Source organism: Alosa pseudoharengus, unplaced genomic scaffold (genome assembly GCF_046254945.1).
Source record: "Alosa pseudoharengus isolate Yale_2024_CS ecotype anadromous, Long Island Sound unplaced genomic scaffold, YU_APseudo_1.1 YU_APseudo_1.1_scf_2, whole genome shotgun sequence".
NCBI classification, from domain to species: domain Eukaryota; kingdom Metazoa; phylum Chordata; class Actinopteri; order Clupeiformes; family Clupeidae; genus Alosa; species Alosa pseudoharengus.
In genome coordinates, this window is record NW_027468663.1 from 53,852,208 (window position 1) to 53,924,296 (window position 72,089).

A 72,089-nucleotide genomic window follows, 5' to 3' on the forward strand; every position below is an offset into this window, starting at 1 on the left:
CCCCTCTCTCTCTCTTCTCTCTCTCCCTCTTTCTGTGCTCTCCCTGCACAAGTCATGGATGGGCAAGCTACTCTTATGTTAAGGAAGCAGTTATATAGGACTGGTATAAATCAATAAACACAGCAACTAAGTGCTCTCTCTCTCACACACACACACACACACACACACACACACGCATGTACACCTGAGCATGTTGCTGGGAATGATGACTAATGAACACATCCTTGACCACTGTGTGTCCTGAGCCCTGTTTGTGTGTGTGTGGTTGTGTGTGTCAGTGTGTGTGTTTTTATGTGTTTGTGTGTGTGGGTGTGTGTTTGTGTGTGTCAGTGTGTGTGTGTTTGTGTGTGTCAGTGTGTATGTGTGTCACTGAATATATGTGTGCGTGTTTGTGTGAGTTATCTGTTCTCACTGGTCTCGTGTGTGTGTGTGTGTGTGTGTGTGTGTGTGTGTGTGTGTGTGTGTGTGTGTGTATATGTGTCTGTGTTTGTGTGAGAGTGATCTGTTCGCACTGGTCTCGTGTGTGTGTGTGTGTGTAAATATGTGTCTGTGTTTGTGTGAGCGTGATCTATTCTCACTGGTCTCGTGTGTGTGTGTGTGTGTGTGTGTGTGTGTGTGTACTGTATATGTGTGCGTGCGTGCGTGTGGGCTGGGGGGAGGGGATGTGGGGGAGGAGTCCTTTTTTGTTTCATATCTTTAAGGTTAAAGTTTAATTGTCGGCTCCTTTGTGCTTTAACTGCAGCACACTGACCAAGTAAGAGACAGAAACTTCCGCAAGACATGCACATGGACATATACACACATGAACACACACACACAGACATGCACATGGACATATACACACATGAACACACTGTGTTGCCCCCTGCAGGTAACCCCCAGAACCTAGTCAACGTCAGCCGTTTCTCAGACGTAACCCCAGGCCTAAGCAGTTAAAACCTACGATACCTCCCTGGAGGTAATTGTAGATAGCAGGGACCTACTGTCGAGTGCAGTCGCACGACTTCCCTCTGCGGCGCAGATAACCTAAAGCTCCTATTTTTAAATATCCCCCTTGGAAGTTGATCAGGCTTCCGTGGTGGATTTATTGAGATGTTTATGAAATAAGGAGCGACTACGCCTAGGTCTCGAACAGTTGGCTAACGTGCGAAGATGTTTGACCCTAGAATTTATCTAGAGACACAGGTTATAGGCTACTTCTTGCTTAGGTTTTTAAAGAGTGGAGACCTTCTTACCATCCTTCAGTATAAAGTCACGCTGACCTAAGTCTTAGAAAAGACAGATGAATAACCACAGAAGAGACAAGTTATCTTACCCTCCTGCTGGAATTCGTAGAAAGACCAAGAAAAGACAAAAATACTGCTTGAAGAATTAGATGCCAAGGTTAAATGAGTTCTTTACTTTTCAGCACTTTGGTGATGTTACAAAATGCGGCGTAATATCCACTTGCAGGTTACAATGTCGTAGAAAATATAAAAAGAGTAAATCCACAAAATAGGAAAATAGTAAATCCACAAATGGAGAAGAGATTACAATAAAAATAGTAAATCCACAAATGGAGAAAAAGAGAATATACGGAAAAAAAGTAAGTCCTCAAAAAAGGGAAAAAGTCAGCTGATTGTCTTCTGCAGTCACTCTCTGTCGGAGTAGCAGGTCTGATATCTGCAACAGGTTCCACGGAGTTTCGGTCCGCGACTCAGCCTGGCACGACGTCCAACACTTTGCTTCTCAACGAATTTCGGAGGACGAATTCTACACGCGACATCATAAAGCAAAAACCCAGCGAGTTGAAGGAAGGAAAAAAGAAGAAGCAGCCCCGATTGTCTAGTTCAGCCCTTATTTATACTAGGTAGACTTGACCTCCCCCACACATTCCTAAGGCAAATCAATCTTTCCCACGACAGTTTAGAACCTTCTAAAAGTTCCCACGAGGGCTGGGAATATTCTCACGTTAGCTGGGAACATAGCTGGGAATATTCTCACGGCAGCTTGGGAATATAGCTGGGAATATTCTCACCATAGCTAATACATTCTAGAAGTCACTGATCTTAACCAACAATATAAGATGACACGCATTAACATACTTCTCCGGGTTACATTTCGGAGACGATACATTACATTCAGGTTTACAGATAGTTTCCAGAGGTTACACAAACAGTTTACATTCAATGGCAATTATAACCATGTAACACATTACATTTAGCAACATACACTTTTACAGTCATCAAGAGAGATCGGTTACATTCTTACAGGTTACAAACACTTATGGCATTAACCTTCACACAATGCAATCTGAATACATTCATTTAAACAGTTTAAAGGCACTTTACCCATTTCACAGTTTAAGACATACAATTCTTTTACATACATAACTCCCTAGACTTTACAAAGTCATGCTACTAAAATACTTGTAATGATACATTTCATTCATCGCACTTTATTATTTATTATGAGGTCATTGTTTGCAGTTATGGTTCATCATCCATTCTTTTATTCACATTCAATAATCATCAAGTATTTCTGAGGTCAGGGTGATCTGGTTTAGTAATCCTGCACATTGTTCAACATCTGCTTCAACACATTCATTCACTTCCACGCTTTCAGGTGAACTCAATTCAAGAGTAGGTTGCAAAGTAATTGGTTTAACATTACGATTCAATTCCTGGTCAGTTTCTTTCCTAATTTGTCTAATCATATTTTCTAGATCAGAGAGATTACCTTGATAGCTAGCGCTGAATCTAGCCTTTCTGCCTTTTCGCCTTGTAAGACGTATTGGTTTTGTGCTACTGCTCTGTGGTCCATACGGTTGGTGTTCAGGCAACACGACAACACACACACACACACACACAGACATGCACATGGACATATACACACATGAACACACACACACACACACACAGACATGCACATGGACATATACACACATGAACACACACACACACAGAGGATAGGAAACGTCTCAGTGCACACTACCATTTACATTTTGTCCATGTTTCCATTTCTTTTTCCTTTCATTTCTCCCAACCTGTCTCTTCACCCCCCCCGCCACATGCCCCCCCCACATGTCTCATGCCCCCCCCCCCCACATGTCTCATGTCTCCTCCCCCCCTCCATCAGTGTGCCATTCTGGTATTAAGAGTGATTGCAGTTAGACAGACCACTCTCATGTCTTTACTGTAAGAGCTTTTTGTTAAAGAGTTATATGTCTCTCTAGCCCTCTCTCTCACACACACACACACACACACACACACACACACAAGCCTTAATTGTAGTCTTAATTGATGTGGAACATTCTGTTTCTACTTCTGCTGATAACAGAAAATAAAGGCTCCATTGAGCAGACACACACACACACACACACACACACACACTCCACCACCACCACCACACACACACACACACACACACACACACACACACACACACTCCACCACCACCACCACACACACACACACACACACACACACACTCCAACACCACCACACACACACACACACTCCACCACCACCACACACACACACACACACACACTCCACCACCACACAGACACACACACACTCCAACACCACCACACACACACACTCCACCACCACCACACACACTCCACCACCAACACACACACACACACACACACACACACACACACACTCCAACACCACCACACACACACACACACACACACACACACACTCCAACACCACCACACACACACACACACACTCCACCACCACACAGACACACACACACACACACACTCCACCACCACCACACACACACACACACTCTGCCACCACCACACACACACACACTCCACCACCACCACACACAGACACATGTTATACTTCCTTTGTCGAGGTGTTCATTAGAAACATGACAGCAGCTCTTACTGTAATGCAGCGGTGTTCTACTAATGCACACACGTCAGTGTGTGTGTGTGAGCGTGAGTTTCCTCCCATACACAACCAATGTAAGAACTCAGGGATGTGTTCTGGAGGTGCAGTGTTGGAGTTCTCTTTATCCCGGTAACAACTTTTTAATTACCTATATGCAAGGATGTGCCATATCATATTGACCATGAATGCATTTTAATTTGTCTTCTAATTTTTTTCTTTTATTTTAGCCTTATTAATGGAAATGGTTTACCATTTCATTAATGCTAATGGCAATTGTGGCAAAAAAAATATTTTCATATTGGCCTTTATATTGTAATCACAAAAATATCAGAGCATCTATATTTAATATACTTACAGACACATGGTGATGTTAGGGTTTCCAGTTATCGTTGTGTGTGTGCATGTGAGTGTGTTTGCCTGTGTGTGTGTGTGCGTGTGCGTGTGTGTGGTCTGGTTTGGTCGACCAGGGGATGGATGCCCCTCTAGAATAGATTGAATTTGTCCCCCATACCAAGACCTTGTGTGAGTGTGACTGTGTATGCGTGTGTGTGTGTGTGCTCCCTCTTTGTGTGTGTGTGAGTGTGTCTGTGTATGCGTGTGTTAGTGTCCACTTGCCCGCTGGACTAAATTGAATCTGCCAGAGACTAATTTTCCAATTTTCTTCCTTCCGACTAAAATAGGCCAAGTCACACCAAAGGCTAAAGCATGCAGACACACACACACACACAAACATTCATACCCACACATTCTTCTCTTTCATTCATCCCACCCACATTTAATCTAATAGTGCCCTCAGTAGTCCCTGCATGGCAATACTGAGCTAACTATCCCAGTAGATGATGCTAACTATCCCAGTAGATGATGCTAACTATCCCAGTAGATGATGCTAACTATCCCAGTAGACGATGCTCACTATCCCAGTAGACGATGCTCACTATCCCAGTAGACGATGCTCACTATCCCAGTAGACGATGCTCACTATCCCAGTAGACGATGCTAACTTTCCCAGTAGACGATGCTAACTTTCCCAGTAGACGATGCTCAATGCTGCCAGCCCTCTTTGGGTCCCTTCCTGCTCCTTTTTTATCAGTGTTCTTTCCCCGGTAGGCCGTACCCTGTTGAATTAGGCTGTACACTGAATGTGTTTTCCGGTCGGCCGTTCCCTGTTTGATTAAGCCGTACACTGTTGAATTAGGGCACAACCTGTTGAATTAGGGCACAACCTGTTAAATTAGGCTGCACGCTGTTGAACTAGGCCGCATCATGTTGAATTAGGCCGCACACTGTTGAATTAGGCCAAGCCCTGTTGAATTAGGCCAAGCCCTGTTGAATTAGGGTATAAACTGTTGAATTACATTACATTACATTACATTTGGCTGACGCATTTTTAGCCAAAGCGACTAACAACATGGTAAACAGTTTAAGTTTAGAGCAATTCTCAACAATATTAGGACAATTTAAAAAACATTAGAGTACAGTAAGAATAAGTGCATCAGTGAGTGCTGTTTTTAACAGTTACGTGTCAGTTTAAGACGGCTGGTGAGTGCTAGGATCAGCAAGATTTGTTGTAAGTGTTGCTATGAGAGGAGATGTTCTCTAAAGAGCTGGGTCTTCAGGAGTTTTTTGAAAATGGAGAGGGATGTCCCTGCCCTTGTAGGAACTGGCAGTGTGTTCCACCAACGAGGAACAACAGATGAGAAAAGTTTGGATTGGCCTGAGCGTACCGGTAGTAGAGCTAGACGTCGTTCGTCTGAGGAGCGCAGCGGTCTGGAGGTAGCGTATGTCTGTATGAGGGCATTCAAGTAGTTGGGAGCAGAACCGGAGACTACTTTGTAGGCAAGCGTTAGAGCCTTGAATTTGATGCGGGCCACCATAGGTAGCCAGTGTAGCTGGATGAGCAGCGGGGTAACATGTGCCCTTTGGGGTTGGTTGTAGACCAGGCGCGCCGCCACGTTCTGGATCATCTGAAGTGGTTTCACTGCGCAGGCTGGGAGACCTGTCAGGAGGGCGTTGCAGTAGTCGAGTCGTGAGATGACTATTGCCTGAACCAGAAGTTGGGTAGCATCTTGAGTCAAGTAAGTCCTGATTTTCCGTATGTTGTAGAGTGCGAAACGGCATGACCGGGCGACTGAGGCAACATGATCTGAGAAGTTTAGTTGGTTGTCGAGAACAACTCCTAGATTTCTTGCAGTCCTGGTAGGTGAAACAGACAGGGAGTCAAATTTGATGTTGATGTCGTGGTGTATGGTAGGTTTAGCTGGGAGGACCAGCAGTTAAGTCTTTGAGAGGTTCAGCTGGAGGTGGTGTGCCTTCATCCATGTAGCTATGTCTGAGAGGCAATCCGAGATCCGTGCTGAAACCAAGGGGTCATCAGGTGGAAAGGACAGATAGAGCTGTGTGTCGTCTGCATAGCAGTGGTATGAAAAGCCACGCGAACGGATAATCTGTCCCAAGGAGGTGGTGTAGATAGCAAAGATAAGGGGGCCCAGTACTGAGCCCTGGGGGAACCCTGTGATGAGATGGTGAGATGGTGAGGTGCAGATAGCTGACCAAGCCATGATCTGTTAAACGAGGAGAGAGCAGAACCGGAGATTCCCATGTTAGCGAGTATAGAGAGAAGGATGCGGTGATTAACCGTGTCAAAGGCAGCCGATAAGTCAAGCAGAATGAGTACTGATGACCGAGCGGTCGCCCTGGCTTCTTTTAAGGCTTCTGTTACAGACAGCAGAGCCGTTTCGGTAGAGTGGCCGCTTTTGAACCCAGACTGATTTGGATACAGAAGGTTGTTCTGTGAAAGGAAGTCAGAGACCTGTTTGGAGACTGCTTGTTCAATGCCTTTGGATAGGAAAGGCAGGAGTGAGACAGGGCGGTAGTTCTCGACTTGAGCAGGGTTGAGAGAAGCTTTCTTAAGTAACGGTGTTACCCGGGCCATTTTGAACGCTGTTGGAAATGTTGGAGGCATTGATCACATGTGTGATAGCTGGTGCGATGGTCGGGCTGATGGACTGAAGTAGGCTCGTAGGTATAGGGTCCAGCGAGCATGTGGTAGGACGGCTGCATGTCAGGAGTCTAGATACTTCATTCTCGGAGAGAGGCGTGAATGCTGAAAAAGATGATCCAGCAGTCCCTAGAGGTTGTAGGAGTGCGGTATCTGAGTCAGATGCGTTGAGTGGGCATGTAGAGAATTGACTGCTGATTGCCGCCACTTTGTTTGTAAAAAATGAGGCGAGGGTATCTGCAGTAAGGCTGGATGGAGGAGGAGGCAGCTGAGGGTTGAGTAGCGATTTGAAGGTTGAGAAAAGTTTTCGAGTGTCTGTAGCACTGTTGATTTTGTCATTGTAGAAAGCCGTCTTAGCAGCAGTGATGCTGGCTGAGAAGGAGGTCAGGAGTGTCTGGTAGTTTTTGAGGTCATCAGTTAGTTTGGATTTGTGCCATTTCCTCTCCGCGGCTCTGAGTTTGGTGCGCTGCGATCGGAGGGTATCATTTAGCCATGGATGAGAGTGTTTGGATCGAGCTGGCCTTGTGGTAAGAGGGCACAGCTCGTCTAGACACAAGCTCAGTGTGGAGCAGAGCGAGTCTGTGGCCTCATTAACCTCCAGAGAGGAGAAGGTGTTGAGTGGAGGTAGACCGGAGGCAACCACAGAGGAAAAGTGCGTTGGAGACAGGTTCCGGATGTTGCGGCGGAACGTGACCATCAGCTGAGGAGCCGGAGGCTGTTCTGTCAGGCTGACGTTGAACTGGATGAAGAAGTGGTCAGAAAGATGGAGAGGCGTCACCGTGAGGGTGTCTGTGCTGCAGTTCTGAGTGAAGATCAAGTCAAGCTCTTTGCCAGCTTTGTGAGTCGGTGGGCTTTGAACCAGTTTGAGGTCAAAGGAGTGGATCAGGGCCAAAAAGTCCGCTGAGCCTGGGGCATCTAAGTGGATGTTCATATCGCCGAGAACAAGAAGCGGACAGTCATGCTCAGGGATGGAGGACAGCAGAGTGTCAAGTTTATTCATAAAGTCGCCTAGTTGGCCTGGAGGGCGGTAGATGACCAGCACGTAGAGTTTTGCTGGAGCGATCACTGTGATGGCATGGAATTCGAATGAGACATATTTGTTTGAAGGCAGTAGCGGAGTGAATTTCCATTTGTTGGAGATCAGCAGGCCCGTCCCACCTCCTCGTCCAGATGGGCGAGGGATGTGGGATAGTGTAAGGTTGGTGGAGAGTGCAGCCGGGGTGGCAGTTTTCTTTGGTTTGATCCAAGTCTCAGTGAGAGCAAGGAGTTCCAACGAAAGGTGGTTGGCATAGCCAGCTATGAAGTCCGTTATGTTGACTGCGGATTGACAGTTCCACAAGCCCATGGAGAAGGAGGTTTCTGTAGGTGAGGACCGTTTAAGTTGCTGGAGGTTAAGGCGATTTCTGCCCCTTTTGGCATGATGCCGTTTTCTGCGATGGCCGGTGATAACAGATGGCACATCTGAATTAGCCGAGTGTTTAGTGGAGTTCGTTGACTATTAAAAGCAAATGTATCGGCACAATGTATGATTCGTATTTGAACCTGAAGCATAGACGGTGGCGCAGTAATATCAACGTGCAATGACCGAAATCAATGGGATTTTACAAAATGCCAAATAAAAGACGACAGAAATTGTATTTCGCTACGCTACTTGTTTTGGAACATCAACGAACACCACTAACCACTCGGTGAGTTGCACAGTTTTGAAAACGAACGTTAAGGGTTGTTTTAGGACATGTTTGACTAGCCTACTACAGTATGCCCATTGCCAGCCACCCTGAGAAGTGAAAAGGCGATTCAAAACGAGTCAGAAAAGTCGAGACAGGACCAATCGTCAAAATGTCGGTGTCCACCACTCTAGTTCATCCAAAACAAACCAGAAAAGGGCCTTAAAGTGCTAAAAACCGGAATTTTCCTTTAACTTCCCTCATTCTCTCTCTCTCCTTCTTCTCTTTCTGTTGCTCTGTATCTCTCTCTCTATCCCTCATTCTCTCTCTATCCCTCATTCTCTCTCTCCGCTGCTCTCTGTTGCTCTGCATCTCTCTCTCCTTCTTCTTTCTGTTGCTCCTTATTACTCTCTCTATCCCTCTAGCGTGTGTGTGACTTGTTAACGAGCTGGAGGGTGTGTGACTTGTTAACGAGCTGAAGGGTGTGTGACTTGTTAAAGAGCTGGAGTGTGTGTGACCTGTTAAAGAGCTGGAGTGTGTGTGACCTGCTGAAGAGCTGGAGGGTGTGACTTGTTAAAGAGCTGGAGGGTGTGACTTGCTGAAGAGCTGGAGGGTGTGTGACCTGCTGTAGAGCTGGAGTGTGTGTGACCTGCTGTAGAGCTGGAGTGTGTGACTTACTGAAGAGCTGGAGTGTGTGTGACCTGTTAACGAGCTGGAGTGTGTGTGACCTGTTAACGAGCTGGAGTGTGTGACCTGCTGCTGATGGCCTTCGGTCAGTCAGCGTGTTCTTTGCTGGTGACCATTACAACAGGCTGCTGCATTGGGCTTGTGCTTGTACAGCTGAATTATGAATGTAATTATGCTGATAAGCTCCATTGTTAAAACACGGTTTACAGCGGAAAGGAGCGGACTGCCATTAAACACTCATCCAACTGCCCCACTCAGTCTTGTCACCTCTTTGGAAAAGAAATGCAGATAAGAGTCACGTAGAAAATAAGTGATTCTAGTCAGGACAGTTGTAGCTGCAGGCACTCTGCTCCTCTCCTGCTCTTCCTCTCCTGCTCTTCCTCACAGTGGTCTTCCTCACAGTGCTCTTCCTCTCCTGCTCTTCCTCTCCTGCTCTTCCTCACAGTGGTCTTCCTCACAGTGCTCTTCCTCTCCTGCTCTTCCTCTCCTGCTCTTCCTCACAGTGGTCTTCCTCACAGTGCTCTTCCTCTCCTGCTCTTCCTCTCCTGCTCTTCCTCACAGTGCTCTTCCTTTTCCTCTCCTGCTCTTCCTCACAGTGCTCTTCCTCACCGCGCTCTTCCTCTCCTGCTCTTCCTCTCCTGTTCTTCCCTCACAGTGCTCTTCCTCACAGTGCTCTTCCTCACAGTGGTCGTCTTCACAGCCAGACAGCAACACACAGACTTGCACCCAAACATCCTTTCTGTGCCCAGATACAAAGATATTTATTTTATCTCCATTCATAGAACTCAAGCAGTAAATAGAGGCAAGATGCTTTCACACCCATTGGGCCCATGGGCGGATTATGAACTTTCGGGCCCCTGGGCCCAGATGTATTAAGGGCCCCCCACTTATTGTCGTATATGTGGGAGGGGGGGTTTGGGTGTCCTCCCCCATAAAATGTTTAATTTGTTTGATGTGATTTCCTGTATTCTGGTGCATTTTGGGGATGGCCAATACTAAATTCAATCAGATTCATAGCCTACATCCTGATGTGTTGATATTGAGGCAATGATTCCATGCAATGGCTTGGGCTTCAGGGCCCCCTGACCCCTTGGGCCCTGAAGCCCAAGCCCCTTAGCCACAGCATAGAGCCTGGCTAGATCTTTAAATTGACACTACAGTAGTTAAGCATGTTAGCAAGTTAGACTAATGAACATGTTGCATTCTATACAGCCTGATTATGTAATTCTTTAAGCTACATTGCCTGTCTCCAGTTTTCCTCAACATGACTAATAATAAAGCGATAACAGGATATTTGATCATCGAAATGTACGGAAAACGAAACCTCTGCCGGTAACCATTTTTTTCTAGAGGAAACTCTGGCATGCACACTCACACAGGTGAACTTACACAGGTGACTTGGCCGTGTTGCGAGAGATGAAAGTGCCGTTTTACTTCTTCTCTCAGTCTTTGCGTGCTGGGGACTCCTAATTCCCAAAGTCTGATTGACAGGTATATGTAATTACCACCATGCACCCGTCCCTTTTAATTGAATTCTCATTCAATACGCCTTAATCAAATGAAAAGGTGTGATTGAATCCGTGGCATCTATTTGGTTTAATTTGTGGCATTAAATCCGGATGGAGCTCCGTGGTAGGACATACTAATGCCTGTGTTACAGCAGAGCGACCTGGCTGCCTAGATTACATTACTCCTCTGTCTGAGCTCATAGATGGAGAATGATACAATGAAATTATATGAAAAGGAAAAAAATAAGCTCTCAATTTATCTTGTTCTGTTTGTGTGTGTGTGTGCATGTGTGTGTGCATGCATGTGTGCATGCATGTGTGCGTGTGTGTGTGTGTGTGTGTGTGTGTGTAAGGACATGGAATTTCTGATCGCTATTGATATCTTGAGGGATGCTGGCAGATGTTATGCATAGTTTATAATACATAGCTGTTAGCATGCATGGTCAGAGGTGGGCAAAGTACTCAATTTCAGTACTTAAGTCAAAGTACAGATACTACTGGTCAAATGTTACTCCGATACAAGTACTGTACACTTGTACTTAAGTGAAAGTACTGAAGTACTTGATTTTAAAAATACTTAAGTATTAAAGTACAATTTGAAATTACATGTGTAAGGTTTAACACTTAAATGCATGCCCCTGACTAGCTTGTATAAGCTGCAGAATAAGGGATTATAGAATGTTACAGAATGAAGAAACCCAACTGACAGAAAGAAAATGTTTATTTTATTTAAATTTTTGTATGCAGTGATGTGGTTTACTTTCGGCAAACAAAGCACACATTTAAAACGATAGGAATCGTTTATCCGTTCAGTAAACTTAAACATTTTGTCGAGATACGGCCATGGGTGCGAGTACTCGACAGGGCATCCGCCTTCATCTCCGTCTCCGTCTACCTCCATCTTGCTGTCGATTTAGGAATAGAGAACGGTTAGACGTTGAACTTGGTTTTATAGCCTAGCACACAGATGTGACGCAACCCTGATTAGTGATAGGCTGTCACCTGCGAACAAACCATCACATTTTAGAAGAGAGGGGAGGGGGGGACAGAGTTTCGATATAGGCTAGACCTAGTTTATTGAAAGTTAAAAGTAACGAGAGCCTTAACAGAAATGTAGTGAAGTTAAAAGTACGATTTTTGTCATTCAGATGTAGTGAAGTGAAAGTGAAAGTATTTTTTAAAAAAATAACTCAAGTGAAGTACAAATACTCAAAATCTGTACTTAAGTACAGTACTTAAGTAAATGTACTTCGTTACTGCCCACCTCTGTGCATGGTACATAGTTTATAATACATAGCTGTTAGCATAGGCGTGCATACATAGACACTAGGTGGTGCTAAAGCACTAGGAAGTTTGCCCTTTTTTTTTAATTATTAATATTATTAAGATTTTACTGAGGTCGGTTTTGAAAAACCTGAGCCATTAAAAACGACTGAAACAATGCCCCGAAATGAGCCACCTCCTTGCGCACACCCGACCAGCCTATCTCTCTTCCTTTGTCACGTGAACTCGCGCGGTCGCGCGCAGGGTACGCCAGATGCGCAGCACTATAGCAGTTCAGTAAGCGTCTTCAGATAGCAGGCATGGTCGCTGACAGGCTGCTTCTCCCGTGCCACATCAGCCAGGTAACATACAGATCAAGCAAAATCTTACAGTTTGCCCTCTAAGCCCAACATGTAATAATTTTGTTGTGCAGTAAAATGTCTCATTCAGCACCAAACAAGCATTTTTGCCGACTGGTCACCTGATAAACTAGTTAGATGAAGCTAGATAAAGTTTTACGCTGTAGCCCAAATCAATGACAGATAACGTGACGACCACATACAAATAATTTCGGTAGATTTTGCAAATTTATGTGTTTTCCGTTGTATATGTTTTGTTAGGCAACATGTATCAACACATTCATTTGTGACAGAAGAAACGGGAAGTTCCCCATTACCTGTGAAAAATGCCCATCTGCATTCATGTAATGACAACAGTCAGTAGCCCACTATAACTCCTTCTCGTACTGTTTGGTCTCTTTATTGTCTTACAGATCAAGTAAAATCGTACAGTTTGCCCTCTAAGCCCAACGTGTAATCATTTTGTTGTGCAGTGAAATGTCTCATACAGCATCAAACAACTAAGCATTTTTAGCCGACTGGTCACCTGATAAAGTTTTACGCTGTAACCCAGGTCAATGACAGATAACGTGAGGACGACCACATAGGCTACAAATAATTTAGGTAGAGTTTGCAATTGCAGATCTATGTGTTAAGACAAATTTTTTCTGTTGTATAGGTTTTGTTAGGCAACATAAATTAACACATTTTGGTCTCTTTATTGTCTTAATTGTATATTGATTTACTAATTGCAGCACAAGTCAAATTTCATTCAACATGTGCGTGTAATTTTTTTTTATAATTAAGTGTTCCACGTGCGCTAAAAAGTGCCCCCCCCCCCCCTTCTGAGCACCTGCCCCCCAAAATGTCTGTGCACGCCACTGGCTGTTAGCATGCACGGTACATAGTTTATAATACATAGCTGTTAGCATGCACGGTACATAGTTTATAATACTGTAATGATCTGAGCCTAGCTGTTCAGGACTGTGCTCCCATGATGCTGTGCAGTGTGTGTATGTGTGTAATGTTCATGTGCTAAACCATGCAAGTTACCAATGTTGTACGTCCTGTCTGTCGTGTTTATGTTTATAGTTGATTACAGTGTTCATAACCGGGTCTAACTAGTGTGTGTTGAAGATACAGCCTCACCTAGATGTTTAGTGCTGGAGCATAGGGCCAGGTCTGGCCCGGAATTATGTGTTTGTGTGTTTTGGTGCGTAACCAATAAAAAACATTCTGAGACAACTGTGCAGTTTGTTACAATACATAGCTGTTAGCATGCACGGTGCATAGTTTATAATACATAGCTGTTAGCATGCATGGTGCATAGTTTATAATACATAGCTGTTAGCATGCACGGTGCATAGTTTATAATACATAGCTGTTAGCATGCACGATAGCAATGTCATCTGGCCTTTCCCACACAGAAATGTCAAAAGAAAAGAAAAATCAATGGAGTTTAATGCACTTTTAACTGGATGTGAATCTGATCCAATGATTTTATATCAGTCAGTCTGTTTGTCAAAGGCTTGATTCTGAAAACCCTGCCTCCTTACAGTCAGTAGGCCTTTCTGAAAGCAGACCTTGACAGGCAGGCTAGCGTGACCTTGAGAGGTAGGCTAGCATGGAGTATTATCAGAGACTTTCTAATGAGGAGACACAGCAATATGTCCTAAAACAACCCTTAACGTTCGTTTTCAAAACTGTGCAACTCACCGAGTGGTTAGTGGAGTTCGTTGACTATTAAAAGCAAATATATCGGCGCAATGTATGATTCGTATTTGAACTTGAAGCATAGACGGTGGCGCAGTAATATCAACGTGCAATGAGTCTTCCAACAGAAATCAATGGGATTTTACAAAATGCCAAATAAAAGACGACAGAAACTGTATTTCTCTACGCTACTTGTTTTGGAACATCAACGAACACCACTAAAAACGAACATTAAGGGTTTTTTTAGGACATGTTTGAGTAGCCTACTACAGTATGCCCATTGCCAGCCACCCTGAGAAGTCAAAGGCGATTCAAAACGAGTCAGAAAAGTCGAGACCGGACCAATCGTCAAAATTTCAGTGTCCACCACTCTAGTTCATCCAAAACAAACCAGAAAAGGGCCTTAAAGTGCTAAAAAACGGAATTTTCCTTTAAAAGCCTTTGTGAAATTGGCTGCCTATTTACCGGATGGCCTGGGTCGCTTCCAGCGTAGGCTAGGCTACGTTATATGGCCTTCGGCCTTGTACCTACGGCTAAATTACCAACCCCACTTCCACTTGTAAATATTCCAACAAGAACGAGACGTGTCCTGGGGAGTGTCTGTTTGTATACTTGAAATATGGATGACATCAGGTGCGTAAAAGAGGTTTGGATATTTTGTGTAGCCTAGCCTACTGGAAACAACAGGCTATGACCAAAATGGAGGATCTTCGACGGAAGTTCCTACCTAGTGGGGGGATATTTTCAGATGGGGATGGTAGGCCCTATATGGCTCTGGGGGTAGTAATATTCACATTTTCCTAATTGTGACGTCTCAATAAGGGAGATTTCTGACTAACTCACCGCACATACAGTAGTTTTAGAGAGACATCAACCTCTCTCAACTAACCAACAAAAACTCGCATGGTTTTGTTTTTCACCTGGAGTGTTTGTAAAAGCATCAGAGACCCAAATGGAAGAACAAAAGCACAGAAAAGGGAGTTTTGCATAATATGGCCCCTTTTAAAAAAGAACAAAAACTATAATTTCTCCTGGGAGAAATCGATGAATACGTACAATCCTGCCACATTGAGAGAACTCCACATAACTATCAACAATAATTAATATTTTTAGTAGTAGTAAACACCTTATTCTGATTGAAATAAACCGAAAAAAGTCCATATTCAGTTTACTAATAAACCGTTTGCACACCCTAGCATATGCCTGTTTCATACGGAATATTGGGTCATGAAAACACCTTAAACGGAATATGCTCCCAAAAGGAAGAGTGTTGTAGGCCTGCAAGGAGGTGACTTAGTGTCCAGTGACCTTGTATCTGGCAGTCATTTCATTGTTTTATTACCTGATGAAAATGACTTCCTTTTATAGAAGGCCATGCAGAGGAATCACACAGGAGAGTCAAACACAAATCATTTTGGAGTGTCAGACAATAAATCTACTCTTTTGGTCAAATCACTATAATGAAGAATAATGCATGTAGTTGTTTAAATGGGCTTTATTGGCCCTGACTACTATCATTAGTTTGATCTTCACGGTTGTTTGACTTTGTCATGTCTCACTAGTCAGATTTGTTTTTGACACTTGATACCACTGGTACCACATTTCCCTTTGGAGGGTATATAACAATCTATCTAATACAGTGGGAGCAGCTAGGAGGCCATGGCTACATTTGAGGGCTATCTAATACAGTGGGAGCAGCTAGGAGGCCATGGCTACATTTGAGGGCTATCTAATACAGTGGGAGCAGCTAGACTCTTATTTGGCACAAGGGGAAACACACAGGACCAGGTTACATGAGGTTACATGAGTCCTCCTGCTGTCAGTCAACCAATCATATCTGGCTCTCCAGAGGCATGGGCTGTGCCCTGAGCAGAGGAGGCTGAGGAAACGAAACTTTCACTGTGGTTATTAAAGATCCCATGGCACTTATCGCAAAGAACAGGGGATTCCCCGGTGTCCTGGCTAAATTTCCAACTTTGCTCATTCAATCTGGCCCCCTAATCATCCCCCACTGTAATTGGCTCATTCACTCCCTCACTCTCCACCTCAAGCTGGTGTGGGGTGAGCGTTCTGGCGCATAATGGCTGCCGTGCATCACCCAGGTGGGTGCTACACATTGGTGGTTAGTGAGGTCCCCCCTTCCATGTGAAGCACTTTGAGTGTTGAGAAAAGCGCTATAAATGTAACGTGTTGTTGTTGTTGCAAATTTTCAAAGGAAAGTTCAATTCAGAAGATGGGCTGCTGGGAGTTGCGGTTTTTTTTTTGGCATGTCATCAATAACAAGGACAGCCAGTAAGCTCCAATCGCCCACTCTCTTAGTGTTTGCCAATATTGAAAGAGAAAAAGAAGCTACTCTATGGAGGCCATCAAGATGCTTAAACCCTGACAACGAGAGATAGACAGAGTTTTAAAAATGGAAGGAGGGAGAGAGTGAGAGAGAGTAATGTAGAGACAGACAAAGAGCGATTAATGCGTTCAAGGTTTCACATGAATTTTTAGTCTGCTCAGTGTCACCATTTAAGCCTCTCTCATCAAATGGATCCATATAACACCCTTTCTCTCTCTCTCTTTCTCTCTGTCTTTCTCTCTCTCTCTTTTTTCTCTCTCTCTCTCTCACACACACACACACACACACACACACACACACACACACACACACACACACACACACACACACACGTTCCATCAGAGTGGCCGCACTAAAACAAGATAGGAGAGAAATGATGCCCGTGTCCCACCCCTTGTCCATCCAGGATGATAAATGAGCAGACAGTAGCGGCATGTTTTAGTGTTTGTCTGGTGAACAGGAGCAAGAGAGAGAGACGGCAGAGGGAGGGAGAGAGAGAGGGGAGGGAGAGGGGGAGAGGGAGGAGGGGGAGAGGGAGGAGGGGGAGAGAGGGAGAGAGAGGGAGGGAGAGGGGGAGAGAGGGAGAGGGGGAGAGAGGGAGGAGGGGGAGAGAGGGAGGGGGAGAGAGAGAGAGAAAGGGAGGAGGGGGAGAGAGACAGCAGAGGGGCTGTTGGAGAGAGAGAGGGAGGAGGGGGAGAGAGGAAGGGGCGGGGGGTATCAGTAAGTGTCTTCATTAAAGGCTACATGCCCAGAGTGGAGCAGCGTGTTGGAATCTCACTAATTGGAACAAGTCGAGCGCATTTGTTTCCGTAACGGGGGCAGCATTCTGATGAAGAACAGAACAGATAGAGGAAGGAGGGGTAGGGAGGGAGAGAGAGAGAGGGGGAGGCAGGGAGGGAGGGAGGGAGAGAGATGGGGGGGTAGTGATGGGGAGGTGAGCAGGAGAGTAAAGGAGGAGAAGTGATGTCTTGTCTCCAGCTCGGCAGATGCTAACACGACCTTCTGTCACCAAGATGTCGCCACCTTACTGCACACACACACACACACACACACACACACTGGCACACACACACACACACACACACACACACACACACACTGGCACACACTGGCACACACACACACACACACTTGCACACACTGGCACACACTGGCACACACACACACTGGCACACACACACCTTTTCTCTGAATGAGTAACAGCTCCTTTCCACTGCCCTGGCGTGTGTCTCTGTGTGTTCTATCTCTTTTATCACCCCACTCCACCTCTCTTCTCATCCTCTCTTTCTCTTTTCTTCTCATCCTCACTTTCTGTCTTTTCTTCTCATCCTCACTTTCTCTCTTCTCATCTCTTCCTCACTTTCTCTCTTGTCATCCTCACTTTCTCTTCTCATCCTCACTTTCTCTCTTCTCATCCTCACTTTCTCTTCTCATCCTCACTTTCTTTTCTCATCCTCACTTTCTCTCTTTCCTCATCTTATCTTCATTATCTTCTTCACTCACCTTTCCTTCTAGTCCCTCTCCATCTGTTCTCTCCTCCTCTCTTCTTTTCTTTCCTCCCCTCTGTTTACCGCCTCCTCCTTTCATCCTCTCTTCTTTTCTTTCCTCTCCTCTGTTTACCACCTCATCCTCTCCTCTCTCTCTTCTTTTCTCTCCTCTCCTCTGTTTACCACCTCCTCCTCTCCTCCTTTCTTCCCTGTTGTGATACTGCCGAGTCCTCCTGTGGGCTGATGGAGGGGGTGAGGAGTCACACTATAGTCCAGCTCATGATTATGATACAAGCAACAGCATCTCTCTCACTCAGACAGCTTCTTCTCTCCATCTCTCTTGCGCACTTGTTCTGTCACCCTCTTCTCTTTGTCTGTTTTTCTCCCTGAGAGTGTGTGTGTGTGTGTGTGTGCGTGCATACATGTGTGTGCGTGTGTGTGTGCATGCGTGAGTGCATGTGTGTGTGTGTGCATGCGTGAGTGTGAGTGTGTGTGCGTGTGTGTGCGTGCGCGCGTGTGTGTGTGTGTGTGCGTGCGTGCGTGCGTGTGTGTGTATGTGTGTGTGTGCGTGCGTGCACGCACGCGTGTGCGTGTATGTGTGCGTTAGCGGGTTTGTGTGTGTGTGTGTGTGCGTGCTTGTGTGTGTGTGCCCAGAGATGGATGGAGATCAGTGGAGTGTTCAAGGTGCTGGCTGTTACTCAGTGTTTGGCATTGGGGTTTGTTCAGGCAGCCAGCCCTTACTCTCACTCTTTATCTTTCTTTCTATCTCTCTCTCTCTGTACCCTCCTCTCCATCCCTCTCTCCACCTCACTGTGTATATATCCTCTCTCTCCACCATTCATCCCTCTCTCTATCTCTTTTTAATCCTCCCATTCTTGTCTGTCCTCCCTACTCACCTTTTTCTTTCTTTCTTTGTTATTCCCCCCCTCCTCATTTCCAACATACTTGCCCCCTCTCCTCTTCACCAACATACTTGCCCCCTCTTCCTCCATCATACTTGCCCCCTCTCCCTCCAACATACTTGCCCCTCCCCTCTCCCTCCATCATACTTGCCCCCTTTTCCTCCATCATACTTGCCCCCTCTCCTCTTCTCCAACATACTTGCCCCCTCTCCTCTTCCTCCGTCATAATTGCCCCCTCACCTCTCCCTCCATCATACTTGCCCCCTCTCCTTTTCTCCAACATACTTGCCTCCTCCCCTCTCTGCATCACCATGTAACTGTTATAAATGGGTTGAGCTGTAGCAAAGCGTTTATTTGCCCGTGGTACTGCCGAGAGCATGTGAGTGCACGCTTGTGTAAGTGTAAGAGAGGGAGAGAAAGAGAGAGTGTGTGTGTGTGTGTGTATGTGTGATAAATGATGGTCCCTCCACACACTTTATTCCAGTAGTTTGGTTGCAGGAAGTTAAGGTCATGACCTTTTAACAGCTCAGTGAATGGGAGAGCACACCGAGACAGGGTCCTACCCAGGATGCACCTCATGCCTGGCGAACCATATTCCACCTACCCAAGATGCACCTCATGCCTGGCAAATGAAATTCCATATTTCTGGGAAAACAGCCATAGTCCTGAGACACTGAAATTGGATTTGCTAATTATTTCAACTCATTGTGTATGGTCTAGTTGGTCCAAGTTGATTTAACTGAATAGTACTGGGTGATTTAACTGGTTGATTTAACTGAATAGTACTGGGTGATTTAACTGAATAGTACTGGTTGATTTAACTGAATCGTGCTGGTTGATTTAACTGAATAGTACTGGTTAGTTCCGGTTGTCTCAATTTGCCATATAACTGATGGCCACAATATGTCCTCCATGTGCATTGGCTGATCCTCCCAGCATTAAATTGCCAGCTCATCCACCAATCCACACAGACAACATATGTTTGTGTTCACCAATCCACACAGACAACATACGTTTGTGTTCACCAATCCACACAGACAACATATGTTTGTGTTCACCAATCCACCCAGACAACAGATGTTTGTGTTCACTAATCCACACAGTAGGCCTGTAGCGACGTGTCGACTTCAAAATTACATCGACGTCATATTTTTGCGTCGACGCTTCGCCACAGCTCGCCACACACACGTGGAAGACCAAAACTTTGCAGAATCAAGGACGAAACAGCAACCTTCTCACAGAATTCCCAACAAAGCCCTGCAAAAAGCCCCAATTAAAGAAAAAGTCCTAAAAAACAGCTCGCCCTAAATCATCGAAGGTATGGGAATACTTCAAATTTAGTCCCAAACGTAAAGGTATCGTTATTTGCGCTCTTTGCCAAATGGAGTTGGTATACCACACAGGCACAACAGCAATGTGGGAGCATCTGAAACGGAGGCACCCCCAGCTGCTAAACAGCTGCTAGATCTAGCTAACGGGAGCAAGCAGATTGCAGTAGCTTTTAACGTTATCTGACTAACATTAGCTAACTAATGCGACTTAACGTTAGTCATGCTGTGATCATTTACGAGTCAAATACATAACATTAGACTAACGTTAGCCAGCTTATAGTATCATGATTCAGTACGCTAGTTCACCAATGTCAACTAACGGAGCCAAGCAATGTCCAGGCCAGGTTTGGACCAGTAGTGTAGGCTATTTATTATATGTGATACGCAGGACTATGCAGTATACCCACTTGAAAAGCATCCCCACCATCTCAGTACACCCACTTAAAATAGGCGAGGATACGTATAAACATTTGGGGTTGATCACAGTATACCCACTACAGCTAACTATAGACTACACCACTGGTTGGGACTGTAAAACTGAAAACAGGAATTTTATATTGTGTTAAACACTCTCAGGAATGTCTATACTGTGCATTGCACAGTGTTTTTTTTTTTTTTTTGCACTACAACTTTTGAATTTTTTGAACAAGAGAGTTATATTGGTACTGTAAAAGAGTAAAACAGGCTGGCCTTTCATTTTGTATAACAGTACAAATAATTGTATTTATTTTATTTTGTGTAAAGCAGAAGATTTTTTGCTGTGCAAAACTGTTGTTTAATAAAGTATGTTATTAAGATTTTTGTTGGTATTTATTTGAGATACATTATAATTTGTATTAATCCAGCAACAGAAAAATAATTGTTAGATTAATCATCCAATTAGTTGTTAGATTAGTCGACTAAACTATAAAATAATCGCCCGATTAATCGTTTAATAAATAATCATTTACCCCCAGCCCTACCACCCAGACAACATATGTTTTGGTTCACCTGTGATGTATCACCTCATTGGCCTGTTTGTGAAAATGTAGACGGAACTGAGAACTTGAGGGGGGCCATTTTGTGTCCTCTCTGAGGCTCTAATAGTGTGTTTGGGTTTTCCTGGACTCAGCTCGCTATCCGCAATGGTGTGTGTGTGTGTGTGTGTGTGTGTGTGTGTACTCTGCTGGGGGGCGGTAATGACAGGTGACAGTATGTGTTAATGCAGGCGTGATCATCTGCAATGTGACTCATGTACATTTGTTTTTCTTTTTTCTGACAGGCACTAATGAAGACGCCTTTGTCTGTTTTAAGCCCCCCTGTGCTCACAAACTGGCCTCATCGCCACAATGGGATACAACACCTCAGCCTGCTGTGCGTCATTCTATTGATGTGTGTGCTTGTGTGTGTGTGTGTGTGTGTGTGTGTGTGTGTGTGTGTGTGTGTGTCTGTGTGTGTCTGTGTGTGTCTGTGTGTGTCTGTGTGTGTCTGTGTGTGTTTGTTTTGAAGCTGGTGAGGTGATAGGTCTCCCCTGTAGGGCTGTGTTCTCCTCCACAAACACAAAGTGTGTGTTTAACAGGACTGTGGGCCTTTGTGGAGCTGCGGCTGCTTTAAAGAGACTAGAGGGAGTTTGGATCAGAGGACACAAAGGCCCATGCTGCTGGAAGCCATGCTGCTGTGTGCTGCGTAAACTTTTTAATGACACACACACACTCCTCCTATTCAGAAACACACAAAATATAGATGACACAGATACAGACACATCAACAAAGAAAACAATAGTCACAAATGTCACAGCCAGGCCCAAACATGGCTATGTTGAAGCTTACACATGTATGTTAATGGCCAGGGCTTCAAGCCGAAACGTTAGCCACCCCATTATCATGCTGACAGTCCCTCTCTGTTGTCCTAGATTCCACCCACAATGCCACCGCGATGTAAACGTCACGCAGGTCAAGTGTAGGACGTTCAATGCCACCGCGATGTAAACGTCACGCTCAGGTCAAGTGTAGGACGTTCAAATTCATTTTTTGTGGTTGTAAAGCTAAAATGCTCTGATAGTGGTCCAATCAAAATGCTCTGATAGTGTACAAATCAAAATGCTCTGATAGTGTACAAATCAAAATGTCTCTGAGAGTGTACAAAGCAAAATGTCTCAGCTTATTTAGGTTCTTCTCATTTTCTTTTATTTGCCTTATTAGACTATTTTATCAGTTAATTGCTAGCAATGCAGTCTTTGACACAATGTGACTATTTATCTTGTTTTGGCACTGAATTGCCCTTACCTCACGGAGTCGTTCACCTGCCTTCCACCTTAACACCACTGGCGCCTTAATGCAGGGGCTTACCTGGGCTTTAGCCCAGGGGCCTCGACCAATGAGGGGCCTCCTAATAATAATAATGATTATCAATAATAATAAATGGTCGTGTCCGTATTCGCGGCATCAGTCATTAGCCTACTCTGGAGCTAGCCTACATAATTGAGCACTTCGCACAATGACATCCTTGCAGAGGCCCCCTTTGTCTTCGCTTCTAAAGTGTAACAAAATGTAACAAAACTTAATAAATCCCAACGGGTGTGTAGAGGAGCTAGAGGAGAGGCTGAAACTGACTGACAAACTTACAAACTCTGGAGATAACGTGGGTAGGATTGAAGCAACGATAAACGAATGACGTGGATTCCTGTAACTGTCCATGAAAACAGAAGGCATAGAAGGCATAGAACAGAAGGCATAGAATATCATAGCAAATAGCCTGGCAATGAAACCGCTTTAAAAACATGTATTTCACTTGTCTCACTGGAGTGAACGCAGAACATGGGCTGTTGCGCAAAGAAATTAATTAGTAATCTGCATCTCCGTTTATCAAAAGCTAAGTTTGTGCTAACCCATTCGTTATGTTTTCTCCAATGTTAACGTGAGATATGTCTCCATGTAGGGTACGTAGTGATAATGCATAAGGTAGCCAATGTTCACGTCACATGAGCCAGCTGCTTGTTCTGTAGGCTAAAAGTATTTCTGTCCCTCCCACGCTGCGCTAAAATGGTGTGTTAAATAGACAGAATTTCAAAAAACCTCCGACACGACAAACACATGCACGTTTGAAAAGCTTGAAACGTCCAAATGTAACCCATTTTTTAACTTAGCCTGCTACAGCCAGTGTTGTAAAAGTTCAACGCTTGTTTTCGTGCAGTAGGCTAGCCTTTTTGACAAGCGATGTCATGGGTAGGCTGACGTGATTAAGGAGGGCTTTCTGTTCCTGTTTATGTACTGTAAATGTTTTACATAGGCTCAATAATGATAGGCTACACTGCATGTTAGGCTTTATTAACCAAAAGCGCACGTTATGTAAATAGGCGGGTCAGATCGCGGGCCGGGTTTCATTTAATCATAATTAATATTTGCGGTTTGGGGGGGGGGTGTGTGCTTAAAAACATGTAGCCCAGGAGCCTCAGGTGGTATTAAGGCACCCCTGCTTAACACCGCCTCAAGCATCACTAAGCACAGGTTGGTAGCAGGGTAGAGAGGCCAGTAACCCGAGGACAACAGCCTGGCGGAGGCACCATCACGCAGCAGAACTGAGAACTGAACTGGAAATCTGAGATACAGTAGATAGATACTTTATTGATCCCCAAGGGAAAATTCAAGAGCATTTACAGTAACCAGTTAGTAAGCATGCCTGATGGCTGGCTTTAGAAATGGTGTATGTGTATACAGTATGTGTGTCATGCCAACTGATGTGTGAAGGATAACTGCTGTCTTACAAAACACACATTGCTGAACTGCATCTGTTGCCAGGGGCAAGGATATACATGTACACTCGTAACCATCCAGACCTGTGTACTTAAACTGCCATATAACACAAGTACACTAGCATGCAGGTTGAATAGCAAAACTGCCACCAAGGTCATCTTGACCATTTAGAAAGTTGCATGTACAACGACTTTGTTTAAGAGAAATATAATCTTGCTGGTGAATATAGACTTTACAATCTAGGGGTAAAAATGACCCTTATGGCAGTTCTACATAATGTGGTATGTAAGTAGATATGCAAACATGCAAACACACAACATAAATCTAGACAAGTCTGTGTGTGTGTGTGCAGGCACTTGTCTGTTGGTCAGTGATTAATCTCAGGTCTGACTGCACACACACTAACTGTGAAGCACAGTAGAAGCACTGCTACTTGGGTGCAGAGATATCATGCAACACATGAGTACCTTTTCTAACTCGCCACAGCACAAACAACCCCTGCACCCAAGTAGCTGTGCTTCTGCGCCTGTGCTTCGCTCCAATGGACGAGGTGCACGAAAGGCTCTCGGTGAGCCTGTTTGTTTCCTGTGGAGCCAGGTGTGTTTGAACCTGCCGCTATTCTGAATGTAATTAGTGTCTACACGTCCTTCTGTATCGTAACGTGCTGATTCACTAGGTGCAACACCTAACCGGGTCCTTGTAGATTACAGTACATTCAGAATAGCGTCAGGTACACACCTGGCTCCACAGGAAACAAACAAGCTCACCAAGAGCCTTTCGTGCAACTAGTCCATATAGTCTCAAGTCAATGCCGGACTAGGAAATCGCCTGGTCTTAATCCGCATTGCCGTTTGTCCTCATTGTGAATACGCAGGCCACAAACAGTAACTAGGAATTTTCTTTTTGTTCACTCACTTCATACTGTACTCACGACATGCTGTTCCTTTAACTGTGCATGTAAACATACTAACTGTGACACAGGCACACACACACACACACACACACACACACACATACACACACACAGGACCACCTCTGCATTCTATATTCCCAATCCGTGAATTAGTGAAACACACACAGCACACAGTGAGGTGAAGCACACACTAATCCCAGCGCAGTGAGCTGCCTGCAACAACAGCGGCGCTCGTGGAGCAGTGACTTGCTCAAGGGCTCAAGGTGCCTTGCTCAAGGGCACTTCAGCCGTGCCTACTGGTCGGGGTTCGAACCGGCAACCCTCCGGTTACGAGTCCGACTGCTGAAGACTCTCTTTGAAGATCTTGAGTCTATCATGACTAACAAGACATCTTCAGCTCATACAAGAGAAAAGTCAGGCCTTTTTCAGAACAAATTGTGACTGTCCTGCACATATGATGTCCTAATTTTACTCTACTCTGAGCTGGTCACTATACACCAGAGAGGCTTTACTGCAAGGACAGAAAGGACAACACCCCCCCGCCCCCCACCCTCTCGCCTCTGGAACCTGTCACCTCAATTTAAAACTGAAGTCTTTAAACATTTATGAAGATAGTCTCTCTTAAAGGACACACAGGCAAGGACAAAATAGGTGTTGTTGATGTGTCTCTGTCTCTGTGTGTGTGTGAGCGCGCGTATCTGATGGTGTGCGTGTGTGTGTGTGCGTATCTGATAGTGTGCGTGTGTGTGTCCAGGTTTGGGTTTTAACCTCACATAGATTGCTAAGGTAATTCATGGTTATGGAGAACCCTCTTCAAACTACTGCACAGGATTGAAGCGTTAGTGAAAGAACTGTCACCCATCTACCCATTTACGGTCCTCCTCCCCCTTGCCTCTGTGTTGAGTGTGTGTGTGTCCATGTGTGTGTGTCTGGAGGCTAAAAAAGATGTCATCCATCTACGGCGTTCACGGTCCTCCTCCCGTTCGTTCCTCTTGGCCTCTGTGTTCTCACTGGCCCAATCAGTAAATAAATAAACAAAATCACAGCTTTAGGTGGATGCAGTTTGTGTCATTTGTGTTGAAATGAAAACAGTCCTTCTCAGTGAGTGGCTATAGGCTGACATTAGATGGCTAATTTGATAGAATGTGCATGTGTGTGTATGAACACGTTATGCCTCTTAACAGGACCCTGTCTCAAATGTGTATGAACACGTTATGCCTCTTAACAGGACCCTGTCTCAAACGTGTATGAAGACCCTGTCTCAAATGATGCAGAGGGCAACTGCAACGAGTCACGTAGAGAGACACGTCTCTTATAATATATATAAATCATTTAGTTTGTTTTGTGAGTGTGTGTGTGTTTGTTTCTCTCTCTCTCTCTCTCTCTCTCTCTCTCTGTTTGTCTCTCCTAGTCCGTCTCCATCTAAACTGTCTAATTCCCTCTCATTAGAAGGTCTGTGTGTGTTTGGGTCTCCAAACAAAAGCCTTGGCTGACTGATTAGGGGCTGGGGGTATAGATCCCCTCTATTGAATTAGAGCTCACTCTTCTGCCGCAGACAGAGCTTTATTACATTGCCACAGTCCCCCAGAGCTACTGCCAACTGCCTCACGGCAAAAGTTTATTTCATCCATTATAATTGAAATTACAGTTCTTAATCCTCCCATTTATGCACACAAACATACTCATGGTTAAAGAAAAATCAACAGTAACAAAAGTACAAATAGAAGACTTAGTTAAAAATAACACAGGGTCCTGTCAATTGACCTATCGCAAGCCCCGCCCATCGAACACGGATGAGCCAATGGCAGTCCAGTAGCTCCACACATGCAGACAAACTCCGACACCTTTACCTTACGGCTCCATAGAAATGCATTGGGAGCAGCTGATTTTTTTCCGCTTTTATGGGATTGTATAGTGATGTAAGTTGAAAAAGGACGGCCAAACGACATGTGTGGGATTAACGCAACACCGATACACAGAATAATGGCTTTCAATCTTGATTATGCTTTTTTGTAATTATGTTAAATTAGATTAAATTCTCTCCTCCCAATCAGCTCCCTCCTATTTTAAGCAAAGGGTTAACTTACTCCTTAGCAAACCATAATGAAACAGTGCTCCACCACATCTGTGGATTAAGCCACACAGTCAACTCAATATAACTAAGACAAACAAGGATGTTTATTGTTCTCAGCATGTGTATAATATGATTGTCACTAACGTTATCATAGTTAGCTAACCACTGCTAACGTGCTAGCATCGCCTCATCAGAAAAGCATAGGGATGTACACAGTGTAACATTTATTCGCCATAAAATAATAAGGTTGAAGTCGCTCTGCAATGTAGATTATGTTTCCGTTTATTTGCAGTACCATGTTCATGTTACATGACATGACCCGGTGTCCTTGTGATATGCATGCAAGTCTATCTAGAACAGCTACTGTAGGTATTAATATCAGTGTGTCCCACTCGCCCCCCGTCTAAGTTTGTCACCCAACAAACCAAGATATTAATTTGTGTGTCTCCATATCATACTGGAGTTGTTAAATGGATTCTAAATGAAATCAGGTCCGTGGCTCTGTAAAAGAGCCTCTTGGGTTGTAACTTTTACAGACAGGGTTACAGCTACAATTGAAGTTCTAGTCAACTCCAGTCTGAGGTCTTAGTAACTAAGGGGGGCGGGACTAAGCGAAGGGTCGATTCCAAGTACCATCTAAAGTGCTGTCCCAGTGCAAGCTGAAGGTTCTGATATGAGGTTCTAGAACTCTAAAACTCTTCCCATTCAACTAATATAGAGGGAAAGTTATGGATCCCCACCATAATTCCTTGAGCCTTTTTGTCCAAGTGGTCCATCTACTTTGTCAACAGAGATCCATTTCCACAGTCGTCCTGTACTGACTTCATTAATGTTGGCCTTCTTCATCACTTGCCCCTGCACAATCAATGTTGGCCTTCAGCACACACATAATTGGCATAGTGGCAGCAGAAGGGTTTGTCGCTGCACTGTTAGACATTTCAGTGCCATTTTACAGTAACTAACTGGCAGCACTTTTGCCAGTAAGTTACTGTAATTCAGATTTACAGTACCACTACTGTATCTCATTGTACAGTAACAGTACTGTAAACCTCCAGATAAACAGCACTGCATTGGAGTTACTGTAATTCAGGTTTACAGTACCACTACTGTATCTCAATTGTACAGTAACAGTACTGTAGACATATTACTGCTTATTATGGTTATGGGATTTGGCATATTATAACATTTTATTTATTTACCTGTTTAACTGTATTATACAGAAGTAACCTGCTGCTAATAAAATATACACAGCCAAACATTGAAAAATATAGACAAGTTTATTTAACTCAAAGTATACATTTCAATTCACATTTCATTTTGCCATTTGCACTCAAACAAGGAACCAGGCAAACAAAGGGGACATTTGTTTTTGTATGTATTTTGTTGTGAGTACACATGGGCACAAAAGGATATGGGGACACGTTTGTGTGTCTGGATGTGTGTTTTTCTGTGTGGTTTGTGTGTTTTTTTTGTGTGGTCTCACATGGAGGATGGAGGATGTTTTGGTGGTCTGCAAGTATTTTTGGTAAAATCTGATTTATCTTACATAACTATCTGACAGTCAAGTATTTAACAAAATAACAACAGCAACAAAAATCTAGAAAAACAGACAAAAAGTGCCACTTTTAAATATTGGTGTATATAGTTCTGCAAGATGTTGCATTCAAATGGCATTTGTGAGTTGTCTTGGTCGTTCTTTTGGCTGTTTGCTTGAATAGCAGGAACCCCTTGAGCCCTGTGGCCATGGCGATAAGTGTGGGGTCAGCTACGTTCGGCCAATGGCCATGGCATTCAGCCGAGAGATTTAACCAGCCATAGACTCCACTAACCTCCACTGACCCGCTTCTTCATCTGGGCAGGACTAGCCTGAGTGCACTAACAATAAAAAAAATCAGCTCCAAAACCTTGGGCCAAACCCTCCAGAAACTATAAAACAGTCTACCAGAAAAATATGTGTTACCCTAATGTGACATTCACACCTAGTTTGAGTGCTGCCACTCAAATTGGGTCAGCCTAGACACAAATGACGCCACTCTGTTGTTGATTGGTAAGGCCTTTCTCTTCACCAACTGTCCTGTTTTTCGGCTCACTCCTGTTTTTGTTGTACACTTAGTTCCATCCTCGGGATTAATTCTCACAAAGAATCTGGACAAGATGAGAGTAGATAAAAAAATAAATAAATAAACATTAGATACGTAATCAATATGATGAAGGTGAAGCTTTCACATCCCCTTTGGGACATGCTACAATATAATTTCAGTTTTCAATTTAATTTCACTTATAGAGCGCCAAAACATTACACATGTCTCATGGTGCTTTACAGAGTCTTTATGTCACCAAACAGGCAAAATTATGATAACTGGATCACAAATAAGCAGTTATAGTTAAGTTAAAAAAACATGATACCTTTTTGGGAAAACGGATATTTGCAGTCTACCCCAGAGTTAGATATGAGGATACCATTTTCCACTCTAAGCTGGCAATGCCCTGTTTAACACTGTTAGCCCAGCTTAGCATAATCACTGGAAGTCTGTGGGACCGTTAGCATATAGCTCCCTCTGGTAGTCCTGGGAGCTTAATTCTAACAGTCCCATACACTTATAACTAAGTATCACACGCAAAAAGAACAGAATGGTATGCATTTCCTTAAATAACACTGGAGCACACTGCAAACAAGCTAATTTCCCCCTAAAAAGTGGCATGTTCTGTTAAAATGTAACTCTTGCCAAAATGCAACCTAGGGTCTTTTTGTGAATCAAACTAGTGGGGGCACTACTGTTTTGATGCGGTCATACTATGATGCTATTTTGTAGTGTACTAAGATGGCCCGACACAACATGAAACTTTGCTCGAAGTATCACCAGAGTCTCAACACATGAACTTGAGCATTGAGAACATTGTGTTCAGAGTTTAGGTTTTGAACAACTCACTTCTTGACTGGCAAGATGGCGGCAGAAAAACCAACTGCTAAAGTGAGTTGTTCAAAACCTTTCTTTTTACAATCACTTCTTATAACACCTGTACTAATGATCTGTAGGTACACACAAATACATTATGTATGGACAACATAAGTACGTGATATTATGATATTACATATTGTTACACTGCATTTAGTGTGTAGATACACTAGATAGAACAAGGGCCCCGTAAAATAAAGTGTCACCATATTTACTTACCGTTGTATCAATTCCAGGGTTGCACAGGCAGGTTCCTGGTACTCTATGTTAAAAACATAGAAGCTGGAAAAGAATACTGACAGGGCATCAGTGAAACTTAAGTGCTCATCCAAGACAAAGGCCACCTTCCCCTCCATGCTCACCATCCATTTTGTGGAAGTCAGTAATGTGTTCCCTGAAAGATGAAAAATACACCCAATATTCTTCAGTCCTTGTACAGTAAAAACTTCTCTCTAAGTTCTGAACCATCTCTTACCAAGCATGATCAGTCGAGGTGTGATAGGAAGGTCCATGTCATTCTCAATTGAAGTTGCCGTTGCAAATGTCTTAAAAAATAAAGCACAGGGTTACACTAAGAGTGACTTCTTTCATTTGCCAATAATTGGTCTACATTTTTAAAAGTTGATCTTCATTTAGCCATAATATATATTATATTAGGCTGCGAGCTAGAGGGCCTTACAATGAAAATCAAGTGGACAGCATATACATTTTGGCCTCTTTTATTAATAGAAAGCTAATTAAACCACTCAAACCATACATTTTCTAAAAGTTTATGTTCTATAGATGTGATTAAACATGCATTGACACATGTCCTACCTTCCTCTAGGTCATGAAAATATTCCTAGCTTGCGGCCTATATGTATTAAATCAAATGGAATATATTGTTTCTGTACTTACATCTGCTAACACGAAGATGGACTCCTCCTTTTCGTTGAAGTGCTTCATCATTAGGAGCACTGCTCCAATAGCCGTCTGGTTGTTGTTTGACGTCTCCATCCCCCGTAGCAGACTCTGAATGCTATTGTCGTGCTGTTCCTGAAAGTAATTAATGATCCGTTTTCCCTTAGTCATAAGTGCTTCTCCAAGACGAGTAGTTATATCGATGCCTGTCAGAGTCTTGAAATGTTCGCAAACTCCTCGCTTGGTGAAAAGGAAAGGCCACTGGTCTTTCATCTCAGACATTGTAGGAGGGGGGCATGCGTTAATCATATGTCGTTGGTAGATGTATGTTAGAGACATTGATATGTCAACTTCTGGCATTTCAACAGCCCTGGGCCCAACGGACTGGAATATGGTGGTCAAATTGTGTCTCCTCTGCTCCAAGGATTCCGCAGACTCTCCACCCGGAAGTAATTTTGGCTGCCAGTTAATGCAACCATAACTGTCTGCCTTGCATCGGACAGTTTTGGTGGAGGTGCCCGGATCCTCACCGTCCCTCGTCCTCGGTTTCCGTATGCGATCAACGGTGTTATTGCGATTCACATGTTCAATTCTGATTTTCAACTGATTAACAAGCGAATGGTACCCAGTGCCGAGCTGTTCTCCATCTACTGATGTGTCAGCAAAGGTCAAGGGATGCTTTGAGACAATCATTTTTGCCATTTCAACACAGGCAGTCCTGTTAGGATTGGCACAATGTTCTTGCATGGCACCCACCACTGTTCTGATCATGGATCTTCTATCAGCAGGATCAGCCCTCTTCCCTCTTGATATGCTGCGTGACAGTCTGGCTGGCATCTTGTCCCAAGGAATAGCAAAGTTCTGAACCCATGCATTCTGATTCTGTATCAAAGTGGAGGTGGTGGCCGTGCGAGGAGGTGTGTGGCGATGTTCCTCTGTCAGAGATGTGTCCAGTAACGACAGCGACTGCGTTGGTTCGTCTGGGACACTGGCTGTACCATTTCCCTCTGAAGACAAAATAAACACAATATATACTGTATAACGGTTTTCATTATTTACACACGTACTACCCCTCCCCCACCACACACACACAGTTTTTGTTCCGTGAATAAGGTCATTTTTCTCTTTTCTTTTGAAATTTGAATATTACAGCAAAAGAATATTTCTAAGGATGGCTCCATCACAATCAATCTATATATTCTATCAATGGACATAACAAATCAATTCTAAGGGTCATTTTATGTCAAAACAACTGATTTCGGGGAAACCCCACACACTTTGGTTTTAAAAAAGAAGGGGATATTTATTTGTGTACTGCTTCAAAGGCATAAACATGGTTGAAAAACTCAAATTATTATGTTTTTACTATAAATGAGAGGATGCTATTACCTTGCAAGATCATCTGGACAAAAAGGTTTGTATTGTCACATAATATACCTATTAGTGTACCAGTATATAAAGCACAAGTCTAAGTTGATATATGGACTGGCTATATCTGGGAGAATTTTGGTCTGATACCTGTGCGTGTGTCATTGGTTGATTTGACATAAAATGTCCTTTGAACGTTTAACATGGCAATATCTTAAAAAATAACTCATTTAATTTTAACCTTTTGACATTAAAAAACACAATATTTAAGGAACATTTAACAAACATGTTGGTTTACATGCATTTTCTCACCCTTTTGTTGGAAAGCTCTCATGAATAAGCGATACTAACAGGCGTTAAATGATTCTGCAGGTCCTCTTTCTCTACCACAGTCAGGTGGCTTTTCTTCCGCACTCCCACTACAGATGTTAGATGTTCAATCAGCATGTTTAAACGCTCATCATCCAGATCTTGAAGGATTTTTTAATCTCTTGAATGCATTCAGCTTCCATATCTAGAATGAAGAACACACTGAATGATGCAAAGAAACAACAGGGAGGTCCAAGGTATTGTAAACTGGCAGTGGATAATAGTCCTGCAGACTATCTGCATTTACACACAAATATTTGTTGTGTGACTGAAATATGTGGTGAACACCATGATCAATTAGGAATACTGAGTCATGCACCAACACAACAAAGTGCACCTGTTCCTCATCTATGAATATGAGGGATATTTTACCAAAGATTATAGTGTCACCAGTGTGCTCCAGAACAACAATGAGGCCTTTGGTGTATTTAGTCCCTTTATATGTCACTGCAGATACCTCAGAAGTTTTGCTTTTATCGATGTCTGATGCTTCTAACACACTCTGAATTTCACTGTTGTATGATAGTTCATCAATTTCAGTTGCTTCACCTGCAACCTGGATGAGCGGAGGAAATAACTGACCACTGCTGAGGTATGACTGAAGTAGCTGGTGTCGTTCAGCTAACGTTTTACTTAAGTTTAAGAAATTGTGAAGTTTCCGGGCACACTGCTTAAAATAGGAATGCTTGCTTTCAAATCTCAGTGTCCAAACACGTATAAGTGGTCCAAATTTCAAGATAAGGTCCGGATAATGCAACAAGTAGTGATGCTTTGGTTTTAGGGTGTGGTCAGGGAACAGAGTTTTGCGCAAGACTACATATTCCTCTAACAACACTTTCAGATATGCAACCTCATTAAGATGAATTTTGGGTGCACAAATGAATTCTGTGATTTCCTTCAGTTTAAGGCACAACTGCCAAACCTCACTTTCAATAGGATCCTTGATCCACCTACCAACATAGATTGGTAAAAGCCGTAGTAAACACCAATTTTGCACTGCTGAGCCACTGAGCTTTTTAGCATTTAGCTTCAACGGACACGGTTGATTGTGTGAATCATTCCCTAGAAGTTTTGTTTGTAAGATTGCCCGGTTTATCTGATCATAGGTGAAATGCTTTTCAGATTTAACCAAATATTCAATGTAGAGGGCCAAATAATTTGCCACAACTCCCTCAATGAGGTCATGCCCAAGACACGGAGGAAGACCGGTGGAGACATGGAAAGACCTCAGGGAGTTAAAAATTGAATCCCTTTTAATCCCATTTATCAAATCAGTGTCAGAAGTCAGTTGCTGAACACTCTGATTATAGTTTGTCGGTGTTCTACATAGGCCAAGTGCTAGGGGTGATTGCTGAAATGTGTGCCTGTCAATCAACCAGTACCTGCAAAAGTGATGGCTACTACTGAAATTTTCTGTAAAGCCACCAATGCAGTGAGAACCTAGATTATCGCCACACATTGCAACAAGTGAAGCCTTAAGGTACTTACCATCAACAGACGGAAACCCTGTTTCCTCCAGGTCTTTCAGATCTTCAATGAGGCGAGCAAACACTTTCTTCTCACCAAAATCTTTGAAGTCTTCCTCCCTGCAAAGTAACACAAGCTGTGTTGGGTCAACAGTTGAACGATTGTGAGGCAATATTTCTCCAATTGTCATGTAAATGACCATAATTTTGTGTTTCTTTTTGCCAGAGCCAAGTGGGTTTGCAACTTCAAATGAATCCTGGTAAAGGATAATAGAGACTGAAGAGGGAGATTCCTGCATTAAGGCATTTTTTTGGACATTTTTACCATCACTAACATCATTCAAAACCATATCCAGCCGGACATTTGATTTTGATTGTAAATACTGATCCCTAACAGTAGACTGCCTAAACAAAGCAGAAAGTGTTTCCTTCAGCGGGACATATTGACAAAAGCGTTCCTTCCCTTTGCTATTTCCCAGGTACATCTGGGCAGGTGCAACATAATCAAAAATTTCTTTGAAGTATGTTTGTCTTGTTCTGTCTGATCTTAAAGCACCTTCATTATAAATAGATAAAAGATCCTCTTGCTCAAGTTTCCTGACTAGCTTGTGTATCTCTTCATTGGGTATGTGCAACTCTGTTAACTTTTGTTTCAGCTTTTCAAGTATATGTTTCATTCCACTGCTGTGAACCTCCTGAAACTCATCAATAATGCACTGTATTGTTGTAGCTGGCAAAAGTAATTTGGCCTGCATTTTTAAATAAAACAAAGCCAAATTCTTCACAAATGTATCTGCCTCTTTTCCAGAGTCCGTATCCATTCCATCTATTGATGGCTCATCTGTAGCGTCAGTAACCTCAATGTGTGGCTGTTCATGTGAGGGTTGTGTTACTCTTGACTGTCTATGTTTTCTAGATATGTGAGTTCCAAAGGATTGTCTTACTCGGAACTGTTTTGAGCAACCTTCATAGGGACACTTGACGTTTTTGCCATTTCTTATATGCAATCTCAAATGAGCGCACAAGGACGCAAAGTTGTTCGACACATAATCGCATCCCCACTAACACAAAACGTTAAGGGAACGTTCGGGAACGTTAGTGTATGGTTCCCTAAAGGGTAGTTCGAACCAAACCAAAAACTACGGTTAGGGAACGTTACCTAAGGGTTTCTTAACGTTTCTAAACGTTAAGGGAACCAACCAACCAAAACGTTCTCCTGTGGTTGCACAGTACCTTCACACAACGTTCCCGTTTAGTTGTTATTGGTTGTTTTTGGTTGTTCTGAGTGCACCCCCACGCCAGTAGGGGGAAGACGCCTGGTCTGCATTTAGAACCGATTGCAGTTTCACGTTGGATTAAACAAACAATAATACTTCGGTAAATAAAATATAACATATTTTTATAATAGTTTTCTGCTATCACTAGAATACATTCAGAACATGTTTCATTTGTTCCTGTAGCCTACCATTACCATTTTACATTCACACATTTTACATTATTTGCATTCGAGGCTTCTGATTAGGTGGCAATGACGTCAATGGTAATGCGTCTCTATTCATTCCAATTCCATGCCGTGTTAAATGTGTTATATGGCATTGTGTGATTGATTGCGCCTCTATCAGCTTTAGAAACTGGAGACAATAACAGCTATAGTCGATACTAACACAAGCTCCATTTCAGTTTTTGAAGTAACATACAAAATGTTTGCAGTCACTTGATTTAGATCCACTCAAATGATTGGTCTTATAGGCCTAAAATCTAAGTAAGGTAAACATCATATCAAGATAATATTTATTTTAGGCTAATATCAATTTTACTAAATAAAAAATATATACTTTTGTGCTTTTTTTTACGTATTAGGTGAACTTTAAACAAAAATCTATCAATAGAACACTTTTCACAACTAAGAAAATTCACTTCTTTCATTTCACAATTCACTTCAGTTCAATCAGACAGGCTCTCCCTTACACGTAGGCCTACCCCCACGCCAGTAGGGGGAAGACAGCGCCTCTGCTTTCAGGTGATCGATTGAAGTCTTGTCCTGACTTCCGTAAACGGGCTCTGTTTGAATTCCGTGATTCTTGAACGCTGCTGGAAGAAGTCTTGGAATGGATTACACTCGTCTTGAATTCGATCTCACGAAAGTAAGTGAAATATGTTACAGTTTCATGATGTAGGCCTAGTGGTTGTAATGCAAGAGTTTGAGGTTTAACCTTAAGTCCTTTCACTTGTAGGGCTTTGTTATATTCCGATTCTGCCAAGTTTGTAATTTACCAGAGCACATTGCTCGTTCGTCTTTGTTTGAGCTGTTCTCAACGTGTTATGTTTTGCAGCATTGTATGTTTTGTGTCATCGTGTTAACCTGCTCACGTTGATGTTACAAATAATAGCACTAGGCTACCGTTTCTTTTAATTAGTTTTAGTGTACAGTCAGTCCTTTTAGGCAAGTCACTCGGCAGCAGTGGTGTAGGCTAGTGGATATAGGCCTACTGTAAGTAGCTGGATCTAGGCTACTGTGATGTAGGCTAGTTAGCTGTAGTGGGTAGGCTATACTGTGATCAACCCCAAATTAATCCTAGTCTATTTTAAGTGGGTATACTGAGATGGTGATGCTTTTTAAGTTGGTATAACCTACTGAACAGTCCTGCATATGTAGGCTACACTAGAGCCATAGAGATGGCTATAGATAATGTCAGAGAATGTCTAATAATCTGACTCTGATAATGTATAGGCTACACTGTCGGCGGCCATTTTGTAACACAGTTGATCGGATAGACGATTCAAGTGAATAGACCTCTGAATTTTGCCTTCAAAAAGCTGAGATCCGGTAGCCTATCTTGCAATTTTTGCTATGGGAAAATAACATGGGGAGAGAATTATTGCACTCTCCCGGGGACGAAGAAGTCTGAAATGCAGACATTTTGCTCAACACACGTTTGTCCTCTGCCTTCGAGTGGTAGGCTAACTGTGATCTTCAACAGGCCTACGTTAAGACAGCAACTTAGATTTTTGCTACCCCAGACCTAACTTGCAATGTAACTTGTCATAGGTAGTTAGGTTAAATTAACACCCTGATCTCCTTATAGGCAAAGATGGCAGTTTTGGTTCCTTTTTGTAGGCGAACTTCAGAGGTCTGTTGGGAAGCATACAGGAAGGGGCGGAATGTGTGTAGTAGGCTATACACAGCTGCCATACTGGCTTTACAAACTAAGCCCATGCATTTCTATGGATGCTGTGTCTCCCCATTAGAAATTCTCTGGGCTACAATACAAAAATCAAGTCAAAAGCTGGGCCAAATATCCAGTCAAGAAAATCTGGTTGTGTACAGATGACTGATTGCTGCAATACTATCAATAATAGTTTTCTCTATATGGAAATACTGCTTTGCTCTACTACTGGCTCACAAAAACGTTGTTCTCTTAACGTAGATTCATACACCAAAGCTATGGAAAAATGTCAGCGGCTGATGGACACTTCTAGCATTGAGGCGGAAGAAGATGCGAGCGTCCACAAAAGGCAGTGCATGGTCACGTGATGGTAAGACCTCTTAAATACAGACTACATTATTTGCACAATTCAAATATTCTTTTTGCAATCAGTGCAGATTGTATGGTCTTTTATTTCAGATGAATCCGTTCCGCAAGCAAGAAAGCATTCCAGGATGGTGCGTGTGCCTGGAAGCCCTGTCTGTAAGTTTACATTTATACATGTATTATTAAAGAAAACCAGTTGAGTCATATTTCCTACCATGGAACTACTGACATTCATGTTTATTAACCTAGTGCATATCATGTTACTGTTCTGATGTATTTGTCTCTTCCTGCCTTTTATTAGGTCAGCAGATGTCACTGCCTCCACCACCTGCATGTGAGTTTTTCTTTTTAGCGATTGTTTAATGTAACAGCATAGGTTTATCTTTTGCAAATGTCATGTGCAAGAAACCTACCATAAATTAACTGACCAATATTCATATTTACTTTCTTTTTAGATGAGTCAACACCACACAGGCAACCAGCTCATTGCCCAGAGCTGGATGGGTCTATTATAACGCCTGCCACTTCATCTTGGGACCCAGTTGAAGGTACAGTGTCTTTGAATTTTCCATTTCCAAGTAAATACAATTTCATGACAAGGAACTTGAGAGTAAGTAACTTTTTTTTTGTTGTAAACAGCACAAGTGACTCATCACACAGAGGGAGGTGGCTTGGCCATGGAGACGGAAATAAGAGGTAAGAACACTCACTTAATTTGTTCACATATGCAGGTATATAATGTATTTAACAACTAAAACTAACACCATCCATTTTCCATAGCAATAAGGACAACCATTACCGCATGGCACAGCGAATGGACGCATTTGAGGAGAAGATGGATGAGCTGCTCGTGCTCTTAAGGAGCTCCCAGTCACCTCCCTCTGCTCCAGTCGATGACATATTGCTGTCGTCCTGCTCAACAGTCACTGAGCTGCAGGAGAGGAGGAACAAAATGCCCTCCCTCCAGGACTTGTACTCTGGGACCTAAGCGGGCAGAGACCATCACCAAAGACTCCACATATCCTGCACACACACTCTTTAACTTCCTCCCCTCTGGCAGGCGCTACAGATCCCTGCACACAAAAACAACCAGACACAAGAACAACTCTCTTCCCACTGCCGTCACTCTCCTGAACTGCAGATAAGTGGGGTCATCCCCACTTTGACCGTTTACCTGCCCATTACATACTTTATCATTCCAATATACTACATTTGCACTATTACTTTGCACTCAACAGCCCACTCCATGTGTACTTGTATTGGTATTATGTCTTTGTATATTGTGTTGGTATCTGCCACAATGTATATTGTTGTCTATTGTACAGTGTGTCTATTTGTTGAATGTAGCACCTACCAAAGTCAAATGCCTTATGTTAATATACTTAGCTAACACTAAGTCTAATTTATATATATATATATATATATATATATATATATATATACAGTGAGGCCTTTTATATTGTTTTTTTTGTCTTTTGATAATTTTATATTAAAGTTATAAGTTCCATCGATTTTGCCTGTTCATTCTTTCCTGCTAATATATAATAATGCATTCCTGCTCGTGCTGTTTAAAGTAATTGGTATGCAAAGGTTGCAATGTTAGGGGAGGGTTCCCTAAAGGTTGCAATATTTAGGAAAGGGAACGTTCCCTAAATGTTAGGGAACGTTATGGGAACAGTTAGGGAACGTTAGGGGAAGGTTTTTTTAAAGTTTGCAACGGTTGGGGAACGTTAGGGGAAGGTTCTCTAAAGTTTGCAACCTTTAGATAACGTTAGGGGAACGTTCAGGGAACGTTTTATATAACCAAGAACTAACGTTTCCGGAACGTTCAGCAAACTTTCCATGGGAACCAAAACTTGCTCAAAAACTAACCTTAGGGTTACGTTTGGGAACCAAAAACTAACGTTTCCGAAACCAAAAACTATGGTTCCCAGAACGTTTTGGAAACCATAAATTGTTAGCTGGGATCCCTGAACATTGCATCTGATAGTCACGGTGTTGAAGCGCTACGTTTTGTGGGGATTCGTTAGGAATGTGATTTCTATGCATGTGCGATCTCAAGGCAGAACATGTTCTGAAATTACCAGGGCACTGTTCTATGCCACACCGAAATCTGAAGTTGGCCAAATTTCGATGGGTTTTTGCGTGGAAACAAAAAGTTTTCAAGTTCACCATTTGATGAGGACAGATCTTGCAATAATACATTTTGTAACCACACTACATTTGCAAATGACACGAAAGCTGATTAAAACTATTCGAATAACTTACAAGGTTAGCCCATGCACGCAAAACCATGCACGTCTAACGAGACTAATCTTCTGCACTGCGGTAATATTCTGTGTTGCGTTGGTCTACTTTCCCGGGCACAAGCCTAATGCCACACCCACTTCTCCCGAAACTCAGAAAGATGGATACATTTTGTGGGACAATTCAGCTATGCAGACATGTCCAACAATATCCCGCCCGCCTAAAACCATGCAGCTAGCTAGCTACTCTGACCTAACACCTTTGCCCTATCAACTACTCGAACTTTCATTGAAAATAAATATGAAGTAAGGCTAAACACTTGTAAGCAAAGACATGGGCTTTAATGTAGACAACACAGAGATGATTATTATAACGTTACCTAGATCGCGCCCTCCTGCAAGCTAGCACCTAGAGCTAACTGCTGGCTAACTTCACATGCAACCCTGTAAACCATTCGGCGCTATCCAGTCCAAACCACTTACTTTGATAAAGACTAAATATGAAACAAAATAAACACACAAAACCACAAAGCCCATTGGCATTCTGGTGCTACCAATCACTGAAATGGGGTAGCCTAAAGCTAGTGTTAGCTAACGTTACTATGACAAACACCTAGCATGCTAGCAGCTAAACTCAATAGCCAGAGCAGTTGCCAATTTTAATAAAACATCGGGAACCGGGAATATAAAACTAGGTTTCAGGGCAGGACAGGACAGGCTATCAAAAACGGGGTTGTCTGAACTAGTCACCGTAGAATCTATCATACATTGGCTATAACGGTAGATAGCTAAGCTGTATGAATGTTAGCAGGTGTGTTCGCAGAAAGTTTATGGTAGTGCTATATTATATCGGTTGCTATTTCAACAAAAACTAAAATGAAAAGAAGACCTGGTGGAGAAGGTTTTCATGTGGCTGTTTTGTTAAGGTACATACCTTTTTGTCCAGTGCTCAACCAGTCAAGTGTCCATGGTGCAGCGCTCTCAATCAAGTGGCGAAATAGCATCCTTTGAGATGAAGGGCACTTGCTTGGGGTCGCAGGTGACGTAGGCTACCGCATTTTTTTTTTTTTAAATGGTAACTTACAGTAATTTTAAAAAACCTGGTGACTTACCACACTTATTACGCAAAATTCCCCATACATACAGTAAGTTACTGAAATAATCATTTAAAGTATTTTACTGTGTGATATGAAGTAAAGTACTGTAGAAATTGCTGAAATGTCTAACAGTGTGGTGTGTGGAGCTGTATTAAAGACAGCAGAAGGGTTTGTGGCTGGAGTGTGGAGCTGTATTAAAGGCAGCGGAATCTCAGCCATTGGATGTTGGTAGCAGATTGTGCCTCTCTCATGTGTCTGCCGGTGTGCAGTCTGCTTTAGTGTTCTTTACATTCCTCTAGTCTAAATAATAAACAGCACAACACAGAACCAAGGCTGTTATGGCATGCACATGTTTTTTTACCCATTCTGGTTCCCCTGTTGTATCAAACTCAGCAGGCTTTACAGATTTAATCCATGAAGTTATTTCTGTTTGACAACTTGCATTCTGCTCTAGGTCAATACAGCCCCTTATGATCATCAAAACAAACAAACAAACAAACAAACACAAACACAAACATGGCCCCAGCTGCTCGGAATCGGCCTCCCGCTACGATTATTGATTCCCAAAGCAAAAACATAAGCATTCTGGAGAACTTCACAGGCTTGCAGGAGTGCTGTTATTGGCTGTCATGCTGAGATTTATGTGTTATGTGGGTGTGTATGTATGAGCATGTATCAGTGGCATCTGATGTATGTGTAGCCTATATGTGGGTGTGTATGATGTATCAGTGGCAGCTGATGTATATGTGGGAGTGTATTGGTATGTATGTATCAGTGGCAGCTGATGTATGTGTATATGTGGGAGTGTATTGGTATGTATGTATCAGTGGCAGCTGATGTATGTGTATATGTGGGTGTGTATGTATGAGTATGTATCAGTAGCAGCTGACGTATGCAGGGTGCGATTTGTAGGGGGGGATGGTGAGGATTTCCCCCCCCCCCCCCCTCTGGTTTTCCTATCCCTACCTCTGCTAAATTATTTTTATCGTCGGGGGGGACAACATTTATCCCCATCTGCCCCTCATATTGATTAATGCAACTTCATATAAGTAAAGCGCTGCAACGTGAGAACAGTCTAGTAGGCTAGCCTACATAATAATCTGACATCAGAAACGCACCGTCACCGTCAGCACTGATGCTGCTGACACAGTGGCTGCGTGATAACTTAATTTGGCCTTGATCGTGCAGGACATTTCAGAATGTCGAGTGTGTAATCCATCATAAATGGCTAGGTTCAATGGAAAAGTTAGCTGGACAAATGAAAGAAAACGAGAAGGATTTAGTGAAGCATAATGTTTTAGAACCTTCAAAATTAGAAAACTGATGCAACTGAGATGGAGGACAACTGCACGTAGAGTAGAACGTAGGCCTATTGTCCGAAGGAACTTACATTAAATGAGGAGATATTTGCTGAATGTCACAAAAAGTGTTACAGAAATTGCTTGGCATCGCTTATTTAATGGCTCTCTACCGAAACACCTGTAGTTTGCGGAGGACGAACGAGAAAGCACTCGTTTGATAAATCAGCCAGTAGTAGACAAATAACTTTTAGAAATAATCTGTACTGCAAAAACGAATATCTAGCGGGTGTTTTAACAGCTGCAAGAAATAGAAGCTTCGTGGTCTTTATGTTCTGGTTCGTAAATTATTTTCATAAAACTTCAAGTTGCCCTATAACTTTACTCTCCAAACTCTTCACTGCACTGTAGGCAATTAACTGACAGTATGATAGGCTATTTATTTTCTGTAGGCTACAATAAACACATTTATTTTTTCAACTTTTGCAATATTACGCACTTGGCTACTGAACGCAAATCAGCAGGAGAGAGAATGTACGTAGCCTACGCAGCGTGTAGCGCAATGTGTAGGCTATTTGGTTACCAACTAACACTGTTAGCCAATTCACTAACTTAAGACTTCAGTGCCATCATATAGGCTACAACGTTTTTTTACACAACAAATACAGAAAGGATAGAGGCAGCAAAAGTAGAGAAGTAATTTCAGATGGGGCAAGAACAAGGTGAATTTGTATGCTTGTCAAAACGTCCTACCCTGCATTAGAGGAGCTGATCATCATACCAAGCACACTCGCTGTTTAAAGTCATACACCACAGTAAACTAAAACTAAAATGTTACAAAGGTGGCAAAAATAATATAGGGTATTATTAGCCATGCCATTACTAGGCTATGAATCGTTCGTTCATTTTTTTTTTTTTGCGGGGGGGGGGGGGGGGTTACAAACTTATTCAAAATCATCCCGCCCTCTGGTTTTTACACAAATCGCACCCTGGACGTGTATATGTGGGTGTGTATGATGTATCAGTAGCAGCTGATGTATGTGTATATGTGGGTGTGTATGAGTATGTATCAGTAGCAGCTGATGTATGTGTATATGTGGGTGTGTATGTATGAGTATGTATCAGTAGCAGCTGATGTATGTGTATATGTGGGTGTGTATGATGTATCAGTAGCAGCCGATGTATGTGTATATGTGGGTGTGTTAGTATGTATGTATCAGCGGCAGGCTGACAGCTGCTGGTTTTAAAAGTATCAGATGTGTGTGAGATGGAATTGTAGATCTAAGGGTCCCCCCACCTGTTCCTCCAACCCAGTATCGCAAGGATTTCTTGTACTGTCACCAGGGTTTCCGTTGTCTGGTAATTGCCGGATATTGGCCTGAAAAAAAATGAAATGTCCGACAAAATTAAATCTCTCCATTCTAATTGTCAGATTGAAATTGGCTAATAATCCCGTCCCCCGAACACAATCTGAATTTGAGAATAAATTGATGGCACAATAACTTTTACAAAAGACCAGAAAACAATGTTAAGACATTTGTGGAGTAGAAGGATGGTTTGTGTGTTCTTCCTACATCTTACAGTAAGCTATTTCGTTGCTATGATTGGTTAGGTCTATCCAATTGAGTGCAGAGGCATTCCCCCCCTGTATCGGTTGAAACACGCCCCATAATTATGTTTCAATGGAGCAGTAATAGACTCATACTCTGACTAGAATTTGAGTATGACAACGTCAGGCTACTTCTGAATGACTTTCAGTTATTTGCTCCACTAGAACATACTACCCCCTCCTTCCCCTGCTGCCCCAAGCATTCCTCCTCCTCCACACTTATCCTCTTTAATGATGTGGCTTTATTGCTCTATTTTTCCCTTAATTTTTGTGCTGTTTTCACTGTTTTTGTTTCTTTCTTTTAACATTGTCTTGTCCCTTTCCCCCTGTGATGAAACAGAATAATAAAACAGTTACAGTAGGTCCAGTTCTCGCTCCTTCCCATGTTTATTAGAGCTGCTTGGTCCGGAGATGCAGTGGAGGTAAAAGCCCTAAAGAGCCATTCTCTTGTTAGGACACAAACACAAAGCTGAAACAGAGTAAAGCGCATGGAAGCCCATTAACTATGGATGAGTTCAGGCTAGCTGTTAGCATTAGTGTAGCGCATGGAGGCCCATTAACTATGGATGAGTTCAGATAGCTGTTAGGATTAGTTTTAGCGTAGCGAAGGCAGTTACCCACAGGCCTGATGGGGGTGGCGGGGTAGAGATTCCTAACGATTAATGCCCAAAAATAAAGAAACACACACACACACATAGGCTCTGTTCGAAACAGTAAAATCTGCTGTCTTTTAAGATATCTAACTGGGGAGCGAGGCAGCAAGTGCTGTTCGAAACCGAAAAAACATTTTTTGCTGCCTTCTAAGATATCTTAGATTTCCCAAACAAAGGTTGTTTTTAAAGGCAGCATCATGCACACTTCATGATCCCTGTCACCCATAATCCTTTGCGGCAATGTCTGAAACAGCTGTGAAAAGTAAACAAAGATGGCATCGGTAATGGCTGCTGAATCTGTTGAAATGTGATTTGTGTGATATTATTTTGCTTAGATTTGTAGATTTTATACCATTGTTATAACCGTTGATAGTGACTGGTCTGATATATGTGCCGCCCGTCAAATGTCTACCGTTAGCCTGCTAGCTTACGTAAGCTAGTTTAGTTTAATGTTCCGGCTTTTGCTAACGTCATACCGTAGTGTCACTGTAAAAAAAGAAATGGTTGTGACAACTCAAATTTTCTAGGCAACATGATGCAAGACATTTTTGAGTTTTCTCAACTCAAAAATGTTTACTACTGTTGACCTTACAAAGGTTTTTGAGTTTAGCCAACTTGAAGTTTTTTGTTGACCAAACCAGGTTATTTTTCTTACAATAACAAAGGTTTGTTTTATTAGCATGTAGTTCTACCTTCAACAGTTTATCTTTCTCAAGTTACCTGTACCCTAAAATTATGTAATGTTAGATATAATTGAAGTTAATTATACATTTAGGTACATAGATCTCAATACAAATTTCAAGTTTTTGCCTGAAATTGCACTGTGCCTATTTACAAGGACATTGTTCCCACCTCTTTTGGGGCCCACCTGTTTGAAACAGTCAAAATAACTGTATAATGACTCACACAGAGTTACAGAGGCTATAATATAGTTTTTTCTTTCTGCCGGATTGCAAGCATCTCTGAACTGACCACATTTCACAGCCCTCTAGTCTCTATTTTTGCATTTACTTTGTTGGTTCAATGAGTGTGTATAAGATAAACTATACATCTGTACAACTAATATTGGATAATAAAACATGAAAATTCTATTTCTATGGATTCTTGTGAATATTTCAGTACCCAATATGTTGCATCTACTTATGGTGCTGCAGCTACACTGCAGCCAGATGTCAGGGTAGCACCAAAAGCAAAGGAGGGGTAGGGGGGCATTTTGGATCAAATTTAATTGAGACATAATAAAATTAATCTGAAAATGTAAAGCACTATACAGATTGTACATGAAAAAAGTTGTCATTTTTGGATTCCCAAGAGCCAAAGCTTTGAAATGGTGTATAACATTACTATGCTACATAGCAATATGGTGCATACAATTGATTTAGAATGTTGGGGGGAGGTGGGTAACCGTCCCACCGGCGGGATATGAGGATTAAAGTGAGAATTATCACACAAATCTGTGTGTGCATGCCATGTTTATTTCTCAGGAAACACGTAAAAACATTTGGCACTGAGCATATGCAACTCTTGAACTGGGAACTGCCTAAACAGACAAATGGAACTTCCCTTGTATTGACCAGAGGGTAAAAGAGAAATGACTCAACAGTCTACAAACATTTACTGCAAAAGCTTTGTTTTGAGAGACCTGATGCGCTGTGAGCATCGGGACCCAAACTCAAAAAAGATGCTCTGAATTGCTTCAAAGGTATACTTCAGCATTTTTGGATATTCAATGTTTATGGCATACAAAAGGCCAAAGAGGTATGCAAAGGCAGTCTGGAGGTCAGATAAGTCATGCAGTATGATGCGTCCTTCCAACACAACAGCTACATCTCGCACAGTTGGTGATGTGGTGGCATCATCTTCATAGACAGTCAGAATGCCGAAAGACACACCTTGGACCACAGCATCCGCAGGGTCAGTCTCCTAAAGAAATCAGAAACAATATTAACTACAAAGCAAAACAGTTACACCGATATTCTACCATCATTATGCTACGGACTTTTCCATTCAACTCCTACTCCAAAAGCAACCCAGTAGAGTGTGGGAATTAAAGTTAGTATCCGGAGTGAATCAACCCGTGGGCCTGTTGTTTCTGTTGCCGAGTGCTGCCGATAGGTATGAGAACGACAGAACGACATGCAGGGTAGACCAAATAGCGAAACGGCCACCAACTCTAACTGATGAGGGCATGCAAGTTTCGTGTCCTTATGCCCCCAACATTCGGTCTACGTTGTACACATTGCTGTCGTTATGATAACCATCAACAGCACTCAGCAGATATCTGTGTGTGTGTGTATGTGTGTATTTGTGTGTGTATGTGTGTATTTGTGTGTGTGTGTATGTGTGAGTGTGTATCTGTGTGTGTGAGTGTGTGTGTGTGTGTGTATGTCTGTGTGTGTGAATATGTGTATGTGTGTGTGTGCATGTGTGTGTGTGTGTGAGAATATGTGTGTGTGTGTGTGAATATGTGTGTGTGTGTTTGTGTGTGTATGTCTGTGAGTGTGTGTGTGAATATATGAATATGTGTATGTGTGTGAGTGTATGTCTGTGTGTGTGAGTGTGTATATCTGTGTGTATGTGTGTGTGAGTATGTATGTGTGTGTGTATCTGTGTGTGAGTGTGTGTATGTGTGTGTGTATGTATGAGTATGTGTGTGTGTTTGTAGGTGTAGAAGTATGTGTGCATCTAGATACACCATTCTATCCCACCGGTCACTATTGTGACCGTTAACATGTTTACTCATTCTGCAAACACACCAAAGACATTTGAATAATTATAAATGTATATATCATAACTAGACACCTTAAAGACCATGTGTACAAAAAATATTTGTCCTATGTTTATTTTAACATACTTTTAAAACCTTTTATTTGGGAGCTGTGAGGCCGTCATCCTCTTCTCGAGGTGCAACCAGGAAGTAAACAGCTCTGGTCATGTAACAATTTACTCAAAACATTTGACACTGCACATATGGCAATTCATTCAGATATCTTGATATCAGGCATAATTGTCATGTACATACAAGCCATTTCTGTCCACTAGTTAACTAGTGAGCCATTTCTGTGTGAACTAGTTAACTAGTGACAGCCAAAATGCTCACTAGTTAACTAGTAAGGCCCAGATTCTCTCTAGTTAACTAGTTCATATGTTTCATATCTTACTAGTTAACTAGTAATGCTCAGCATGTTCACTAGTTAACTAGTGGACACTGAAATGTGCACTAGTTAACTAGTTTAAAGACTTCTATATTTTACTAGTCAACTAGTAAGGTACAAAAATGTTTACTAGCTGACTAGTAGGCCAACATGCAAGCCATTTTTGTCAACTAGTTAACTAGTGAGCCATGTTTGTGCACACTAGTTAACTAGTGACGGCATACATGCCCACTAGTTTACTAGTGAACACATATTAGCTTCACTAGTTAACTAGTGAGAGCCAGAAATGTCCACTAGTTAACTAGTAAAGGCCAAAAGGCATACCAGTCAGCTAGTTGAAGGCTTTTGGGTCTCACTAGTTAACTAGTGACACCCAAAAATGTGCACATGTTTACTAGTGAAGGCACAACTCCTCACTAGTTAACTAGTTGGAGTAGGTCAATGTCACTAGTTAACCAGTGAACCATAAATGGCTTACTAGCTAGCTAGGTGATGGCAGCAGGCTCACTAGTTAACTAGTTACGGGCTTTTCCCAAATCACGGAAGAAACGTCGATGCAGCGGTATAGTAGCAGATAATCAGGCAAGTCTTATTTAAATAAACTCCTGGTGCACTTACAAACTTTCTAATGCCTCGTTATTGGACTAAAGGTCATAGTTGTACAGGGCATTATTAGTGGGGTAATTTACGAGATAAAAGTTGGTTCCATCACGACTGCAGAACGTCATTAGTTTCTGACAGCGCTACTCGACCAGGGTTCGATCAAGGGAAAAAAGGTTCTGGGAGGGTGTTTGGCTCGGGGTCATGGTGCAAGGGACCCTAGGGTGAAATTACTCTGAACCATCGCTTTAACTAGTGGGGCTGAATTGGCCTTCACTAGTTAACTAGTGGGCATTTCAGGGCACACTAGTAAACTAGTGACACTTTTTGCACCTCACTAGTTAACTAGTCGAACGGAAATTGCCATCACTAGTTCACTAGTGGGTGTTTTGGTGCACACTAGTAAACTAGTGACACTTTTTAGACCTCACTAGTTAACTAGTGGGCATTTGTGTCTTCACTAGTTAACTAGTGAGCAGTTCTGCCTTCACTAGTTTACATGTATGTGTCACACTGAAGCCACTAGTTTACTAGCTAGAGTACCTTTGGCCAGTATGTTAACTTGTGTGCCACATGCAAATGTTGTGGGTGGGATTTCGTGAAATTCTGCACTGTGATTGGTTGCCATGTTCTATTTGGACATAGGGAGCCAATAGAAAGCCTCAATTTCCAAAATTCTCCGCCTCCTAATTTGAATTCTGCGCCACTAGTTGACTAGTGTGAATTTTGTCTTGAACTAGTTTACTAGTATACATTTATGACCTTACTAGTTAACTAGTTTGGACAAATGATGCATCAACTAGTTAACTAGTGAGCCTACTGCCATCACCTAGCTAGCTAGTAAGCCATTTATGGTTCACTAGTTAACTAGTGACATTGACCTACTGCAACTAGTTAACTAGTGAGGTGTTTTGCCTTCACTAGTAAACATGTGCACATTTTTGGCTGTCACTAGTTAACTAGTGAGACCCAAAAGCCTTCAACTAGCTGACATGCTATGCATTTTGGCCTTTACTAGTAGACAATTCTGGCTCTCACTAGTTAACTACTGAAGCTAAAATGTGTTCACTAGTTAACTAGTGAGCCTTTTGGCTCCCACTAGTTAACTACTGTGCATATTTTGGCCCTCACTAGTTAACTAGTTCACACAAACATGGCTCACTATTTAACTAGTTGTAAATGGCTTACATGTACATGACAATTATGCCTGATATCAAGATATCAGAATAAATGCTCAATCGGCTTGCCATATGCACACATTTCATTGAAACACTATATTCATGTTTCAATATTTACTGAAAGAGTATTGGGATATTCCCCAGTTACAGTTTTAGAGGCTTATAAGTACATATATGGGGTGAAATGGGTTAAAGGGGTGGTTCAGGATTTTGGACATAGGACCTCATTTCCAAGTAAGCAAGTGTGATATTTATCAGTGGAGACCGTTTTCAACACGTTTCATCCAGTCCTTCTAATTGCAGAGTTCGCAGGTGCTAGGCTAGCGCAAGTCAACGGTATGTGCTAGCCTGCCACTAAAAACAGTCTTACCCACTCCAAAGTACACCCGAGGCAAATAAATTATAACGCCAGACTATCGATGTAAATGTCTGTTTTGATGGTGTTATTTCTAACGTTATTCTATCCTTGCATTTCAACGATCGCATTACATTTTGAGGGACTAGTTTCTTAGCAGCGGCGGAATTATACTTGCTCCGGTTAGTAGTACTGCGCCGAAAAGTAAACAGTAAAGCGCACTCCAATGGGGATACCTAGTAGTAGCCTTGGTAATATCAGTCCGCCGCTGAGATGCAAAATGACTACTACCAACTTCAGGGATCAAAGTATAACTATTGCAACGCGATGCGATGGTAGTTGTATTTCTCACACTATTCTATCAACACAGACATTTACATCGATTGTCTGGAATTTGCCTCGGGTGTACTTTGGAGTGGGTAAGACTGTCTTTAGTGGCAGGCTAGCACATACCGTTGACTTGCGCTAGCCTAGCACCTGCGAACTCTGCAATTAGAAGGACTGGATGAAACGTGTTGAAAACGGTCTCCACTGATAAATATCACACTTGCTTACTTGGTAATGAGGTCCTATGTCCAAAATCCTGAACCACCCCTTTAAGGACATGCAACCCTATGATAGATTTTGCTCTTTCACAATCTAAAAGGGACAGATGCTAGAGCATAAATACCATCACCCATTAGTATACCAGTTACCAGAAGTAGTTTAACATCAATCCTTGCAACACACATCTGGACTGATGAACCGCTCATGGAATGACAGGAAGTGCGTTTGAGCATCTGGGGATAAGTTTATTATGTTCAAAATGATCAGAATACGCTTAGAAATCATATCATCAGTGGTAACACCACAGATACATTTTTAAAGTCTATTAAACAAAGATCACTTACCAAACACTTCAAGAAAACTTTGACGTGTCCTCACGGATTAAGATGGGTAGTCCTCTCAGAGCTGTTGTTTTTCGTTGAAATGCAATGTCACTTGTCTAAAGATAATACCAACACACAAATACAAACACCATTCACATAGTGCAAAACTGAAGATAAACAGTGTAAATGAAAAGTTGCAAATTAAACTGTAGATATTAAATGTAAAACTTGTTTGTTTAGCTGTTAACATTTCTACTGGGGAAGTATACTGTAAATTCACAATGCCAGTAAAAAAGCAAGTGAACTGCTCTTCAGAAAATGAAAATTTGCCAGAGCATCTTGCTACAGGGAGAATGTTTTGTGGAATGGTAACAATGACCAATATGGCACTGAAAAATCAAACAAACAATCTGCTCCCTTTGTATGTGCAGTTGGTGGATCATGACTGATTTGATGCCTCACAGACAACCTCCATCAATAACTAGATGTACCGCAGAGCGGTACAAAATATGACCGCCAGTCCAGCACATTTTTTCCACAAAAATAAATCACGCTGAAAGGCCTATATGATTCTAACTGTCTCACTAAATTGCATTATCCACACTCAATTCTCACTGGTATCTGCTAGACAACAAGTACCAAAACATGATTAGTTCATAGATTTCACATGTAAAATTCATTTTATACAACCCCACCCCCATCTTGCCTGTTCATAATTCTGAGAAATTCTTGAATTGTGTGCATGTGTGCGTGCACACGTTTATGTTTATGTGTGTGTGTTTGTGTGTGTGTGTGTGTGTGCGTGCTTGTGTGTTTGTCTGGGTATGTGTGTTTGTGCATGTGCATGCATGCGTACATATGTCTACTGTGTGAGTATGTGTCATACGTATGATTACTGTGAATGTATGTGTGTGCGTGTGTATCTGTTTATGCACATGTGTGCACATGGAATGGGTTAACATGACCCCTGGAGGCAAACATACAGAAAAAATTGGTCATCCTAGGCCCTACGGTTCTCAAGATATTCACAGAAAACTGTGTCTGCCCTACCCTCCTTTCGGGGGGTCCAGTCCAGCGGGGGGGCTACAGATCAAAACAAAAAACAATGGTTCCATGCTATCCATGTGGGGTTACATGCCCACCAATTTTTGTGTACCCCGGTCTTTCAGTGTCCCAGGAATCCTTGTTGGTGTACGGTCACTAAATGTACACATAAATCATTTTATTGTAAGGCCCCTCATGAACGAAAGTTCACAAAACTTGGCATGCATTCGGAAGGTGTCATAATGATCGTACACTTTCAATTTCGTGCAGTTTTGACCATGTCAGCCAGAGATATTGTGATGAAAACACCCAATTTTTTGCTTTTTAATTTTTAACTAGGTGGCGCTATACATTAAATAAGTGGTAATGGGATGGCATGCCCCCTTAAGACCAACATACAAAAAAAAGGTGGACCTCCTAGGCCCTGCGGTTCTCGAGATATTCACAGAAGTCTTCGGCCACCTACAGGCCAGTTGGTGTATAGTAACATAAATTAATTTATTGTGTGGCCCCCCATGAACGGAATTCCACGAAACTTGGTGTGCATTCAGAGGGTGTCATAATGATCATACACTTCCAATTTCGTGCAGTTTTGACTATGTTAGGTCACAGATACCTGCGATTACACCTCATTTTTACTTTTTTGTGTTTAACTAGGTGGCGCTATACATGAAATGAGTGGTTATGGAATGGGTTGACATGGCCCCTTGAGATCAACATACAAAAAAAACATGGTCCTCCTAAACCCTACGGTTTTCGAGATATTCACAGAAAACTGTGTCTGCCCTACCCTCCTTTCGGGGGGTCCAGTCCAGCTATCCTAGGAACATGGAAATAGTGTCATGGGACAAGATACCTCTTGTATACTGGGCAGGTTTGATTTAGTTATCAGTAGCCCAGGCTTGAGTGTAGGTTCAAACAGGATTAGTTAAAAAAGTTCACTTTTGCCACCAACATTATGTAAAGTATCAACATACTGAGTCTGGGATTTAGGTCACATGAGTGAGGCAGTGGCCATATTTAGGGACACCGAACATCACCGAATATAACATAAAGTGATTACTAATGGGAACATAATTGCTCACATAACTGTCCATTAGTTTTGTTCACCTCTGTGACAATTAATGCTACCATTAGTAATCGCTGTATATTGTTTTTGGCAATGTTCAGGGTCCCTAAATATGGCCGCCGCCACACTCATGTGATGTAAATCCCGAACTCAATTGTGTTTATCTACACTAGTGACTTGGATGAGACTCATAACCAATAAATGCAGAAAACTAGGTAATTAAAAAGGAAAGAGTTCACATACATAATCAGCTTCAGGCTCTTACTCACCTCTTTATCAAGCTTATCCAGGAGGTCTTCCATCTCTGGACCAAATGTTCCCTTCCTTGCCCGGTAGAGTTTTAATAGGCGAGGCACATATTTGTCAAGTGACACAGGGAAAGTGACCCGGAGGTTCTTGCTTGTGATCCGATAAAACTCTTCAGAAATTTAAAAACAGGCAGATCATCTCACTGATGCCCGTCACTCTTGCAATATTAATCAGCTCTGCTACGCTGGCAGCACAGCAGGCTCTATTAAGACAAATCAGCAAAACACATTACAGGAGCCTCATAACCACACACACACACACACACACACACACACACACACACACACACACACACACCTGAGGCCAAACATGTCTGTGAAGACAGAAGCAGAAAGAATGTGTGAGAGTCAGAGTGTTTGTGTGTGTGTGAAACACATAGAGAGTGTGTGTCTGAGAAACATAGAGCGCTCACATATATGAGCAAATTTGCATAGACTATATTTTGAATTCATCTTTAAATGATTTAGAAAATTATGTGTGTGTGTGTGACGTGTGTGTTTAAGCTTGTGTGTGTGTGTGTATGTTACTGGTGAGTGTGTGTTTTAATCCTCTGACAGAGATGGAAAAGTGTCTCATGGCTGGATTAGCTCTGTCCTCATCACAGACGCTGCTCTCTTATCTGCTGTCAATGCAGCGCGGCAAGTGAAGAGCAAGAAGCAAGGCCACAGAACTTCATGAAGGGCATCTCATCTTTCCTCTCTCTCTCTCTCTCTCTCTCTCTCTCACACACACACACACACACACACAGAGAAATGTATTGTCACTGGCAAATGGCTTGTTTCTGTGAACACCATATCAGGTAAAGCAATAATGACTGCAGTACACACATATAATGGAATATTCAACATGGTAAAGACAACCCATTTAAATGGTGCTTATGATATGATGAGGAAATATGCTTAAAATGTCTTCTCTCTTTCTCTTTTAGACATGAGTGTGTGTGTGTGTGTGTGTGTGTGTGTGTGTGTGTGTGTGTGTGTGTGCGTGACGGAGAGAGTGAGAGAGAGAGATGTGTGTTGTTTTTAACGGATTCCTCTTTTCATCTCACACTCAGGATGGTATTTATTTTCCTATTTTCTTGTAGAAAAACAATGTGACATTGTGGGGAAACTGATTTTCTCCCACCAAACAGGAATGGTGTAGAAGGAGAAGAACAAAGGGAGAGAAGGGAAGGGAAAGGGCTTTGGGAAAGGCAGACTGAACATCAATAAAAGCCATTAAAGCTGAAGATGAGGAACAGAGAAGGCAATCTACCGTCTGCACTGTGCTACTGCGGCTCAGCTGTGTTTTAATTACAACACACACACACACGCACACACGCACACACACATATACACACACCTACACACACATATACACACACCTACACACAAGCAGTCTGAAACTTACACACACACACACACACACAAGCAGTCTGAAACTTACACACACACACACACACACACACACCTACACACAAGCAGTCTGACACTTACACACACACACACCTACACACAAGCAATCTGACACTTGCACACAAACACACACACATGCATACATACACACACATATTCACATACAAATACTTACTCACAAACTCAGTACTATAGAGACAAAAGGCAGGAAAAAAAACAAAAGGAAAGAAAATTTTTTTTACAGAGAAATAAAAGCCCCCTCTTCTTCTGAAAGAATAAAAGAGACAGAAATAGATCTTGGATTAAAAAAACTGTCACATCTTTAACCACACAGCTCTTCAGAACAGGAATGCCTGAAGAGAATGAGTTTTAATAATTCATTATTAATTTATCATGGCCCTGATAATAATCTCTCGATCTCATAAAGGAACATAAAATGTCTAGTGGACTACAGAGGGTAGCACTACTTTTCCTAATGAGAGAACCAGAGAGCTGGTATTTTCCTAATGAGAGAACCGGAGCAGAACCAGAGCTGGTCTTTTCCTAATGAGAGAACCAGAGAGCTGGTCTTTTCCTAATGACAGAACCGGAGCAGAACCAGAGCTGGTCTTTTCCTAATGACAGAACCAGAGCTGGTCTTTACCACCGCGTCCGTTTATCTAGATCACAGCAGGCCCTCGTGATGTCCACTTACTCTCGTAGAACTGCGTCTGAGGCAATGACACATGACACAGCCCCAAGCCAGTCATGCCAAAGACGTGTTCTCAAATAGTCTGAGTCAATGACACAGCCCCAAGCCAGTCACGCCAAAGACGTGTTCTCAAATAGGAGCAGATGCCAACTCCGCCAGAGACTGTGTGAGATGCCCACAGGAGCGAACATGTGCGGTATCTGTAGGCATGCCCATGTGTTATTACTGCGTGAGATGCCCACATGAGAGTGCGGTATCTGTAGGCATGCCCATGTGTTATTACTGCGTGAGATGCCTACATGAGAGAACATGTGCAGTATCTGTAGGCATGCCCATGTGTTATTACACGGCAATAGAACATCAATAGTGTCAGAGTGGAAATGTTAGCTATCGGGTCAAAAGATTGTGAGGATAGTGAGGTAATGTGTTTTTGGTTCCGTTCACTCTGGCTCTGTTAGGAGCTCAGCTGCCTGCTGCCTCCCTCCCTACATAGAGAGCGGTCTCACTAGACATGACTTTGGATTGAATGCAAAATGAGCGTAGCACTCTAGAATCTTTGGTTAAGTTCAGTCCTCCAGAGTTGGGAAGAGTGAGATGGATATCTAAAACAGATTTGTACCAGATCTTTTGTTCCAGCTGTTCAGACCCTTACAGCAGTGGAGCCAGAGCTTTTCTAATGAGGAGACACAGCACTCTAAGAATCCTCCCTAGAAATGTATGGGGTTAGTTTTCTATAGCCAGAGCCTTTCTAATGTAGCCTGACGAGCCAGACCCACATTAAAATATAGCGTTTGGGCACTCACCGTTCGCAGTGCTCAGTCTGAGGGGCGGGATAATCGGTTGTCTTTCAAATTCCCTCTGCACGCAATAGGACAGCGCTATGAGTCCCATGCGTTTTCCCACTAGCGGAGCTAGTTGCTAGCAAACTTTTGGCAACTTAAAAAAAGCTTAACTCGTGTCACACTGTTGGCCAACAGCAACATCCATCTTCTTTGTTTTCAAGTAGCAGGGAATTCAAGCCAAACCGTTGCAACTCTGCCATCAATCATTATGTTAAGCCCGCCTAATGACTCTATACACGATTTGATTGGCCTGATAGAAGTTTAATTTTTCGAGCTCACAAGCCAACGGAGAGTTGCTAGACTAGCCCTGGAAGCAAATGTAATTTGCTGCCGCTAGGGTGCGTCTAGATTTCTAGGCTATTTCTAATGAGGAGACACAGCACTCTAAGAATCCTCCCTAGAAATGTATGGGGTTAGTTTGTAACAGTTGTCTACTCATATCCCATACCTTCCTGTAATGGAAGAAAACAATTACATGTTTTTAAGCCTCATGTTGGTGATTTGGAGGTAGGTAAAGTGCATACGAAGAGTATTCACAGCGCTTCACTTTTCCACATTCTGTTATGTTTCAGATTCATCTTAACATGGATTCAATTCATTGTCTTCTCATCAATCTACACACAATACTCACACAAAAAACAAGGGCACACTTCTCTTTATATAAGGTCTTACAGTTGATGGTGTATGTCAGAGTAAAAACCAAGCCACGAGGTCGAGAGAATTGTCCGTAGACCTGTGAGACAGGGTTGTGTGAAGACACAGATCTGGGGAAGGGTACAAGAACATTTCTGCAGTGAAGACAACAGTGGGAGCTGGAGCGCTACAGGTATCCCTTGTATCCTCTGGTGCTCTTGGATGGGTTAAAAGTTCATGAATCAGTTTGGAAAAAGATTCCAGGTCCAGGCACTCAGTAGGATGCAAAATTGTTTTTAACATTTATTATTTAGGGCTAATCCATTAAAAAACACCAACGCGTGTCGGCTCACCAGCCTTCATCAGGGTGTTGGGAACAGAGAGTCTGAGCATAATTATAGCATGGGTTTCAGGTGTGCCAATGAGGCACTTGCTATACATTTCTTTAGCCACTAGGGGCAGTCATTTTTGTCAAGCAGGACAATAATCAAAGGCAACAGGGCTGTTGGGAAAATCCAATTGAGAAACATCATTCTAAATGATTATTCTTCACAAACAAAGAACTCCACATCAAAATTGAACAAATATGAACACACCATGTATCACAATTCATAGTCAAGATCACGATAGCAATTCCAAAAACTCTAAACGCATTCCGTACATGCATTAAAAGACAGTAAATATGAATAGGTTATACATTACAGTTCATGATCAAGATGTCAACAGTAGTTCTAAAACCAGTGTTCGAATTACCATAGGGCCCGGTAGTGCCCCGCCCCCTTAGTTCTGGCCAGGGCACTACTAGTTCTGCTCCAAATCACTGTCAGAGGGGGCCCACTCATTCATTGTCAAGTTGCCAACCCGTAACTATGATAATCTACATTTCCCCCGTTGGTTGCAATGTGTATTCCCCCCCCCCCCCCCAGACTGCAGGGGCACTGCTCCGCATAATAGCCCCCTGTCCTGTCCGATCTCACCCTCCTCTGAATCGAGTTGTTATTAATTTTGCTAGAGCGTTGTTAGCGATTGAGCAATTAGCAGCAGTGGAAAAAGTTAAAAGGAATGTATAATTTAATTAGAATTAGATATTAGAAAATTAGAAAATTGTTACAACACGTTTTTACCTACTTCGGCAGATTGCAAGAGAGGATTCTCTGCGCTTAATGATATCGATGACACAGCCAGAAATCGTTTAAGGGAGCGCAGCTTAAATGCGATTCTTTGAGCATCAATGTGCCTCCCCTGGTCCAGTTCAACCCTAAGCCATTCGTGAAATCATGGCTCAAGGCTGGGCATCGTCCATCAACTGCGTGGAAAACGGGAAAAAATGCCCAGAAAGAGACCAATAGGCCACTTTGGGACTATCTCCAGTAGGCTTAGCCGAGATGTGATAAAGACAGCTGTTTTGTGTTAACTTTCAGTTTTTTCAGTTGTGCGATGTTCAGTTGTGCACGTAAAATATTTGACAATTAGCTCTGCTCAGATTCATTTTTGACAATAGCCTTTGTTATTAGGCTGAATTTCATAATGTCATAGATTTCATTTTAATAAACTGGCTACCCTGCTTATTATAATCTATTGGATGTTGAATTCCCCCCCCCCCAAGTGGGCCCCCCCGGAAACGACGGGGTAATTCGAACACTGTCTAAAACCTTGGTGCAGGTCTACTCCACACATGTATCAAAAAGTCCATAAATCACAAATCACGGTAAAGATTACAACAGTAATTCTAAAATCTGGATGTATTCTTCATGTCAAAACTAAATAAGTCCTAACATGTTCTGTCAAATGTCATAGTTCATGGTTATTCTAAAATGTACTAAAATGTACTCCACACAACAACATATCAAACAGACCCATTGTTCTGAAGACCCACAATAGGCTACAAAAAACTACAGAAAAGGTGAATGGTCAAAATCTTCGTTGAGACCTGGATGGCTAGTAGCTCTCAGCGAATAGATCCAGTATGTCTCCCTCTGTTTGAGGCGTTTTATTTTGTCCCCACCCCTGGCATCAAGGCGAATAGATTCAATACCAATTACTCTTAATGTTGAATCCCTCCCATGATTAGCTTCTGCATAATGTTTGGCCATTGGGTAATTGATATTTCTAGTTTGAATGGCATACCTATGTTCAGCTACCCTGTCTCTTAGTCTCCTTTTCGTAAGGCCTACATAGAAACACAACATTTCTGCAGTATTGAAAGTGCCCAGGAGCACAGTAGCCTCCATCATTCTCAAATGGAAAAGTTTGGAACAACCAACAGTCTTCCTAGATCTGGCCACTCAGCCTAACTGAGTATTCCGGGACAAAGGACCTTGGTCAGACAGGTAACCAAGGACCCAATGGTCACTATGAATGAGATCCAGAGTTCCTTTGAGAGGGTTGAGAGAAGCGTAAAGAAGGACAAACATCAGTGCAGCTCAGTGCCTGGTTTCTTCCACACACAACATTGGGAATTAGGGCCAAATAACTCAGTCTTCATTAGGGCAGATGATTTTACTTCTCATGGAGTCGTTCAGGTGCTTTTGGGAAACTCCCGGCAAAAAATGGCCTCCATCTGTCCACTCTGCCATAAAGGCCTGATTGGTGGAGTGCTGCACTGATGTTTGTCCTTCTTTATGCTTCTCTCATCCTCTCAAAGGAAGACGTGTTGTGACTGGTGGCATGGGAGGGTCCTGTGGGCCAAATAGAGGAAGCCTTGTTGTTGTAACTGGTCCTGTGGGCCAATGAGAGGAAGCCTTGCTGTTGTGACTGGTGGCATGGGAGGGTCCTGTGGGCCAAATAGAGGAAGCCTTGTTGTTGTAACTGGTCCTGTGGGCCAATGGGAGGAAGCCTTGCTGTTGTAACTGGTCCTGTGGGCCAATGAGAGGAAGCCTTGCTGTTGTGACTGGTCCTGTGGGCCAATGGGAGGAAGCCTTGCTGTTGTGACTGGTCCTGTGGGCCAATGGGAGGAAGCCTTGCTGTTGTGACTGGTCCTGTGGGCCAATGGGAGGAGGCCTTGCTGTTGTGACTGGTCCTGTGGGCCAATGGGAGGAAGCCTTGCTGTTGTGACTGGTCCTGTGGGCCAATGGGAGGAAGCCTTGCTGTTGTGACTGGTCCTGTGGGCCAATGGGAGGAGGCCTTGCTGTTGTGACTGGACCTGTGGGCCAATGGGAGGAGGCCTTGCTGTTGTGACTGGACCTGTGGGCCAATGGGAGGAAGCCTTGCTGTTGTAACTGGTCCTGTGGGCCAATGAGAGGAAGCCTTGCTGTTGTGACTGGTGGCATGGGAGGGTCCTGTGAGCCAATGAGAGGAAGCCTTGTTGTTGTAACTGGTCCTGTGGGCCAATGAGAGGAAGCCTTGCTGTTGTGACTGGTCCTATGGGCCAATTGGAGGAAGCCTTGCTGTTGTGACTGGTCCTGTGGGCCAATGGGAGGAAGCCTTGCTGTTGTGACTGGTCCTGTGGGCCAATGGGAGGAGGCCTTGCTGTTGTGACTGGACCTGTGGGCCAATGGGAGGAAGCCTTGTTGTTGTAACTGGTCCTGTGGGCCAATGAGAGGAAGCCTTGCTGTTGTGACTGGTGGCATGGGAGGGTCCTGTGGGCCAATGAGAGGAAGCCTTGTTGTTGTAACTGGTCCTGTGGGCCAATGAGAGGAAGCCTTGCTGTTGTGACTGGTCCTGTGGGCCAATGGGAGGAGGCCTTGCTGTTGTGACTGGTCCTGTGGGCCAATGGGAGGAAGCCTTGCTGTTGTGACTGGTCCTGTGGGCCAATGGGAGGGTCCTGTGGGCCGACGTGCTGATGCTGACATGAAGACTCCTCAGACCCACACTGTGTCTCCTGTCCTTTACTGTGGCTTTCATGTCTTTTTTATGAAGTTGACATGACATTTCTTTTATTCTCCTCTCTCTCTCTCCCTCTCTGTCCTCCCACCCCTCTCACTCTCTACACTCTGTCTTTCTCCTCTCTCTCTCTACTTTCTGTTCTTTTAATCTCTTCTCATCGTTTTTCTTTTCTCCCCTTCTTTTGAAGGACAGGCCTCTCCATGGGACTCACACGCACAATCGCTATGGAAACATCATTTCATGGGGGGAGTTTAAGGACCCCTACTGCTCTCTCTCTTTCTCCACACACAAACACACACACGCACGCCACACACACGCACACAGACACACACACACAGACACGCACACACATACACAAAACAAGTTGACTGATATTTATCCAGAACAACAGAGGATGAGATGCAGGAAATGCACACTTACACTCAGGGTTGGGTCAGATTACTTTGAAATGTAATCCATTACTGACTACAAATTACATGGCAATTTTTGTAATCAGTAACGTAATCAGGATTACCAAAAACATGTAACGTAATCTGATTACTTTAGGATTACTTTTAGATTACTTCAATAAATATGTCCCTTAAGTAAAAGACACCACCACTGAATTGATGAAAGAATTCTCATTCTATTTTTCTGTTTATTATTTCATTCAGGGCCGTAGTCACCATAGACATTGAGGGGGACGTGTCCCCCCCAATATTCAAATATGACCAAAATGTCCCCCCCCCCCCCCAATATTTGGACATAGAAAAATAAAGAAAGAATAAAGCGCTATACTAGGAAACCAACATGTATCTGAAATGTAATCAAACGTAAATAACGCACAAATTAGTGACCTATGGTTCCAGAGTAGCCTACACCCCTGAGTGGTTTGTCCTGGTGATTTTCCGTTTTTCGTTATTGGCGTGCGCTATCAAAAGCTTCCATTTACTGCACCCTACTGTGGTGAGGTAGGGCTGTCAACAATATCGCAAAAGCTACCGGTACAATTTTCACAAAACTTCTGGGAAAGGTGTAGCACAGGCTAAGGAAATCCCATACATGTTTGGACTCGATCAGACTGAAAGGGAACATTTTCCATATTGTAGCCTATTCTCGCAATGATAGCGAAAGTGAAACGTTTTATTTTAAATGATGAATTTGTGCAAGCCTGTGTCATTTCTTTCACGTCTTTCAACATAAATAATGCATTCATATGCTAGTAGTAATGCCAGAAATTACCGTGTATAGGCCTCTTAGAAATGATGCATCTTGCATATTATTTAGATGCACACTCAATCGCGCATCCATGCAGGCAAAACGTGATCAAATGTGGCGACGTTTACAATACGTGACAGCCTACAGTTAATGTGAATCGCGGACAATGACCAAAGAAAGGAATTTGCACCTCCATTCACCAATTAAAGGCTGTAGGCCTAGTAGGCCTAGTGTTTCTACATGTTGGCACAAAACATAATTTCTGTCAGAAGGCAGTCTTTAATGCATACAGGGGTAACATGAGGTGAGTCAGACAGAAGAGGGGCCTGTCTTAGTAGCCTATTCCTGAATCCTGTCCCTTTCAAACTACGTTAAAATTGTGTGATTAGCCGCCAGCATAATAAAATCTAAAAGACAAAATCTTATTAGGCTCCAAACCTATGAGTCTAAGCCTTAGTTTAAAAAAATCTTCAGGTGTAAGTAATAATTAAAGAACCACATTCTGTGTAATATAGAGGTTATCATAATATACTCTTTGTAATTTCTTTTAAAGTATACATTTGGACCAGTGAAGTTGCTTCTTCTCCACCCTTCTCTTTTCACAAAACTCACCGGGGGGGGGCATCTGTGTCCAGGGGTTCATAAACCATCCATGCCATGCCTATGTCCGTCAAAAGTTTGGAATAACCTAATTGACTGACCTAACTAACAACTTGTTTGTGATTTTTAATAATAGTTTTGCATGGTAGGAAATGTATTGAAATTCTGTTTGGGGGTCCCTCAAACCCCACCACAGATTTGGTCCCCCCCAATGTTGACATCATGACTACGGCCTTGATTTCATTACATCTAAGAAATCTCTTTGCTCTGAGTAAAGCATTCCTGTGTGAATTAACTGATCTTTTCCTCCAAACATCTTAATGTAGCCCCTTGTTTTAGTGTTACCATTTACTTTGAGGTCACCAGGTCCCATTGTCTGAAAAACACCCAAAACGAATACATTTCTATAGCTATTCTCCACTTTGGGGGTGGCATTTTGGTGGTTGAAATTTTCCCCATCCAAAAATTGATCACTTAGTCATGGATGTGATCATGGATCACTATTCTCCAAACATGCACAACTCAGCTTAACCTTTATAAGTATAAGTATAAGTATATATACTTTTTTGATCCCGTGAGGGAAATTTGGTCTCTGCATTTAACCTAATCGGTGAATTAGTGAAACACAAACAGCACACAGTTAACACACAGTGAGGTGAAGCACACACTAATCCCGGCGCAGTGAGCTGCCTGCAACAACAGCAGCGCTCGGGGAGCAGTGAGGGGTTAGGGGCCTTGCTCAAGGGCACTTCAGCCGCGGCCCACTGGTCGGGGCTCGAACCAGCAACCCTCCGGTTACAAGTCCAGAGTGCTAACCAGTGGGCCACAGCTGCCCCAAGGGCACACCTGGACAATGAATTTAGCTTTCGCTGGATTTTTTTGACCCAGGGACATGGCCTGAGATTGAATGTCACCATGTCCATTTGAATTGTGGGGGTGAGAAAATTATTCCTTTGGGATGTTTTTCAACCAGGGGGACCTGGTGACTTTCTCAAAGTAAACGGTAACACTAAAACAAGAGGCTACATTAAGATTAGGAGGAAAAGATCAGGCAGTGTGCCGAGAGACCTGCCCAAATAGTAAATAAGTTAGAAAGTAAGTATAGATACTCTTTTGATCCCATGAGGGAAATTTGGTCTCCCAATCCACAAATTAGTGAAGCACAGTGAACACACAGTGAGGTGAAGCACACACCAACCCGGAGCAGTGAGCTGTCTGCTACAACGGCACTCGGGGATCAATGAGGGGTTAGGTGCCTTACTCAAGGGCACTTCAGCCGTGGATGTGGGCATGGGAGAGCAGTGCTCAACCACTTTCCCCGCCCACATTTTTTCTACTGGTCGGGGATCGAACCGGCAAGTCCGAAGCTTGTCGAATTAAAAGATAACTAGGCTATCATTAAAAAGTTGCATTGCTTGCATGATAAAATGTAATCAGGTAATCCCCAACAATGTAACTGTAATCTGATTACACAATTTTTTTATTGTAATCTGGGCTGATTATAGTTACTGCTTACACTACACATAAAGCTAATGCACACTTACACTACACATACAGCTAATGCACACTTACACTACACATAAAGCTAATGCACACTCACGCTACACATAAAGCATAAAGCTAATGCACACTTACACTACACATACAGCTAATGCACACTTACACTACACATAAAGCATAAAGCTAATGCACACTTACACTACACATAAAGCTAATGCACACTTACACATAAAGCTAATGCATATTTACACATAGAGCTAATGCACACTTACAGTACACTACACATAAAGCTAATGCACACTTACACTACACATAAAGCTAATGCACACATAAAGCATAAAGCTAATGCACACTTACACTACACATAAAGCTAATGCACACTTACACATAAAGCTAATGCACACTTACAATACACATAAAGCTAATGCACACATAAAGCATAAAGCTAATGCACACTTACACTACACATAAATCTAATGCAAACTTACAATACACATAGAGTTAATGCACACTCACTCTACACATAAAGCTAATGTCATTTCACATCTTTCTTATAAACGCACACAGCAGAATATCCTACATCATCACAGGAAGTAGGTTTATTCCCTCTTTTCCTCCATCCTTTCCAAGCTCTTTTCATCCCTCTCTACCCCACTCTCGCCCTCCTCCCCCTTTTCCCATCAAGTGAATTCTCTTCTGTAGAGGGGTGACAGCCCACTGTGTGTGCACTTGTGTTTTGGAGTGCGAGCTCTCACTGGTGCGAATCTTGATAAATCCCTGGCTACTCCCAGGCTTGGTCAGAGCTCTCGCTGGTGCGGTCCTTGATAAATCCCTGGCTACTCCCAGGGTTGGTCAGCAGCGCTGTGTAATTCGCTTTTATTTTTAGAGCCTTTCAAATTGTAATGAGAGTAACCTCTCCTGGAAGGCCTGGAGGGCCCCAGGGAGTACTGGAGCTAGTGCTGCCCACAGAGAGGAGGCCTTGGTGGGGAGCTCACCGGCAGTGGACCCCTGAGCTCCCTGGAGCTCAGACAGAGAGCAGAAACCCCTGTGACTCTCATCTCCTCTGTTCTTTCAGCACCCCCTCCCATCTTGCTCTCTCTCTCTGTCTCTCTCTCTCTTCCTCGCTCTCTCCCTCTCTTTCTTCTCTCTCTCTCTCTCTCTCTCTCTCTTCGTTCTTAGCATTCTATTTCTCTCCTGTTTCCTTTGCTGTACAACTGTAGGCCATGGAGAAGAAGAGCACTGATTAAATTAATGCAAATCACATTGAGTACACACACACACATACACACCACATACACACACACACACACACACACACACCACACCACACACACACCACACACACAAACACCACACACACATACACACCACACACACACACACACCACACACACACATACACACCACACACATACACACCACACCACACACACAAACACACACACATACAGGGTGCGAGTTAGGGGGGAGCAGGGCCACCTGAGCTCCCCTGGAAACATGGTACAGTATGTGAAATTGTGGAAGAGCTCTAATATATTGATATGATTGCCAAATAAATTATATTTTGGCCATGGTTTTCCCTAAAATGTGTAAAATAAGAGAAATAAAATTGTATTTTGAGTTCATGATTCATGAAAAAAGTGCCTGCTTGCACGTTAGAGGCGCGAAACATGGAAGCGCTGCCCGCAGCTCCACCCACTAACCACTCACACGAGCTCGTTCAGTTAGCAGCACTGTCGTCGAAAAGGTGCCGCTGGCTGCTCTTATCGTGTGTGTTTGGCTCTGTGTACAGCCTTATAGGCTATAGCCCATGTGAAACAATGTAAGTTGTTGAGTAATTCTAATTCTAACATAGACCTATGGCACCACCCGTGTGCAACAGATTTTCTCTTTATAATATAGGTCTATGCTGTTGCTATTAATGACAGGATCAGCATTTAAACTTTGCCCCCCTCGAAAAAAATAAATAAATAATCGCCCGTACCCGCCCCGCCCCCCGGAGACCGTGATATAACTCGCACACTGCACACATACACACCACACACACACACCACACACACACATATACACACCACACACACACACACCACACACACACACACCACACCACACACACCACACCACACACGCACACACCACACACACAAACACGCACACACCAGTCTGTACTAGAAACACAAAGGTCAATGCCTTCATGTTGTGTATGATTTATTTAATTTTATTCAACTTCCTTCTACACCTCCTTCTCTGTCTGCATAGATATTCTAAAATGTTGGTACACCTAAAAAGATTAGTATGTAGACGTATTTGATCTTGTTTTCAGACGTTCAGCATATTTAAATGATTTTGGTGAACTGCCGATTTTAAATGAGCTGATGTTTATATTATATACTTCGTTACTGTACTTAAGTAAATTTTCCACATATTTGTACTTTACTTAAGTAGAATCTATAGTGCATACATTTGACTTTTACTTCGTTACATTTTGCAGCAATTATCTGTACTTTTACTCCGCTACATTTCTACAACACCATCGTTCCTTCTTACATTTCATTTTATGATGAGTTTTTTTCTCTCTCTTTGACAAATACGTTTGTTTCACCAGGGGGATGGGTTGCTACCAAAGATAGAGCGCTACGTGCCCCGCTTCTAAATCTTTGAAACTAGTCTAGACCAGACAAAGCGTGAGCTTGTAGCCATCTGCATTCGGTAGGCTATATTCACCAGACCCATGGCTATACTGGACATGCAACTGTGTTCTTTGCCCTGAGCACATGCTTGCCTTTCTCTGTCTATTATCTGCAGCGTTAGGGCCTCCTCTCCGATGAGATTGCGAGTCCGCAGAGCAGCGAAGTTACAGGCTATGCCCATGCGTCTGTCACACGTCTGATCATTTGCGGCACATGAATGGTAGACTATAGAACCGCTAGCCGAAAAAATGTTCCAGATTAAAATATTTCTTAATTGTGTAATCAAATAAAGAGGCATAGCCTACATTTGGGGGCCACGGATGGTAAGCACAATTACATCAGCTTAAAACTATCTAGCCTAGTATAACCTAAAACTAGCTTTATTAAAATGCCACACCTTATAGGCTACTGATTTTTTGATTAGAATAGGCCTATAGATATTAAGATAATAAATCATTATGCAAGTACTTTCACTTTTAATACTTAAAGTACATTTAAAATCAGGCATTTTTTACTTTTACTTAAGTAGGGTTGGCATTGTGGTACTTTTACTTTTACTAAAGTAAATATTTCTCTGCTTATTTGTACTTTTACTTAAGTACTGAGTTTCAGTACTTCCTCCACCACTGCCGCCTACACTGAAAACTGATTGTTTTATTTAGCGAAACAGGCCAATCATGAGGCTCTCTGTCTTGGATGCGCTCAGGCACACACGCACCACCCCTCTCTCTCTCCCGTTGTGTGCGCGCTACACTCAAATGCACACGCGCTCTCGCATGCACGTTCTTGATCGCTCACTCTAGATTCCGGGAGATTTTATCTAATTTGCGGGCGTCAGGGAGCCGCTATCAATATGCGGGAGACTCCCGGAACTTCCGGGAGACTTGGGATGTCTGGATTGAGCAGTGTCAAGGGATAGTTCCCAGACCCTACATCTTGATGTGGGTATGGCTCGTCAGGCCAGGCCTCAATGGGTCTAGATAGAAATCCCATTGGCCATCTCTGGACAGAGCTGAAGCATGCAGTTTGTGGGAGGCATCCTGCAAACTTGAGGTGACAGAAGCAGTTTGGTTAGGAAGAGTCGGCAAAACTGTTGACAGATGCAGAAGACTCAATCAGAGCTACAGAAATCGTTTGTTAGAAGTGGTTGCCTCTCAAGGTTGTGCACTATATTACTAGGTAAAGGCTACCATAATTTTGTCAATACATTTTTCAATTCCAATTCCAATTCAAGTTCCAAATTATTGCAGAGAAAAATGGAGGGTTATTCTTTTTAAATGGAAGGGTACCAACAATTTCAACCATGACTGCATGTGCACAGAGACAAGCATATTATAATACACACTCACACATACAGACACACACTCACACATACTAACACTTACTCACATATACATATACAGACACACACTCACATATACAGACATACACTCACATATACAGACACACACTCACACATACTAACACACACTCACATATACAGACACACACACACACACACTCACACATACTAACACACACTCACATATACAGACACACACTCACACATACTAACACACACTCACATATACAGACACACACTCACACATACAGACACACAGTCACATATACAGACACACACATACTAACACACACTCACATATACAGACACACACTCACACATACAGACACACACTCACATATACAGACACACACATACTAACACACACTCACATATACAGACACACACTCACACATAATAACACACACTCACACATACTAACACACACTAACATATACAGACACACACACACACACTCACACATACTAACACACACTCACATATACAGACACACACTCACACATACTAACACACTCACACATACTAACACACACTCATATATGTACACACACTCATGCACACCAACACACCCCATGCAGTGACTGGTGCTTAAGCCGCTGTGCCCTGGGGATGGCCTGCCTACCTATTATCACTGAGGAATAACGTGTGAGCGCATTAACCAGCAAACCCCCAACCCGGAGCCTTCCGGAACAGCGCTCAGGCAGGGCGGGGCAGGAGCGAGAGTAACGTCCCCACTCGCGCTCCATTTCTCACTCTCACTGCCCCCCCCCCCCCCAGAGCCGTTTAACCCAACCCCCCCCCCCCCTACATCACGGATCAGGCTAATCAAGTCCTAATGCTGGAACCTTCCGTCTGTATTTATGAGCACTCTCTTCTTTATCTCCCACTCTTTCTTTCTCACTCACTCCATCTTTCTGTCTTACTGTCTAAAGCACTCACCACAGTCTCTTCTCTCTCTCTCTCTCTCCCTCCCTCTCTCTCACTCTCCTATTATCTCTCTCTCTATCTGTCCATTCTTTAAGTCAGAGTTACACACACACAGACAGCCCTGTGCTTATTCTCTGTCTAATAGTCCTGCTGTGTCCTGTCTCATATATGTGTCCTGCTGTGTCCTGTCTCATATATGTGGCCCTGCTGTGTCCTGTCTCATAATATGTGTCCTGCTGTGTCCTGTCTCATATATGTGGCCCCAGGCCCGTCGCTAGAAGGGGGAAAATATAAAACCTTGCAGTCATAATGAAGCGGAGTTATGCGTCTGGAAGCCAGAAAAGAAAGAAGAGAAAGGAAGAGGATGACAAAAAAAAAACAAGATAGTGGTAAGTGATAAATTACACTGGATAAAATAGCTCTACTTGTCTTGTACAAATGGTGTAATGTCGCAGCAGGAAGGCTAGCCTAGCAAAATTTTTTTATTTTAACTAACTTACCTGCCTGACGGCCCATGCTGCTTGTAACAAACTAGAACAGTTAGCGCAACTTTTTTTTAGAACGGACGGAATATGGTTACATACTGTAATATGTTTATTAACGGGATAAGGAAGACGCAGCTCTGTTCCAGAATCACTGTTTATCGTATTTAATGACATAACATTGCTATAGCTTTGTAATAGGTTTTGATGAAAGTGGCATAGCTTCTCTGCTATACTAACTATTCGACCGTGATAATCTATTTACCAAATGGGGGTTAGGAAAACCACACGATAAATTCTGTGCATCAAAGCAGACTGGAACATTCATGTCTAGTAGTATTCATGCACGCCAGCTGTTTACTGTCTTTAAAGCATCAGGTACGTCTGTCTAATTCTCAAACAGCAGAATGCTTAAATGTTAAGCTAAAAGTAGGCCTAGGTCAATGTATAACATTAGCTTGGGATGTTTTTACAGTAAGCATTGGTAGTTGTGAAAGCAGCTGCATCCCTTCTAAATATCAAAATATGGAAATGCTAACATCTTTTCTTTCTCCCTCAAGGTGCTTTGCTTAAATGTATCAGCCCTCAGGCTCTTCCTAAGGATACCTCCACTGATGAAGGTAGAGTGAATTTCTCTCACTGAGCAGGGCCCACTTCCCCGATAACGACGGAGACACGCTCTAGAGGGTTTTCTACAATTCATCTTACGATCGTTCGTTTGGTTTTTCTGACTGTTTCCCGAACATGCTCGTAGCGTGAACGCGCATGCACTGCTCTTAAGATGCTCTTAAGGGGAGCTGTCCACGTTAATAGTTCTGAAATATCCTCTGATTTGACGGTGATGTCAGGTGACTGCACGTCACAGCTATAGGCCTATCATTTAAACTTCGGATCTACACATTAATTCACATCAATACGAAAATAGAAACACTTTGACATCTGCATGTAAGCATCCCAAGTAGGTTATATACCACACAGAGACATAAATAATTGTAATTATTTTAAGATTAGATTGTTGCACCATGCAATAATTTTTCGCGGTGTCACTTAAGAACACGTTTGAAGATAAGAAAGAAGTCGAGTAAGAAAGAGGAAATGTGTAGGCTTAGATTTTGATGCAGTAGGCTACAGACTAAACCACATGTTGCTTTCTCTGCTTTTTACCTCATAGGCCTAATAAAATATTCACTTAGCAAAGATAATGTCAAACTATTCTGGCAACGTCTCGTTTCATAACTTGATTGCATTTTTGTCCGCTTTTCATCACATTATTATGACCATTAAATGTAGGCTATTTTGCACGCTAAAATCTGATTCATCACAGGTAAACACAATAAAGAATGGGAACGTAAGTTGGATTATGTATTCTAAGTTGTAATTCCTCTGTATGTCCTGTTGGTGACCTCAGTGAGAAGTCCTGTTAAGACGCTCTTAGCCGGTAACGAGTACTCTGGAGCACTCGTAGATCTACGAGTGTTTTCACGATGCTCTTAAGCTACGATGGTTTCGGGAAACAGTCGGCAAATCTTAAGACGTTCGTAAGAGGGACTTTACGACGCTCTTAGGCTTAAGATGCTTTCGGGGAAGTGGGCCCTGAGCTGTTAATGACCATTTCCAATATGCTAACAGTGAAATGGTCAAACGTACTTCACAGGTAATTTCAGATTTTTGCACAGTATATATATGCCACAGCAGTATTTGCACTGCCCCAAATGTGTGTGTAATAGCCACTCACTGCTCCACCTCCCCTATAACTCAATTACCATACCACCTTGTGTGTGTGTGTGTGTGTGCTTCAACTATGGCAAAAGAAAATAAGACATACTGTACAGTCAGGCTTGGAATTTCACCATTTTGGGGGCAAGGCCACTTGGCCTTCAGTTGGGCATATTTGGTGGGGGGCACAAAGGCCACATGTCAGGGCACCAAGGCCAAAGTTAACTATACAGCAGTAGGCTATAAAAATGATCAAAGTTGTATTTAGCCTATTCACAGCACCTGCATCACTATATGAAACATTACAAAAACATGAAACATGACATATTACATAGAACTGTAAATCATCTAGCATTTTGTGATCATTAAGGCTACTTTCACAAACTCTTAGTCAGCTGTATATCCTCTGATTTTAATATTTACCGATAGCTAGGCAATATTTTTAACATTTATTTTGTATTTGGCCTGTTTAATTTAAACACACTGTGAAGCTTAAAGCCCAAATTTGGAGACATGCATGTCGAAATTTGCTGCAAATTCAAAACCGGATTACTCTGGAAAAGACTAACTGTACAGGGGACTGCTTTTTACCTTTGTGTTCGGTACGTCTGCTGTTTATTTTGCTATATGACATAATATCAATAACACATGACATAACATCGTTTAAAAGCTGAGAAAAAGCTCTTTCATGTGATATGATACTTGTGATGTTGTATGATGAGTAGGGTGAATTTGGACGCACTTTATTTCTTACCGTGCGCTGTCACTTTCTCCACTGCATGAAAGACTAAATTAATTTGCACTGTGAATGCTGTGCACTGTGTGAAAGATTATAAAAAACGCTATTAGTTGGACGCAAAGCAGAATATAGTAAATCATGCAATTCAAACTCAATTTAGGCTACTTAGCTATGCAATAAGGTTTCCATTACAGCACAGCACACGTTTTGAATGAATGAAAGCGGCTGCCTTGTCTCGCAAAAAACAGCAGGTGAAAATCCAGACTCTTTTAACTACATGAAATGTAATAGTGAGCCATCAAATACCTTCCAGATTTCAGTGCTCATCAGTCCCAACATTGAGCAATATAATCAAACTGTCCAAAAGTAAATTAAATCCCAAACCAAACGGAAAATCTTCTGCTTTTGATAGCGGTATGTGCTCCAAACGAAACGCATGTCTCACAACAAAACGCACGTAGAAATAAAGGCCTGCTCAATATAGCCTACGTCTGCCCCAAATAAAGCCCTGTGCTTTGCGCAGCCTAAGTAAATAAAAGACCCCAGCCATAATTTGAGGATTTACGGCAGTTATTTTTTTCATG

General features: G+C 42.7%; 1 protein-coding gene across 1 annotated transcript; it reads right to left on the reverse strand.

Moving 5' to 3' along the window:
• Positions 1-28,831: 28,831 nt before the first annotated feature.
• Positions 28,832-34,906, reverse strand: LOC143133585 (uncharacterized). The gene is made up of 6 exons (XM_076293334.1): positions 34,857-34,906; positions 33,935-34,032; positions 30,707-31,716; positions 30,285-30,354; positions 30,029-30,203; positions 28,832-28,997 (listed from the first exon to the last, which is right to left on the reverse strand). Exons 1-6 carry the CDS (start codon positions 34,904-34,906, stop codon positions 28,832-28,834), a joined length of 1,569 nt encoding a protein of 522 aa, XP_076149449.1.
• Positions 34,907-72,089: the final 37,183 nt, after the last annotated feature.

Bases quoted from the DNA above. Each gene is read 5' to 3' on its own strand.
- LOC143133585 (XM_076293334.1), bottom strand. From the start codon at position 34,906: ATGGCAAAAACGTCAAGTGTCCCTATGAAGGTTGCTCAAAACAGTTCC. The intron at 34,033-34,856 runs GTAAGACAATCC...GTTACTTTGCAG, and splicing joins GTTGCTCAAAACAGTTCCGA to GGAGGAAGACTTCAAAGATT. The intron at 28,998-30,028 runs GTAAGTAAATAT...CATCTTGTCCAG, and splicing joins ACCCTGGAATTGATACAACG to ATTCTTTGTGAGAATTAATC.